General features: G+C 32.6%; 3 protein-coding genes and 1 pseudogene across 6 annotated transcripts; 2 read left to right on the forward strand and 2 right to left on the reverse strand.

Annotated features, from left to right (window-relative positions):
• Window positions 1-5520: 5520 nt before the first annotated feature.
• Window positions 5521-7729, reverse strand: LOC142629999 (large ribosomal subunit protein eL33y-like; annotated as a pseudogene).
• Window positions 7730-12977: 5248 nt separating this feature from the next.
• On the reverse strand, window positions 12978-17671 carry LOC142627349 (putative SNAP25 homologous protein SNAP30). Of its 2 annotated transcripts, none has more exons than XM_075801192.1 (6): window positions 17423-17671; window positions 16116-16717; window positions 14254-14347; window positions 14003-14133; window positions 13831-13928; window positions 12978-13343 (listed from the first exon to the last, which is right to left on the reverse strand). In XM_075801192.1, exons 2-6 carry the CDS (start codon window positions 16623-16625, stop codon window positions 13244-13246), a joined length of 933 nt encoding a protein of 310 aa, XP_075657307.1. In that variant the 5' UTR covers window positions 16626-16717; window positions 17423-17671; the 3' UTR covers window positions 12978-13243. The 2 variants fall into 2 exon arrangements, with proteins under 2 accessions (XP_075657307.1, XP_075657308.1); XM_075801193.1 differs by having other exon boundaries at window positions 17447-17575.
• Window positions 17672-20986: 3315 nt separating this feature from the next.
• On the forward strand, window positions 20987-31323 carry LOC142626784 (alpha-1,4 glucan phosphorylase L-2 isozyme, chloroplastic/amyloplastic-like). 3 transcript variants are annotated; one of them, XM_075800487.1, is made up of 15 exons: window positions 20994-21422; window positions 22581-22819; window positions 22925-23026; window positions 23483-23659; window positions 23850-24125; window positions 24868-25139; window positions 25489-25606; window positions 25761-26144; window positions 26568-26720; window positions 27322-27450; window positions 27714-27950; window positions 28731-28807; window positions 29161-29347; window positions 29804-30004; window positions 30572-31323. In XM_075800487.1, the coding sequence occupies exons 1-15, from the start codon at window positions 21203-21205 to the stop codon at window positions 30686-30688; spliced, it is 2889 nt and encodes a 962-aa protein (XP_075656602.1). In that variant the 5' UTR covers window positions 20994-21202; the 3' UTR covers window positions 30689-31323. The 3 variants fall into 3 exon arrangements, with proteins under 3 accessions (XP_075656604.1, XP_075656602.1, XP_075656603.1); XM_075800489.1 differs by lacking the exons at window positions 29804-30004; window positions 30572-31323 and adding an exon at window positions 28031-28065 and having other exon boundaries at window positions 20987-21422; window positions 29161-29341; XM_075800488.1 differs by lacking the exon at window positions 22925-23026.
• A 16867-nt stretch (window positions 31324-48190) lies between these two features.
• On the forward strand, window positions 48191-54752 carry LOC142627099 (putative WRKY transcription factor 57). The gene is made up of 4 exons (XM_075800898.1): window positions 48191-48907; window positions 50217-50360; window positions 51217-51590; window positions 54151-54752. Exons 1-3 carry the CDS (start codon window positions 48495-48497, stop codon window positions 51584-51586), a joined length of 927 nt encoding a protein of 308 aa, XP_075657013.1. The 5' UTR covers window positions 48191-48494; the 3' UTR covers window positions 51587-51590; window positions 54151-54752.
• Window positions 54753-72089: the final 17337 nt, after the last annotated feature.

Raw genomic sequence — 72089 nt, forward strand, 5'->3', positions numbered from 1 at the left:
ATATATTTATATTTGAATTAAAATTAGTTTAACCATGTACATATGTTGTTTCATTTGAATTCTCCAAATTCTCATATTAATATTGCCTTTAAAAAGTTAAATATATAAATTAATAATGCTAAATAAATATACCATTTAGCATATAGCATTCATAATTCTTTAGGTGATTGTGGTTAGTAGTGATAAAGTATATATATCATGCATATAGAATTCATAAAAATTGAAACACTCAGACAATTCTTCATTACACATGTTGTACATTACAACCAAAATTAATCCTTTCAGTATCTCAATTATCTCATTTGTTGCTCCATCTAATTGATGATCCTCACCTTACTCTTCTACGAAGTAATGATTTCTCCAAATATTAGGTGGGAGATAGTGATGAATTGAGATAAAATTTGAGGAAATTAAAGGAGTTGTAGAAAGAAAATGGAAAACGAACTTGATAGAGAGATAGAGAGAGATAGAGAAGAAGAGATTAAAGGAATGTAATATTAGAAAAAAAAAAAAGATGAAAAGAAAAATACACAACCTACAAATAATAATTCCAACAATGTAAAAGGAAACATACCTCTTTGAAAAAAAAAAGTGATGAAATGAAAAAAAAATTGTGGAAAGAAACTAGAAAAGAGATTTGAGAAAGAGATAGAGAAGAAGACTACAGATTTTTTTTTAAAAAGGCCCAAGATTAGTAAAAAATTACGAAAACAAAAATATACAAATTGATAATTTCAACAATGTCAAGGAAACAAACTTTTCAAAATTTTCAGATAATGATGAAGTGAAAGTAAGCAAAAAATTGAGGCAATCCAAAAGTTTGTACAAAGAAACTGAAAAAGATAGTTATTAGTAAAAGATAGTTATTAGTTAAACATAGTTATTAGTTGTTTAAAAACTATTTGTAAATTTTTGGGTGCTAAAAACTTGAAGCCGTTTTTTGAAATTAGAATTATATATATATATATATATATATGTATATATATATAAAGAGAACGTAAAATTCAATATTAAAAAGGGAAGAAATAATTATCACTGACAATGTCCTTATTGCCTTTGAGTCCTTGCATCATATGAAAAATAATTGCACAGGGAGGACAGGTTTTATGGCGCTAAAGTAGGATATGAGCAAGGCCTATGATAGAGTGGAGTGGCTGTTCCTCAAGAGTATTCCGCTAAAGATGGGTTTCCAGGAGTCATGGGTAAATTTGATCATGGAGTGTATTTCCACAGTAATATATTCTATTCTGGTGAATGGGGAACCAAAAGGCTTGATAACTCCGTCAAGGGGTTTGAGGCAAGGTGATCCTTTCTCACCTTACCTCTTTATGTTTTGTGCGAAGGGCCTAAACGCTATTCTTCAGAAAGCAGCAAAGGATGGTGAAATACAAGGCTTCTCAATCTGCAGAAACAAGCCAAAACTTACTCATTTATTCTTTGCAGATGATTGCTTGTTATTTTGTAGATCCACTTTGGAGGAATGTGAGAAGATACAGGAGTTACTAGCTTATTATGAGAAACCCTCGGGTTAGATGGTGAACAAAGATAAAACTACTTTGTTTTTTAGTAAGAACACAGATGTGCATATACAAGAAGCAATAAAAAATTCTCTTAGGGTGCCTGCAATTCAACACTATGAGAAATACTTGGGTTTGCCTTCTTTCATTGGAAGAAATAAGAAAGCTTGTTTCACAAAAATTAAGGAGAGGGTTTGGGCCAAGATGCAAGGTTGGAAGGAGAAGCTGCTTTCACAAGTTGGGAAGGAGATCATGATTAAGGCTGTTGTTCAATCCATTCCAACTTATTCCATGAATGTGTTCAAACTACCAGTGGGTTTGTGCAAGGATATTGAAGCTATGATTCGCAAATTTTGGTGGGGCCAAAGTGAAAATAGGAAGATTCATTGGATTAATTGGAGCACCTTGTGTGAATCAAAATCCGTGGGAGGAATGGGTTTTCGGGATATCCAGAGGTTTAATAATGCCATGTTAGCGAAGCAGGTATGGAGACTTTTTCATCAAAGAGACACCTTACTATTCAGAGTTTTTAGTGCCAAATATTTTCCCCATGGTAACATCTTGGATGCTCCTGTCCATCCTAAATGCTCTTATGCTTGGAGGAGTATTTTACAAGCACGTGAAGTCATCAACAGAGGGCTGTCTAGCGAGTGGGTAATGGTCACTCCATTGATATTTGGAATCATAGGTGGTTGTCCGAATCATCACCTAGGCTGATTGTGTCTCCTAGAACCGATGCAAATCTTATTAAAGTCAGTGATCTATTTCTTCCTCATTCTAGACAATGGAATTTCGACCACATAGATGATGTATTCTAACCATGGGAAGCTGCGATGATTAAAGGGAATTATGTCAGTGAAGATAGTAATGAAGATGCTCTTATATGGCCCTTAACTCCAAATGGTGAGTATTCGGTCCGGAGCGCATATCGGATGCTGTCAGACACCATAAGGCAGTCCAGTCCAAGCTCATCTTCTTCGGAGGGCTCTAACGGGGTGTGGAAAGGGATTTGGAAGATCCGTGCGCCAAACCGAGTCCGGCATTTCATATGGAAAGCAGTACGGGACTCGTTGCCGACGAAGCAAAACTTAAAGCATCGACATGTAGTGGGAGATGATTTTTGCCCTCTCTATGATGATACTCAAGAAACAATCCTTCACAGTCTGTGGTATTGTGAGCAAGCCCAAGCGGTGTGGCGTTCAGAGAGAAGTTTTGCGCCACTGTATGAGAAGAAACATCGTACTTTCATGGATCTTTTTAAGGCCGTATCGATGCTGAGTTCAAGCTTCCATATTGCATGATTTGCAACCATTGCATGGTGCTTATGGCAGAGGAGAAATAGATTACGGGAGCATCAACCCACGTGGCCATTGTTGGAAGTTGGACAACGAGCTTGAGTTCTAGTGGCAGAATTTTTTGATGCGCAGAAGCAGCTCTCGGTTCCGTCCTCTAGTCATCTCCTAGTAAGATGGAAACCACCACCAGAGAGTTCATTTAAGGCCAATTTTGATGTAGCTATTTTTGAGAATTTGGGGCTAGCTGGTCTGGGAGTGGTCTTTCGAGACTCAAGTGGCAATGTAATTGCGGCATTGAGCCAAAAGATTACACTGCCTCAAACGATTGAAATGGCAGAGGCCTTGGCAGCTAAGCGAGCTATTAGCCTTGCAGCAGAGCTGAGTGTTCTCAAGGTGATGTTTGAAGGGTATTGCATGTGGGTTGTACAAGCTTTGAACGCCAATGGTAGATACCTCACTACGTTTGGTCATGTGATCGAGGAAACCCGTGGACTAGGATCTTGTCTGGAATTTTGCAATTTTCATCATGTAAAAAGGGAGGGTAATAATTTAGCACATTCCTTTGCACGTAGAGCAGTTGTATCTGCAGATATGGATGTTTGGATAGAAGAGCTACTTGAGGACCTAGATGATGTATTCCAGGGTGATTTTGCATTGTAACTTTTAGTTTGGATTAATAAAGTCTATCTTACCTTTTTCTCGAAAAAAAGAAAAAGAAAAAGGAAGAACTAAAAGAGGTAAATGAGTAATTTTATTGAGGCTATTTTACATTCTTTGTACCCCAAAACATGCCACATCCAGGGTTGTATATCTAAAAGACATTATTTTATTCACTCATCTCTCTCTCTTTTGGTTGCTAGTAAAGCATTATTTTATAATATTTAATGGTGTAGTTATATTATTTTATGTGTTATATGAAAAAATAAAAAATTGAAATGTTTGGTATATTGTAAAGTGGAATAGTATAATAAATCAAGTAACTTTTTAGGTTGTAAAATAGCAATTTTTATACAACCCCAAATGATAGTGCTAAATGTGGGGTATTGTGGGAAGTTTTGAGCATATCTCTACTAATAAAGGTGCCTGCAAAAGCTCCTTTCTAAAATTTAACGTAGTTAGAGCATCTGCACGAGTGGGTGCAAAATTTTCCTTCTATTTTACAATACAAACCTATTTTTTTATTTTACACAATTAATTTGCAAAAACACCAATATCAAATTATCTATAATACACCCTCTTTTATTTAAATAATACTTTCTCACCATTTTTTATTATTATTTCACTTACCCACGGCCCCACCACTTTACCCCACACACATTCCACCTGAACACTCTCTCTCTTTCTTTTTCTCCTTCTTCTTCCTTCTTCTTTCTTCTTCTCCTTTTTTCCTCAGCATTTTTTCTTCTTCGGCAATTTCTTCTTCTTTTTCTTTTGCTATTCTTTCTTTCTTCTTATTCTTTTTCATTTCTAAAAAAAAATTATTTCTCTCCCCCCCCATCTCTCTCTATCAAACCGGTGCTCTCTTCAAATTTGAAAAAACCTCAATGGCTCAATACACTCACACTCTCTCACACTTTCTCTCTCATGGTGGCGGCAAGCATTCCATGGTAGCGTTGGCTTGGGTTTTGGGTTGATTTGTATTTTGCCATATGGGTTTTCTAGTGTTTTATTTTGAATTGATTTTGTTTTGAGTTGATTTTAAGTTGGGTTTGTGTTGATTTTTCATTAATTTTGGGTTGATTGTGTTTGGATTAAATTGATGTTGTAATGGGTTGGCTATGGTGGTGGTGGTGGTGGTGGTGGTGGTGGTTGGTTAGTTTTGATGGTGGGTGGATGTTAGTGGTGGTTGATGGTGGATAGCTGTGATGTTGGGCGGATGTTGTGGTTGTCTTCTTCTTCTTCTTCTTCTTCTTCTTCTTGATATTGAAGAGAGGGTGAGAGAAAGAGAGTCTGACAAGGCAAGGGAGAGGAGAGAGAAAATAAAATAAAACAAGCATATACAAAGCTACAACAACTGTGCATATGCAAGGTTTTACAAGCACTGATGCAAGTTATTTTATGCTATATTGTGCAAATTTTTGCACATTTTGTATTGTATGCAGGTTATTTTGTATAGCAACTTTTATACAACCCTAGATGCTAGTGCTAAATGTGGGGCATTGTGGGAAGTTTTGAGCATATCTCTACTGATAAAGGTGCCTGCAAAAATTCCTTTGTAAAATTTAACGTATTTACATCCGCGTACCTTAAATAGAATAGCATTTGAGCGCCGTAGGGACCAGAAAAATATCAGGAAAAAAAAAAACAGTAATCAATTGAAACTTTTTCAAAACTCATTCGGGGAAAGATGGATGATTGATTTTTCACGTGGATCAATTGACGACAGAATTTATTGTTCAATGGTTTCCAAACTGAGAATCATACCATTTCAACCAGTTTTAGAACAGTTTTCTCCATCTCTTCTCTCTCTGCACACTACTCTCAACTTGCAACCGCACACGTACAAATTACCACAAGAGTTGCTGGAACTATATATCTCAAACCCCATGAAGACTACTAATATTATTACATATCTCAAACATGAAAATACCTATTCTGTCTATCCCAAAGAAGCTATTTATAATTTCAAGGACCTTACTTTTCTCTTTTGTCAGAATGTAAAAGAATGTATCACACCATAATCATAAAGGAAAAATAATTTTGCATTGAAAAAGAGACATAACTGTACATAAACCAAGTTTGCTCAATATCCATTCCTATGAAATGTTGATAATCCAAATACTTGTATCAAGAAACAAACAGGAAGAAACTTCTCGATGACATTAGTAAAGATTCAAAGTTCCATCCACCAACCTAAATAAACAAAAATGACTCAGCTCCAAAACACATGGCATAAATTTAGCTCATAAAAGACATAATTCTTCTGTCACCAGCTAAATCCAGCATCCACACAACCTGAGCTGCAAAAGGAGAACAAGATGCAATTAAGGATCAAGGTAAAAGATTCAGGAGGTGTTTGGTAATGTTGTTCTAATAACGTTGTTTGTATTTTTTAGAAATACATGCGAGTGAAAAAGTATGTGAAAATACGTATAATGTTGTTTAAAAATTGAAAATTGTTGCTCAAAATCACGTACCAAAAGGCCCCTTAAGTTCTCAAATCAACTAATTACCAATTATGCATGCAAAGTTACAACAGATGATCACAAGAACATTAAGAGTTTGTCCACAAAAGGTATATTCTCCAGCCACATAGATCACTATATGATTAACAAGATTAATATTCCTCATTCATCATTCAGTTAATGATAGAAAGGCCAAAAAAAGAGTGTTATCCCTCAGTTAGTTCACATATGGCTATTCAAAAACCAAACAGACAAGTTAATGACAAACAACGACAGTTAAGAATCACTGGGCTAGAAAGAGGGAATCAATGTTTTTTATATGGTTATCCATTAGTCCAACAGATTGGTAGAATCTAAACAATTTAAAAAGGATAAGGAGAGCAGCATCAAACTCCAAAGTGTCCATCCTAAAGAGAAGGTAACTCAAAACACTTTATGACCATTTAATCATGGCAACAACATTAACACACCAACAAGAAAGGCTGTAGGGAGAAATTATACTGGTAAAATGATCTTAAGAGTAAGACACCAGAAAGACTATCTAAACATTCAAGGAGCAGATAGGATACAAATATACAATCACTGAAACATCTGCTACATCTACATTTGTATGACAGTGGTGCCATGCCTTTGTTGCAACCTATGCTAATTTAGAACACAGAATTGAAAAATAAACACAAGAAAACCAAATAATTAACATCACATATGACATATCACACAACTAAGTTGCATATTAAACCACTATCTCGAGTGAATTTGTAACAAAAATTACAATATGAAGCCCAAATATAGTATTATCAACAGAATATTTACAATCAAACAAAACAATCCAAAAAGGGGGAAATTAATGTTATAAAAAGGGCTTTTAAGTACCTCATATATTGCTGGGTACATGAAAACCCTAACTCTACCGCCCTGCAAAATAACCAAAAGAAACAATTACTTAGAAACCTCTTCATTCAGAACCATTTTATCTTCACAACAATAACTTCTTCACATTACCATGGATTTTGGTGGAAGATTGGACGTGAACTTGGCACGAACAACGCCACTGTTACTTGTGAGGCCTAGCCACCTTACCCCAAATGCAGCGATAGTGACTTCCATTCTTCTTCACTTTGGCCTTGTAGATATAAGTCATTCGCTTGCCAGCATACCACCCAACCTCCTCCTTGGTGTTCACTCCCTCAATCTGGATCAGGGATGTGTTGGGGTACTAGTTTGACTTGGACCTGACCCATCACCCCCATCAAATATTCAAACAATATACAAATCAATACAAAAGAACTCTGGCCCTAATTTTACCAGCTGAGAAAATATGTAACAAAATAATCAAAATTAAACAAACAATCTTAAATCCTCCAGTTTCACTATTTGTGAAACAAACCCAGTATATCAAAAAGACAGTCACTTCACCAAACCTAAACCCAAAATACATAAAACCTCTAAACCTCCATTGCAAAGCTAAAAACAAAAGCCTCCACCTTTAGCTAATTGGGAACACAAAAAACAAGAACCACAGCTAAAATCACAATAATTCTCATTTTCTACTCTATTTTCTCAGCAACCAAACAGACAAAAAAGAAAAGAAACAAAATTGATCAGCATAACATAACAGAAAATGATGCCCAATTACCTCTTGTTGCCGAGGATTGTTCCTCTAACATAGAGCCTGAGAACAAACACAAGATTTGAAAATTAGGGCACAATCTATAGGAAGAAAATGAAGGCAGAGATATAGAGATCTCAGAGACTCAGACCTGACTCGCTCTCCTTGGCATCCCTTCACCATTATCATCTGCACGTCATCACATTCGCTGGAAAAGACCACTAGCCACAAATCTATTATGAGTAATGCTAGGGAGACAAAATTGTTACCATCTTTTGCACAGCTACTTACGTAATTGATTGGAGCAACATTAATATCACATGGGTGCACTACTGACACCACTTTTATTAGCATCAACTACAACATGCAACCTTAATGGTTGTGAAACTAATATAGAATGCCTTTGATTTGTTATTAGCATCAACTACTTTTTAGCATGCAACCTTATTAGCATCAACTACTTTTTGTGTGTATATAGGCTTATTGATCTGTTATAGAATGCCTTTTGTCTTTTCCCAGTGCAATAACCTTAACTCTGCTTGACCAAAATGAGAACAATATTTGTTGTAATTTAGATCCCCAGCAAACATCAATTGCATATGCTTCTCTCTAATTAATAGAACGATTTCATAACTGACATGAAACACCACATTATACTTATGTTGCAGTTGCAGGGTATCATGATCCACAAAGTCGCCATACAAGCATTCAGAAATGATTAAGTTGCCACTGAGGCAGCAACAAGTAATGCAGAAAGGGCTTTAAGTAGTAATTAGTAATTACAGGACAAAGTTTTCCTACAAACTCGGTTGGAGGAATCTTTCTTTAACCCATTAAGTAATGATTTATAATACCATTCACGTGTATTATATCACATGATTCATTAAATCATCAAACAAGCCACATGACTATAAATTAAAAGTGAATAGTCTTTTGAGTAGTCATTTAATGGATTGTAGAAACTTTCTTCTAAATTGGTTTGGTTGACTATTCTTTTCACTCTTATAATAAGAGAGTAATATAACTGGACATCATAGGCAATCAAAACCTTTCATTTGATCAAAAGCTTATAATGATGACACCTAGACTGAAATTATCAAATCAATACAATCCACAACTCCATGGTTTAATTTTTTTTTTTTTTAAAACCTACTGAAAATCCTTTTGATTTTGTAATCATACAAACCAATTCTTCTGGTGTATTTTCACTAGCTAATAATACTTGAAGAGGAAAGCCCATATCATAGCAATGGCAAGCACCATAACTGGGGTAACTTGAATGCTGTGATTTGATGGAGAAGCATTTTTATCTGGGGCAGGTGCTGGAGCTGGGATATCTTGGACATTGATGGCAACTTTCATTCCCCCAAAGCAGTAGTCTTTGCAAATGAAGTAATATTTCTTTGCCTCAGTTAGCTCAAATACATCACGTCCACCCTTTGTTATGTTCTTTATGAAGTCCTGCACAATGCACTTCTCATAGCTGGTCTCATTCACCTCAAATACAGTATACAGTACCTTGTTGAATCCAAAAACTGAAGAAGGCAACACGATAATTTAGAAAAGAGCAGAGAAAAGCAAAATAAAGATGAGGACAATATCAGTGCCGTGCAGGTTATAAATTCAGAGACTTATGCTCCGTTTGTTTCAATAGAAAATCTTGTGTAAAGATAGTTTTCCTTGTTTTCCAATGTTTGGTAGCATAAAAAAAAGATGAGTAAAAGGAAAACTATCTTTGGTCAACATAAAAAGTATGGCTTATTTTTGGAGATTGTTTTCCATTAAATTTTTTTGGAAATCAACTCTATCTCACAGCAAACTAAATAAGGGAAGTTAGGAGGTTATTTTTCAACTCATTTAAAGTTGCTACCAAACATTGGAAAATGAGATAGTTTTATAGAAAATACTTTTTAGAAAATAACTCATTTTCTAGAAAATATCATTGTTGAAACAAACAAAGCGTTACTAATAACTCGCTCATTTGTTTAATTTTTTTGATACATACAACATGAATGAACCTATGACTTCCATTCTATGATGATTGTTTTTTTACCATCTGGTCAAAACACCAACAGTTTATTTTATTTTATATTATATTTTTTTACTGGAATTTGAATTCAGGTCCCTTATTCAAGGATAATATGCTTTAACAGTTGAATGTATATTAAAAAAAAAATACAGATATTAAAAACAAATATAGATATGTCTGTATCTGGCAGAGAAATTTAAGCATTTTATCAGTCTCATTATAACTAAATAGATTCCCAAATTAAAATCTTATTCCAATACTTAAGGACCACAAATAATCTCCAATCTTATCTAAAGCACAAAATGTGGGATTTTGAGATTCAACAATGTACTATTCATAAAGAGTTTTTTTTCCCCTTATTTTTTTTGGTAAGTTACAAATGTACAAAATGAATTTTAAATCTATGACCCACCATCCATTTCATTATTGTGAAAGAAGGAAGTGATAATTAATCTATAGCTATGATCCATTATAAGTGAGTAGTGAAAAGCTTGAGGAAAGCTTGTGGAGAGCAAGAAATAAGCGTTGGAGAATTCCTCAAATACACCTTCTGTTTAAAATCAGACATGCGTACAAATCATCATAATTCTCGTTCTGTTTAAAAAAATAATAATAATAATAATAATTTTTCTCCTTCTTACTATGTTACGCCATTAGATGTAGTTTGTAGAGCTATAATACACAAAAACAATTATAAAATCATTATAATGAAAGTACATAAATAAGGAAATTCGCTTAAAGATAAGACAGATCTCTATTGATAAAAAGATAAGCGAGAGCCTCTTAAGATAGTTTGGTCATATTCAAAGAATAATAATTAAAATAACTAGTAAAAAGGTAATGAAAAGACAAAATAATGTCAGTTTAGGAAGTAAACCATGTTTAATCGTGGAGAATTTATAGCCGACCTCTAAAATTTTCATATTAAGACTTGGATGTAATTGTTGTTATTATTATAAATTATACCGACACCCAATAGATCTTAATAGATCTTGAACCTATGACCTCACCATCCATTTCATTTTTATAAAAGAACATCCATTTCATTATTATAAAAGAAAGAATTACTTGTTAAGTTATACCTATGAATCATAACAACTTGAAAGCAACAATAGAGTCTAGGAGGAACCCCATCGTCGAATGCTTTCCCCTCAATACATTTTCAAGAAATAAGGTAAAAATAATGAAATCATATTTTGAAATTAAAATCAAAGTTAGTGGAATATTAATCCTTCAATCAAAAGAACATGGATTTCATCAATGGAGAAAAAAAAATATTGTATAATTAACTCAAAAAGAAAAAAGAGAAGAAATAATGATCATGAACAAGCCAAACCAACTATTAAAATATGATATCCACTTTTTCCTACACTTTCTCATCACCCAAACAATTCATAGAAAAAGACATTAAGAGAGAGAGAGAGAGAGAGAGAGAGAGAGAGAGAGAGAGCATACAAAGCCAGTCCCCAACTAGAAATTTCTCATGACTTGTCCACTCCGAGAAGTTGGTGTTTGGTGTCCAACCAGCCTTATTACCTCCAACGTAATGCAATTCAGCTTTTGTTAATTCCACCATCATCATCACTAAAACTATGCTCACTACCAATTTTCTCAAATTTATGCCCTCCATCATCACCACCCTCTCTATCTCTATCCTCTATACAACAAAATGACAAAGATTTGAAGAACTCTCTCTACTCACCTAACGACTCTAGAATTCTCAATTACAGTCATACCATACATGGAATGGAGGCCTATTTTATAGGTATCCTACAATATAGCTACCTAATAACTCTAGAAATTTCAATTAAGGTTACAACCAAGAGTAATTATTCAACACTCCAAGAGTCAACAATTTAATATAACTTTTCGTTTTAAAATAATAATAGTGGGTACCACTAATTAATTTAGTGTGAAAATCTCTCACTCTTGTGATCCTAAAGGACCCAATAATTTTCCTATAATATACTAACTTGTATGAAGGCCTATTTTATGCGTCTCCTATAAACGTATTAAGAGGTATCTTTGGTAAGAAAATCTGACACTAGTAATTACTGTATTAGTACAAGATGCGTCTTTTAGGAGAGCAGGGTAAAATGTTCTTCGCTGTTGGGAGCTAATGCTAATGGCACATTGCTCACCGTACGCGTGTAATGATTGAACTAAAAGAGCCGTTTGATTATAGATTTCGTCATGCACTTTTGGTTCACATCAACCCAAAATCGTTGTAAGATAATATATGTAAATTTCCCTACTTTTTATTCATTTATTTATGAGATAAGAAATTTATTTGCATATATTCTAAAAATAAAAACTATATTACAACCAATTTCACAACTAACCTTCTGACTTTTTTCGCAAAAAAATTTTTAAAAAAAAAAGCTATCTTATGTAATTGCAATTGGGAAAAAAAATGTCCATGTGAAATTGATAAATAACCATTATATAGTTTATCACATATGATAATTGTGAATATAAGTGTGAAATTGGTTGTGATCCTAGAATCATTTTATTTTTCTTCTAAGTTGGAATTCTAAATTTTTAATGTGTCAATCTTTCTTTTCATGGTAAGTCATTCAAAGCTTCTTACCCCTAAAAAAAGGAAGGAAGAAGAATAAATATTCAATCAATATGGTCATTGTCACACTAGGATAGAGCCAATTGTCACCTATTTCCCCCTTCTTCATGAGTTTCTTCACAACTAACTATCTTATGTAGTTGACTTTTTTCTCAAAATATACATACATACATACATACATACATACATACATATATATATATAGCTAATTATGATTGGAAAAATTTTATATAAAAAAAAAAAGTGTCCACGTGAGATTGATAGGTAACCAATTACATAGTTTACCACACATGATAATTGTAAATATAGGTCCAATTGGTTGTGGCCCTGGAATCATTTTATTTTTCTTCTAAGCTGAAATCCTAATTTTTAATGTGTCAATCTTTCTTTTCTTGGAAAGCCCTTCAAAGCTTCTTACCCCTAAAAAAGGAAGAAGAATAAATATTCAATCAATATGATCATTGCCACACTAGGATAGAGCCAATTATCACCTATTTCCCCCCTTCTTCATGAGTGTTTGATTGTGTTATGTAGTTTGTCTTTTTTGCTTACAACAAATAAGAGGGGATTTGAACCTAAGTTGTTTTTTATAAGAGAAAACCAAGTACTACTACTGAATGAATCCCAAGGCTGACACTATTAAGTATTAACTGGTTTCTTATGTACTTAATTGCCATACAAATTACAAATGGAGAATTTTTCATGTTGAAAAGGCCTACATACAACATATAGGGGCACAAGATGATGAATTCATCTAATTTTTCAAAATTAAATGTATATTATTTAATATGCGCATGGATACCCATAAACAAATAAATAAATAATTTAGTCCTATACAGCCATCACAGCATATGTAAATTGTATTAATTCTTCTAGGCATTGGGAGCGCCAAAATTCAAAGGAATTGACAAACAAAAATAAAATCGTGGTAAAAAAATAAAAATAAAAATAACTCAGAATTGCTTGCATACAAATGGGAAGAAAACTAAAAATATCAGTAAGGACAACATTAACCAGAAGGGGGAAAAACAAAAATATGACAATAGAAAAGTTGAAAGAACAGGCTGGTTTATTGAAGCACTGTCAACCTTCACTTCCCAAGCAAACGCCGTGTACGTTGGTTGGCACCTTTCACTCGGTGGTTCAGCTCATCCACATCGTCATCAAGATGATTAAGAGATTTATTTTGCCTGCAATCACCAAATTACATTCAACATTCATGAGAGAGAATAGCTGTATAAAAATGATAAAGTAATTGGCAAGAAAAATTACAATAGATAAAATCCTCTAGAAAAATTTTCCACTGCCAAAGAATCTGGTGTGTCATGTGACTGTGTAAAGGAAAAACCACAATGGAACCAATGGTGCCAAAAGTATTTTACAAGGTGCTTGTAATAAAAAGCCTTCGGAACACTGCAGCAGCATGGATGCATGACTGGCTGCAGTGTGAAGCATAAAAGGTTTTCCTACAAAACAATAGCACCTACTGATTCCCTTAAACCAGAAAAATATGTTGTAACTAAATGATAGTAGGTTGTGCAAAAAGGCAAAGTTAATTAAAATCTGATCTAGAGTCTAGTTTTCCATTTTTTACTTTCAGATGCTTCAAGATGGTAATGACTATAGATATAGATAAAAAATGTGTAATTCGCTCGTGGTAGGAGGGACACAACTGACCTGTCAAGCTCGCCTCCCATGTCAGCAGCCATACTCTTCAAATCACCCAGGATATTACTTAGATCCGAAAGGGCATCATCTTGCTTTGCCTTCTCCACCTGATTTTGGCAACACGTATTAGGAAATCCAAAAGCAAATGTTATATAGCTAATTGATAATCACAAACACAAACCTCAACTTTCTGCAAGGCATTTGTTGGTTCAGGAGGGGTTGTTCGAGAAGCTGCCCGTCCTTTGGGTACATGAGCTAAACCCAACTTTTCCCTCTGCTCTGAGTGGTATACACTTCTTTTGGATGAATTATCTGTTCAGCCAACACAATAAATATAAAATGACTGCAATCACCATGCTCCATGTATTTTGATATATTAAAGGAATAACAAGAAATCTTGACTGAAGGAAGCCAATTTTTTTAGATTAAAACCTGCTGTAATTATAGGCCCTGTAATCTCCCGGGTCTTCTTTGGCTTCCAAGTCTTAGAGAACATGCCACCAAGGTTATTTAAAAGCTTCTCTCCCTGATATTAATAATGCATGATCAAAAAACACTTGAAGAAAGAAGAGAATAAAATGAAAGATAAATAATTAGACAGCAGTCCACTTTTAGGTAGCAGTAAGTAATAATTCATTAATTATCAGATAGGAAAATAAGCTTGGCTTTCAATGATTTTCACATTGCATCTAAAGGTGGCAATGAGGTGGCTTTGAACTAATGGATTTAGGCTGGTCAACCATTTCCAAAACTATCACACATTTATATGAAGAATAACTGAATTCATTAATTATCAGATAGGAAAATACAAGCTTGGCTTTCAATGATTGTCACATTGCATCCAAAGGTGGCAATGAGGTGGCTTTAGGCTAATGAATATAGGCTGGTCAACCATTTCCAAAACTGCCACACATTTATATGAAGAATACACAGAATTCACATTCCAGGACTCCAACAGTCCAACCAGCCATGCCCCAGCATTACTAGCATCTATTCTTTATCCTCACGTTGGATAGGCAGCAGAGATTAAGGCGGGATTTCAAGATACTCCATCTGGAAAGGAGCTCTGTGCATCCCTTGATCTCTACCTAACCAGGTTGGCTAGTTTCAGTCTTTGGTTTCCAACTTGAAAGAATGGGAGTGGCAAGGCTTTAAAAGCAAGCTCATGAACAAGGTTTAATGAGATTTACTTTGGTTTTTATACTTCGACCCAAAACTGCCACCCCTTTTATAATGAAAAAAATACTGGATTTTAAATTGAAGAGATTATTATAAATTTAGTCATTGAACATTGTGGTCTGTTGGATTGAGGTCAATTTGATCTGACAGTCTACCAATTGCACTATATAGTTGCCTTGTGAAACTCAAGTTGAATTAAACCAGTTCTAACTTGGTACCATGGAGATCTTCTTGGACAGATTCTGACATGTTTAACATCAGCCCTTAATATTCTATAAAGAATGAACCCATCAGACCCCACATTGAAGATGCCAAAGCAAAACACCATTAGATTATCTTTATTAATAAATTTTAGTTGAGCTTTTTACGATTTGTCAAGTGAAGCTGAAAGATTATAAACCACCACTCTGATATGCATACAAGCTTCAAACTTGAGTTTCCTTGCATAATATCTGTATTCTGCTGACTTTCCAAAATATCAGAATCCCATGGCAAAAAACCATGATGCATATATTCTACAAGAATCTAGAAATATTCACACATATTCTTTTTTTGTTTTTGATAAGTAGAAATATTCACATATATTCACTAGGGATTTTCAGTGTAAATCACTGCATGCTGGTCATTTCTTCTCCTAAGCAGTTCATCCCTACTCCTATTACATAGGATTTTCCAGTTAAACATGTTGATATGCATAGTAGCTTCATACTTGGGCTTCTTTACATGGAACCTGCAGGCTAACATAAGAGATTCCAAAGATCTGAAATCCATGACACATCTTCTACAATAATCTAGAAATATTTACATACATTCACTTGGAGTTTCTGGGGTAAACCAATGCATTCTGGATAATATGTTTTCCTAGGTGGTTCATCCCTACTCCTATTGGATAGGCCTAAATTGTGCAAAGATATCATGAGTGCTGGGCCCCACATTATAATTTTCTAGCATCTTCAAGAAAGCAGAATCAACCTAGATGGACAAGTTATTTGAGAATAGCAAAGTCAAAGAGAGGCATGATATTGAAAAGTTCCAGTATATAACATCAGAAACCATTTCCTAGGCTGCACACCTACTTAAGCATTTCTCATAAGCAAGAACATAGACGAACTTACCCGACTCAGATCCTTATCTGTATCAACAGCCATCTGGTGGGTTCTTGTGATTTGCTCACCCTGATGATGCAGCATATCAAGGGTCTTAGTAGCATCCTCCCTTATTTCCTCTGCAAGCTTCAGGCAATTGTTAGTTGTCTTTGTTGTCTCTTCAGCTTTGTACACGGCATAATTCTCCAGATCCTGTACACTCTGGTTCTGTAGTCCTCCTGAGTCATGGAAATCATTTCTGTATCTGTCTTTTGCTGCTGCAGATCCAGAATATGAGGATGATGATGATGAAGAAGCCCCTCTTCTCCCATCATCATCATCATCATCAAAAGGGTTGGTATTAAAATTTGGGGTTATTAACATAGGTTCGGAAGGGGTTCGTTTTGCAGGTTTAGTATGATTGGCATCAGATTCAGTATCTGAATCAAATGGATTAGAACTAGAAGAAGCCGGAAATCCAGGCTCCACTGATTTCTGCCTAAAAACCTTGTTCACGGGCGATTTCATAAATCCAAACATTTTGACAATATACTAAGATTCCTATATATCAACACAAATATTGTTTACTCCAAAGTCTTAGTGAAATCTATGCAATGATTCGACGATTGTACCTACAAACACAAACAATGTCATTTGATACGAATGGTATGAATCTGTATGATTATCCAACTGTGTTACCTAAAATTGTTAAAAATGCAAATTAGTAGGCATTTATATTATTATCCATGGTAGGTGCAAGTGATAATCAAAAGAAAATGGAGGAAAAAAATCTCTCATGGCAAACAGCTTGGTGAGAGATCTAGAAGAGATTCCCAATGTTCACTCAAATTTCCTTTTATAGGTAACATCAATACCATATTAATAAAGAGAGAAATCACACAGATTCATAAAATACAGAGAATTTCACATACTTTAATTCAAATAATGTCAAAACAAAAGAGGGCTAAAACATGATCAGGTACAGAATTTGATCTTTACACAGAAATTAAATCTAGCATATAGAGAAGACACAAAGCAATGTGAATCAAAAACTACATGTTATACCAATGTTTTATTTTAATCAAATCAAAACCCACAGAGAAATCAATGAATAGCCATTAGAAGATAAGAAAATACACAAATTTAGAAATGAATCCTAAGACCCAAAAATGAAAAAGAAAGGAAAATTAAAAATGACAGATCTTTATGTGTAAGTATGTCAATGCAAAGATTAAACAATCCAAAGATGATAACTTTGCTTTCCAAAGTTTTATAAAATTTCTGGGTTTTGTTTGAGTCAAAAAAAAATTAAAAAACTTGAGGAAAAGAAAAAGTACCAGATGGGTATTGAAATTCAGTACCCAGAGATGGAAAAAAATAATGTTTATCTTGGCGTCTCGTCAAGAAAAAAAGTTTCACACACGAACCGAATATGTTGTCTAATATGGGTTTTGTTATTATGGGAGACTTAAAGGGTCCTCTTTGAAAACACGCCTCCCTCAATTTGTGTTGTGTTTTGGTTTGCCTCTGTCTCTGAGGAAAAAAAACAAACAGATGGGAGGCGCTGCGAAAAAGCAGAGAACCGTGAGGCTCTATCTCCAGCTTTTGAGTGCTTTTAACAATTTTAGACCGTTGGGGATTTGGGAATCTGGGACCCCTTGCCTTTTTTAAAATTCTGGATTTGTTTTTTTGGTTGTAACTTGAAAGTTTGTTTCTTGCAAAAGACTATAAATCACTATAATAGTGGAAATGTGGGACCCAGATGCATGGAACATTACTGATGGAGGGTCATTGGGCTTACATGTGATGTGGGTCCGAAGGTCCAACTATTTGGTGTTCATGATGTGCAGTTGAATATGGGCTGTGCATACCAGCTTTGGGCCTATACGTGAGTGTTTACACTTTCTTTACATATAAGCTATCTCAGAAATTTTAAACAGATGAGAATTTTTTAATAAAATGATAAATAAATAATATGGTACATAATGTGGGCAGTATAATTTCTTAGTAGGACTGTAAAAAATATATATATATATATTGTATTTGACTGCAAGACCGCACCTAAAGGTCCTCAACGCAAACTTTTCTCTTAGCTTTGATTTTAATGGGAGTTTGGCTCTTAGCTTCGATTATAATGTGTTAGTTTGGTTTAGACACATTGTAATCCATATCTTTGAAATTGAATTTTCTGGTTAGTGATGCTCTTGGATATAGGTTTGGAATAAGCTGAAACATGCTAAATATTATTATGTTGTGTGAATGTTTTTACTTATTGTCACGTGAATATACTTCTGCTAATCCCAATTCCAACATTTTTTAAATTGCAGTGAATCTATATTTTTTCAAACTTATTTTTTAGACAAAATAAACTATATTGCTTGTTTGTATTAAAAGAAAAGAAGTTTTTATTAAAAAAAAAAAAAAGGAAGTAGCATATATACTTATTGCTTATTTTCATCAAAACTTTATACATATTAGTCACTTGTTCTTCACTTTCTAATACAAAAATCATGGCACATTGTTGATGGGAATTTTGGTAGAAAAGCCCAATAGCAGGAAGAAACTCCAACAATATAAGTAGAAAAGAATTAGTAAATTGGAGGAAAAAAGCCATTATGTCCGAATGACAGGAATAATGGGTTATAGGCCTAGAAAATAGTAATTGGGCCTTGAAGGAAGCAAGTGGGCCTAAAAGAGCACAGAGGAAGAAGTAATAAACTCATAGGCACTATAAAAAATGGAAAGTAAGCAGGAATGGGCCAAAGAGGCCCAAAGAAAATGAATTAAGTAAATGAGGGGGTAATGGCAAGCCCATAAACCTCCAAAGGAAAAGGATGCAAAATTTTGGGTTGAGGAAACCCAAAAAAAGTTAGTAAAAGCCTATGGGAATGCGGAATTAGAATGGGCCGAGGATACCCAAGGAAAAGAAATGGGTCGAAGATGCCTAAGGAGAAAGAAATGGACCAAGGAAGCCCGTAAGCAATAGAATTGGGTCAAGAGGGCCCGAAATAGCATGAATGCAGGCTCAATGACAATACGAGATCACTGTAATTAAGTAAAAGAAAAGCATACAATAGGCCTAAAAAAGGTCCAGCAAGCACAGATTAAATAACACCTCGATAGGAATAATAACATGGCATGGCAAGAATGCTAGCAAATCCATGGAAGAAATAAGGAGTGGGTTAAGAAGAGAACTACAATTAAGCAAGGCCCAGCTCTTGTAGGAAGCAAGCCATAAAGAATGAGGGCTCAAAAATCAGTTCACGCCACAAGAAATCAAGAATGAGCGGCAGAACACACAGGCGAGCATCCAAGCCATGGCAAACACATGAGCAATAGACAAGCTTTGGACATACGCAAAAATAGAGCACGCACAAGGCTCAAGCACTACCAACCTGTACCCAGCCAATACAAAAGTGGTGGGTCATGGGTCAGGGGTAAAAGAGTGTATGGTCTGGCGGTGGGGAGAAAAGGGGAAGCCTATTCTAGAGTTCTCGCTTAAACTCTTTTGAGAGAAATGTCCTGCTAGGATGACATACTACCCAAAAGAGGGAGGAGAAGCTGGAACCACTAGGTGCATGCCATAAGGGATAGTGAGAGAAAGAATACCTACCTTGTTGCGGATAGGAATGCCACGATGAACAAGCAAACAAAGTAGAATTCTTTGTCTAGTAATGGGGTGTGGCACAGCCAGCACAGGTAAGTGGTGGTGGCCGGGCAGCTAATAAACCAATAAAAGGTCTAGAAGTACACTCACACTTAGACAAAAAGTGGTTAAAGGGTAAAACAGTAAAAACCAGTCACGACAGGCAGTATATAAAGAGCCTCCGTTGTGCACAGTAAACATCATCAACACGATCATCACAATCACAGCAATATAACAACAATAACAAGAACACAGAAGCAAAAAGAAAATAAGAGAGTAGAAAATAGAGTAGCAAAAAACTTAGGAAAAGAAAGTTAGAGAGAAAAACAGAGAGAGTATGCAAGAGTTAGATGACAGGTATGCACTAATAGGTTAATCCATTCTCTTCCTTTAAAAGCCTACCCTCTGTTAAGGATTTTCTTTGGGGGCATAAGTCATTCAGGCCCATTTTCTCAAAATGGATAATTTCTACAGCAGGACCCTCCTGCGAGATTATCCACATTGAGAAAGTGGTTCCCTCCTTAGTCTTAGTTCCGTAATACAACTGAACACTGCAAACTAATCATTTCTTCTTTGATTTTACTGTTTATGCATTAATATTATTTCTCTTTTATCTTTGTCATTTCACCTTGTACATTGCGTTTCCTATTGTTGTGCTGTTTTTTTTTTCTTTAGCTTAATTGACTATCTTCAGTTTATTTTGGCTAACGGCAAGCTCTTATTTACTTTTGTTATATTATATTTGTTTGTCGTAACACCTTTGTGACAGTTTCATCTACCACGGGCATGTAACCAAAGTTCTTCAACAAATGAGCTTTAGTTTGTACACAAACCGGTTTGAGTTGAGTTACAATTGGACCGATCCCGATTCTCCAACCCCAAACTTTTGGGCCTTAGTGTGGCAGGAGGCAGCCCGGCCCACAAATCTCAAACAGACCCACCACGCACATTTTATTATGCCTCGGTGGTACTCATAGACTTACCAAAAAAACCCAAGTGACGCCAAAAAGCTCAAGTGATAATATACCATGGAACATGGGGCGATTATTACACACATGAGCTCTCTTTTTCTTTTTTCAAAAAAAAAAAAAAAAAACGTCTCATTCAATCAACGATCATGGTGGATTTGTGGTCCATGAACCACCTTGATTTCACTCCTAAAAAGTCACCAACATGGAAGGCGGAGGGTGAAAACAAATGGCATCTTGGTGACAACAAACTTGTCCATATTAGAGAAAAATATCTACCCGCTATTTGTCCATTTCAATCACAAGGTTCAACGAGAACTCTAGTCCCACACAGACAGGTAAAGCAACTAAACAAAACAGTTTGCTCGTGTGTTTAACATGATTCCATGGAGTTGGAAGAGTTGATGAAAGCCATGAGACAGTGAGAGTAGGTAGATAAGAGCACATTATCTTTCTTTCACTCATTCTCTCATCACTCATCACTTTTGCTCTGAGAGAGAACAATGGCAACTCTACCATTCTCAGCAACTAGTGCTCAATCAATGTCCATTTCACATTCCAAATTTATCTTCGGCTTTATGGGGTTCAACCGCACAACCCATAATCCGGAGCTGTTCTTGATCAGAACCCCACGTTCCAGCTATTCAAGAAGAAAACTTTCTGTCAAGAATGTCGCCAGCAATCAAAAGCAGAAGCTAAAGGACTCTGTTACACAAAAAGAAGGTTCTTTTCTTGAATATCTTTTAGTTAGCTAGTGTCTTTTAAAATATTTACATGTATATATTTAAAGGGTACAACTTATTTACATATATTAGGTGTTGTATCATGGGCTCCCAATTAAGTTCAATCATGTGATTCATTAATCCAAATGGTTGAGTTTAATTGTCTTTACAAAAAGATATGCATTGATTAATTAATTGGAAAATCCACTGTACAGTACCTAAGAAGTTATTGCTAAGTTTTGCTATTTTCAAATGAGTCTAGGCTAAATTTTTCATTTTTTCATGTTTAGTGTCATAGTTGGAGTTCCATTTTTGGCATTGTGTTTAGGAGTAATGGGGATTTGGAGTTCATTTAGATATGCCACGTTGATTAATTAAGCAACATGATTGAATTTAATTGAAGAACCTAAGGTATAGTACCCAAGCAGCTATACCTAAGTTTTTCCCATTTCAAAGGAGTCTAGCCTAAAGTTTCAAATTTTTCATGTTTTGTGTCATGGTTGGAGTTCCAATTTTGGAGTTCATTCACATATTGGTGTTTATTTTTTGATCTATACTTCAAACTTTTGTATTGTGAAACATTTGGAGGTATAATGGTATGGTTGAATATGATCAAATTATCTTACTTTATAACCTAGGCTCTATCATTTGTAATCAGGAGAAATTGATGAAACTAGTGGCAGGGTTTCTCCTACAATAGAGAACAAAAATTTCCAACTTGGGATGCCTACTGATTAGATAATTATCTTAGATATAGTGTTTTTGGTGCCTTGCAACCATCTTAGATATAGTGCTGGCGTGCTTTCAGTGCACTTTAAAGTCTTGCTATTCTCCTATCAGGTCAAATTACAAGCAGTGATAAGCTGAATCTAATCATATCTATTGCATGCACAAGTGACAAGGCTTCCTTTAACTAATTATTGAAATCTTGTAGTCTCCTTTATTGTAATTATTGTGTAATTTTTTTATTTGAAAACACTGGCTATCCCCAAGTTCATGCTTGAGTCATACTGCATTGTGATTGTTATGAGTTGGCCGAGTACATACGTGTGCATAACATTTTGCTCTGTTCCTTTCTGTTTTGGACAAGCATGTCTAATGCACTCACTTGCTTATTGATGCACTCCTAAATTTTAAAACATTTGGTATTTTGCTTTAGGCATTGCAGGTGATCTAGACACCTTTATTCCAGATTCAGCATCTATAGCGTCAAGTATTAAATACCACGCTGAGTTCACTCCATCATTTTCTACAGAGCAGTTTGAACTCCCTAAGGCATACTTTGCAACTGCAGAAAGTGTTCGCGATACCCTTATCATAAATTGGAATGCTACTTATGATTACTATGAAAAGATGAATGTAAAGCAGGCATATTATCTGTCTATGGAGTATCTACAGGTTCGTCCCAGCTTTCTGTTTGTACCAGCCATTGAAATTAATTCTTGTTTGCATACTACTGGTTAGTGGATTTAAAAAAATAAAATTATTTTTCAATTTTTTAAGGGTAGGGCATTGCTAAATGCAATTGGAAATTTAGAGCTCTCAGGGGCTTATGCAGAGGCTTTGAGAAAGCTAGGGCATAATCTAGAAGATGTTGCTAGGCAGGTAAGATTGTTCAATAATCCTCTAATTAATCTTCTCTTCTGGACTGCTTCTAATTGAGTATCTGAAAATTCATCGTAGTTTCATGCCATTTGGTTGTTTGATACTAGCATGATGATAATTTTGGAAAAGGGAAAAACAAAGTTTACTATATAGTTTCAGTTGATCCATTAGAAGCTTCAGAGGTTACAATTTGTCCAATTTCAATTAGAGATGAAATTACTGACTTACTGTCATAAAAAATGTTTTTCTGAGCTAATTGAACCTCAAATATTACCTAAAACAATTGACTAGATATGTGACTTAGAAACCTCCAAAATTGACCTTCTAATAGAAATTTGAAAGCGGTGGTTTTCAAACACACAAACATATCTAAAATATGCATTCCTTTGGCTAAATTAATCTAACATGGACTTGCTGCTTTTGAGTGCCCAAATTTTGTCAGTTGATTATTGACAGGAACCAGATGCTGCACTTGGGAATGGAGGATTAGGGCGGCTTGCTTCCTGCTTTCTGGACTCACTGGCAACATTAAATTACCCTGCCTGGGGATATGGACTTAGATACAAGTATGGCTTATTCAAACAGCACATTACCAAAGACGGGCAGGAGGAAGTTGCTGAAAATTGGCTTGAGGTATGATGTATTTGTGGTCGGTATAAGTTTAAGTAACACCCTTTTTTATGTGAGTAATTTATCATGGTTTAGAATACTTAATACTTCAGTAGAAGCTTTGCTTTCCATATCTACTTAAAGGGTGATGAAATGTTTAAGGTTATATGGTTACTTTGTTTACCTGTTGATTGATTAAAGCATATCCTAGCAGATGGGCAATCCTTGGGAAATTGTAAGAAATGATGTTTCCTATCCTGTGAAATTCTATGGTGAAGTTACTTCAGGGGCGGATGGAAGTAAACAATGGGTTGGAGGGGAAAATGTAGTGGCTCTTGCCTATGATGTCCCCATACCAGGATACAAAACTAAAACCACCATAAACCTTCGACTGTGGTCCACAAAACTTGCACCAGAAGAATTTGATTTAGGAGCTTTTAATGCTGGAGATCATGCCAAAGCATATGCAGCTATGAAGAATGCTGAAAAGGTTAGAGTTTATGATAATTATTTCAATTTTCATGATTCCTTTTCTTATAAAAATATTTGCATTTTTTTAAGAACTTTCTAAGACAATTTTTATAAATTCTTTATGCCACTGATTCACCCAACAACAAAACCAAGGTGCAGAAAATATAAATAAGAAAATGCACAGAATTTGTCTGCACCTTCTCCAACATCTGTGCTGCTGCTTCAAAACACACTTGAAACATTTTTCTTGCAGATGAATAGATTTTAATCATAGCTAATGAAAGAGTTACATTTAAACACACAAGAAATAAACTGCAAATTAAGCCCTTAAGAGACACAAGCAAACATAAATACAGCACCAAAAAGACAGTAAATTATACTATCTAAACACTTGGCTCTTCAAGAACATCACAAAACTTAATTTTCTTTCCTCCAGGAGATAATAGCAATCCCCTTGCCATTGCACATCTCCAATATTAAACATTCTATTGCTTCACTGTCCCCGCCTTAAGCCACTATATCTAACTTCTCACTGCTTGGCACCCATCTCTTTCTCTGAGAAATCATCTATTTATATCTTTCATCCTTGATTTCTTCACCACTGTACTTTAACATAGAGATGTAACTAGGACTACAAGCAATCATTTGCTCCTACTCTTCATAAACTATTGTAGCTTATGTTCCTTCATTTTGAAAACTGACATAAGTGGTCTGTATAACACTAATTAATTATGGTCATTTTGATGTTACATTTTGATCAGATCTGCTACATATTGTACCCTGGGGATGAATCGTTGGAGGGAAAGTCTCTTCGATTGAAGCAACAATATACTCTTTGCTCTGCTTCTCTCCAAGATATTATTGCACGTTTTGAAAGGAGATCAGGAGAGCCTGTGAAATGGGAGAATTTTCCTGAAAAGGTAGCTGTGCAGATGAATGATACTCACCCAACGCTCTGCATCCCAGAGTTGATAAGAATATTAATAGATGTAAAGGGTTTGAGTTGGAAGGAAGCCTGGGATATTACTCGAAGGTAATTCCTTTAATAATATTTAAACATGTCTGTGGTGATTGATCACACAGTTGTATGTTGCACTTCTTTGGTTTCTTTTGGATTCCATGAGCCATTGTGTTCATGTGTGGTGCTGGGCGTCCTGGCATGCATATGTATGCATACAGTACATGCATTTGTTAACTAAACACACACACATAACACATTTAACATGGTCCACACAATGTCAGAGCTCTATCATAATGAAACATTTATATGCATCACTTTGATACTCAACAGAAGGTAGTTTCCTTGCTATTAGGTAACTTATATTACCTCTAAGTGGCAGTACCTGATATTTCTTTTCATGGTTCTGTGACCTTTTTGCCAGAACTGTTGCATACACAAACCACACAGTTTTGCCTGAGGCACTAGAGAAATGGAGTCTAGAGCTTATGCAGGAATTGCTTCCTCGACATGTTGAGATCATAAGAAGGATTGATGAGGAGGTAAAAATAGTGATAATATGGTGATGTTCAGCTTCAAACTTTAATTAGTAATCATGCCCTGTCCTTACCATTTTATACATGCAGACATGCTTCCTCTCTGAAATAGTCCTTTTTAGTTTTCACTCTAATGTTATATATTCAAATGGTTAACCAGCTGGTTCATACCATAATTGCTGAGTACGGCACGGAGGATCTTGACATGTTGAAACAAAAATTGAAACAAATGAGAATTTTGGATAATGTGGAGTTGCCTGACTCCATTGCAGAATTGCTTTTTAAATCAGAAGAAAATTCTGCTGTTGATCCTGCTGAGGAAGTTGAATCTTCTGTTGAAGAAAATAAGCCTACTGCTGAAGAAGATGAATCTGTAGGACTGGATACTGAGAACAAAAAAGAGGTGACAGTTGATGAAGCTCCAAAACTGCCAAAGGTGGTCCGCATGGCTAATCTATGTGTTGCGGGTGGGTATGCAGTGAATGGGGTTGCTGAGATTCATAGTGAAATAGTCAAAAGTGAAGTTTTTAATGAATTCTATAAGGTAACCATGTCATTGATCTAAGTTTATTTTCCTTTCATCACTGTTATTGTTGTTGGACCATTCTACATTTAATATAATGGGATATAACACCTTGGGGTGACTCAATTATAACACAAAGGGACGCTACTTAAACCAAAAACTTAAGTTAATGTGTTTAGAGCCAATTATGTTATATTAACTACTCACTTTTGTTCCAAGAGCCTTGTAGCTCAACTAGTTGGCACCGCCTAGTGTTTCCAACGAGACATCCAAGTTCAAATCCCCACACTCCCAACTATAGATGTATAAAAAAAACACTACTCACTATTGTCATTTTTATCCTATGTGGGACTTCACTACTTAACTAACCACACCACTCATACGTAAACATTCCAATAGATAGTAACTTTCATTCTCTGCTAATACATTACCTTGTTTTGGCAGTTATGGCCTGAGAAATTTCAAAATAAAACAAATGGGGTGACACCAAGAAGATGGATTCGTTTTTGCAATCCAGATCTAAGTAAAATTATAACCAAGTGGATTGGAACTGAAGATTGGGTTGTAGACACTGAGAAATTGGTGACACTTCGAAAGGTAATTTCATATCCAATCCTGTAATCTGTCAAATGTTTAGATTGGTTAGTTATAGTTGTTCATTTCATTATATCAAACCTGAAACTTCCTAAAACAGAATGTATTTTCTTTTTCCAATGTGTATTTAATGCTTGTAGTTCACGTCATGAACACTGTGACTCATGTCTGATATCACCTTAATCTCAATTTCCACCCAATGGGACATGAACTCACGACCTTACCCTCCATTCCCATTATTATGGGAGAAGGAAGTGCTAGCTGAGCTATAACTCCTTACCTTAGTGTCTAAAATAATTAGCTTGAGTGTAGTAAATAAGAAAGGTTGTTGAACAGAATGGTATGATGCATACAAGTTTAACCACGTGCATTAGCCAATGATAGTCATATAATTACCATAAAAAGCTTCAAAACATATCTGGTCATTGTTGAGTTTTGAGGGTCACTCCCACTCTATGTTATGCACATGTTTTCTATGGTGATTTTCATATGCATATACTTGTTTCATTAAAAATAACGGAAGACAATTTCCTCACTATCTATGACTTTTATATCAGCTGTGTGTGTGTCATATTTTAACTGGTTTTGTGTCAGTTGTATGCAGTTTGCAGATAATGAAGAACTCCAATCTGAATGGAGGGAAGCAAAAAGAAGAAACAAGATCAAGGTTACCTCCTTCCTCAAAGAAAAAACTGGCTATTTTGTTGACCCTGATGCAATGTTTGATGTACAGGTTATTCTCTGATTCTGAACTCTTTTCCTTGTTCTTTAAGGCCTTTTTCTGTTTCAACTGAATATGACATTGTGCCAAGTAAATAAACTGAGAAATAAGGAATTATCAAAATTTTGGAGATTACCTTTGAGTTGTGAAATAGCCTTAAGCTTAGTTTTGTTCATACAGCTCATACTATAATATGAAATAATCATGGTGGCATCTACAGATTTTTCTGCTGTATTTTAGCCTAGAAAACAGTAGATCTAACCGTGTATTTTCAGGTGAAGCGTATCCATGAATACAAGAGGCAGTTATTGAATATCATGGGAATCGTTTATCGCTATAAAAAAATGAAAGAAATGAGTCCTGAGGAAAGAAAAATAAAGTTTGTTCCTCGGGTATGTATATTTGGAGGAAAGGCATTTGCTACATATGTCCAAGCCAAGAGAATTGTGAAATTTATCACAGATGTAGGAGTTAGAGTAAATCATGATCCAGAGATAGGTGATCTTTTGAAGGTAAGGCTTCACTGATTGATTATCCAAGATACTTCGTGCACTTTACTCATATTTTAAATATCTGAATGGAATCATTACAGCATTATCAGCTCTATGAAGAACCTAAGAGAATAAGGTAATATTATTAGTTTGTATATTACTGTTTATGTTTGAACTACCTTTACTGAGAAACATTAAATTTATTTGACTTGGCTAAAACTTTGTTAGTTTATCATTTATTCTGTTCAAAAGCCTGAACTCTGAAAGTGCAACAAATAAATGAATCTTTTGACATTATCTGGGAAATTACTAAGTAAAACAATATTGATTGGAGAAAAAGTATTGAAATGAAAATGAAAAAGGGAAACAAGAAATAAGTACTAGTTAATTTCTGTAAAATGGAGCTCCATGCTACCATAAATTTTCATGAACCTAAACCTCAATGTTATACTGTTTCTTTTTCTAGACACATTATTGTCATCTTGGAGTAAGATGTGAAAATGGATGTGTGATTAACAGTTTTTTGGTCCAATATTCGTCTCCTGAATTATTTTTATGCTATCTAGTTTACATGTAAAGGAGTAATCTATTCAGCTGATTCTACCTTTATCTCCTTATTCTGGGTTCTCTACTTTGGAACTGAAACATTTTGACATAGCATAGCATCTTGATTTGTTTTATAAATTAGATAGAGGCCACCAGAAAGTACCTATTTGTTGGGTCAATATTATCATCTTGACTTCTTTTCCTTAGACAAAATAATAAAATGCCAAAAAAAAAGCATGATTTTTTTTTTTTCAGGTTGTCTTTGTTCCTGATTATAATGTCAGTGTTGCAGAAGTGCTTATTCCTGGCAGTGAATTGTCCCAGCATATCAGGTACTTTGGTAGGATTTGTGAATTTCATTTCTTGGAGTTCTTCCACTCATCCCTCAACAAAGAAAAATATGGAAAAAAAGGGGACAAATTGAATGCAACTGAAGTGTTAGAACTTCAAAGTTAGCCAAATAAATATATATATATATATATGTGTGTGTGTGTGTGTGCGCGCGCGCGCGCGCGCACGCGCTTTTAATGTGGTAGGTGAATTTGACATACTTGAAATGAATTAGAAGTATTTGAAATGAGTGTTTATGGCCTGATGCCAAATCCTGCTGTATGTTATCTTGTCAAACGCGCTCTTAACATTAAGCTTTGTTGCTGACTGGTCCTCTCTCTCTCAATTTGGTTAGCACTGCTGGAATGGAGGCTAGTGGAACCAGCAATATGAAGTTTGCAATGAATGGCTGTATCCAAATTGGAACCTTAGATGGGGCAAATGTTGAAATAAGGCAAGAGGTTGGAGAGGATAATTTCTTCCTCTTTGGTGCACAAGCTCATGAAATTGCTGGACTAAGGAAAGAAAGGACTGAGGGAAAGGTAAGCTTACAAACCAGTAGAGACTTCTGATAAGCCTGGATTAGATAATTGGGCAGCCAGGACATTGTAATAATGCTGTGGCATGCCTATTCAAATACATAATGAAGGAAAGCATCATACATTATAAACAACTGAAATCCAAAAGTGGATTGATTTTTTTTATTGGTTGTGTTCAATAATACAGGAGAAAATTTATATCAACTATATTTCCAGTTGATTGATGCTGGAGATACTATAAATGTTACTATATGCGCCTTACAAACTTATGTGCCAACTTTTAGACATAAAACAAAAACTAAAAAAACAAAAAATAATAATTTTTTAATATTATGTTGTTGATATGATGCCAATCATATTTATTGTCATGTTACTTTGTAAGATTTTTTTAGTAAAATTGGTAGTATGTTTAGCATTTTTCCATTCCAATTTATTTGATCTATATGATCTTATACACAGTTTGTGCCTGATCCTCGCTTTGAAGAAGTCAAAGCTTTTGTCAGAAGTGGTGTTTTTGGTCCCTACAACTATGAAGAACTTATGGGATCACTAGAGGGAAATGAAGGTTATGGCCGTGCTGATTATTTCCTTGTGGGCAAGGACTTCCCAAGTTACATAGAGTGCCAAGAGAAGGTTGATGAGGCATATCGTGACCAAAAAGTGAGTGATTTTTGCTACCTCATACACATCAACAGGCATGCGCACACACCCTTGTTTGCCTATCATATAGTTTTGTCTTGAACCTGTAATCTACGTGTTCAGATACATATAGATTGAAAGTTATGTGGGCTATCAGGCTTATAGACAATCATGATATAGGTCTTAAAGATCCCAGTTAGCTTAGGTAGTCAAGTTTGTGTGAGGTTTTTCTACAACTCTGGGCTCAAATTTCCTTCCTGAACCTGAATAATTCATGTACCTGATGTACCAACTGATAACTAGGAGCCGAATAGCAATTTCTAGACCTTATATTCCAGGAGTGCCATAATCATACGCATGTTTCCTTGCATAAAGGTTCTTGCTATGTTGCTAACACAATTTATGCATGCTACATGGCCCCCTTACATGCATATACATGTAATTGCATACACCTTCTACAAAAATTTTGGTAACTAAGTTTAGATTTAAGCCTCACATAAATGCTTGTGTATGGTATTAATTATGAGTGCATTACTAATGCCATAGTTCTATTCTTAGCTTTACCTAATGATTGTCTTATTGAGACAGAGATGGACAAAGATGTCAATCTTGAACACAGCTGGTTCATTCAAGTTTAGCAGTGACCGAACAATTCATGAATACGCGAGAGACATATGGGGCATCGAACCTGTTGTATTGGCATAAAATGGTAAGTTTTACTCCATGTGAAACAAAAGTTTTACACATAAATTCTGCATCTCTTTTCTTCTTTTTCAATGGTGAAATTAAGTATTCTTGTAAGTCATTCACTAATACAGTTTTCTTTCTTGTGATGTATAAGAAAGTTTACTAAAATAATATTTATAAATAGATTAATAAAAAGCCAAATCATGGAGTTGTAAAAAAAAAAAAATCAGCACAATCATCTTGCTAGGCTTCTCCATATCAAGTATGACCAAATGGGCTTTCATATTAAAGACCAGGCTTACAAACTTTTTACAGCCCACTTGATAAGATGCAAGCAAAAGCAGCCCATGACCATTTTCACACCTTAAAAGTTTGGCTCTTGTTGAAGGTGATAATTCAGGTGATCATCAATGTTTTACCTGCTAGAAGGAATTTGTCTACAATGTCAAATTCTGAAGCTGACTTCACAGGGCTTGCCTACTCTCTAATTTCATGTAGTAGTTGAGATATGACTAATGAAGTTTCATGTTATATTCAAGCATTGGACTTGGCCTGTCCAGTATTTATTGATCTTTAAAAAGTGATGGCGGATGAACCACTTTGATTGAGTGTCTAGAACGACCACTAATGAAGTATTATGTGAAATTCAAGCACTGGGCTTAGCCTGTCCAGTATGAATAGATCTTTAAAAAGTAAGGGTGGATGAACCACTTTGATTGAAGGTCCATAGTGCAACCAATTTGGTATGAAGAATTTTTGGCTGTCCAGTGCACTCGAGTCTTGGACGTCACTTGGATACAACGTTTATCCAAAAATGACCACATATCATTCTAATATGATTTTTTTTTTTTTATAAAAGAGATTGATTTTATGGAAATTTAGAAGATTTTGTTTCACTTTCATCCCTCTATTTTTTTCACCTGAAGAGAGAATGTACAATTTTTTTAAATCTCACTTTTTTGAAGGTATAATTGTACTTCTATACAATTTATTTTTGAAGCAAAATAAATCAATAAAAAGAAGTTATACCAAAGGAGCACTAAATAGAAATGACCACATCTCAATCAAGTATTCTATTTGTTACATCTCTCTGTTTTCCCACTACGAAGAGAATTTATAACTTTTCAAAGTCTCACTTTTTAAAAATACAATTGTACTTTTGTCCAAGTTATTTGTATAAATAAATCAATAAAGTTAAGTTATATCAAATAAGCACACTAATAGAAATGACCGCATCTCAATCAAGTATTTTATTTGTAACATCTCTTTGTTTTCCCACAATAATAGAAAATTTATAGTTAACAAAGCCTCACTCTTTAAAGGTACAATTGTACTTTTTCCCAACTTATTTTTGAAGCAAAGTAAATCAATAGAAATAAGTTATTCTAAACAAGCACTAAAGCTAAGAATTCCGACACATCTTCCATCCAAGCATTCATGATTACATCAAAACCCAATATTCGCATATAGTGACCTATAGTCATCCATACATTTAGGCAATAAGGTGAATCTCTCTCTCTCTCTCTCTCAAAGCAAAGAAAGTGTTTAGTTATCAACTACTATTAACTTCCATGCCCTACACTTTTAAAGGAGTCCCTTTTTTTTTCTCAACAAAACCCCAAGAACATTGATTTGAATCTAATTAGTAGGGTCATCTCCAATTGACGTAATTAAAGGTAATTGATCCAACCCCTTTTTCACTTGGTAGCAGCGCAGTTAACATCAATCTCCTTGTCAAAATGAACTTTTACCAATAAAGATTAGACTCCTATTTAAAACTTAACATAACTTGGCATAGTTGTTACCCCAGATGAACCTATCTTTGTCTAGAGTTTTATTCATTTGCTTGAGCTAGCTATTAATGTTATTAAAACCTTTTTTTATTTTGAAGAAAGGCATTTTCTTTTTTAATTATATGCTTTGTTTTGTGAAAGTGATTCCATGGATCCCCATTTAAAATTCTTTGGGAACCCTGGAAATATGTGTTTGCCATTTAAAGTGGATTGAAACTGGCCTAACATTCTTGGGAAATTGTACACTGTAAAATGCCTTGGAATATGATTCCTTTCACAAAAGAAAGTAGCTTTCAAAGCTTATCTTTCTCAGTGTCACATTGACATGAATAACTCACCTATCACCTAGAGTCTCTAGATCCCTATAGTTCAGCAGATCGAGCAACCAACACCACTTTCAAACAGATAAAAAGTTAGATTAGACTTGATTTAAAAGTTTGCTTATTTCTTTAATATTTGAGTACCCAAAGCTAATCTTTAAATTGTTCATTGTACGAAACGTGATAATGCAAAGGCTTGAACTTACTTCACATAAGTTTTGTGTGCGTGTTTTAATTCTTATCTAAAGAGGACAGTTAATATGATAATACTTTAGTACTTTTTTTTCTGAAATAATAATATAGTACTTATATATTAGCGACTCATTGATTAATCTCATTAATATTCTTTTAGGTTTGTCCTTAGAATGACTGTACTTAATAACTATAAAATAAATCAATTATCTTTTTTTTTTTTTAATAATTATTAAGGCTATTGTATCAAAATTTTATTGTGTCTAGTTAAAAAAAGTACAGAACAAATACTGCAACTCGGCTAGTTGTTACTTTTAATTTAATCCCTATATAGTATATACACATTTAATTTACAATCCATACTGAAAAGGCTCTTTTAAATATGCAAATTATTTAGCATTTTAGTATATTTAATTAAGAACATAAATTCAAGTGACTTGGCAATCTCTATTTACATTATACTAACTTTTTATTATTTTTTATTTTTGTTAGGTTAAGCAACTTACACTTAAAAAAAATACACAAAATTACCAAATTGGTATAGAAAAACAATACTATGCATCACATAGGATTAATGCTAATTTCTTTAGTAGTACTTTTATCATTTAATGTTCTCTCTCTCTCTCTCTCTCTCTCTCTCTCTCTCTCTCATCTATATCCTGTAGTTCATAGGGATGGCCCAAATGTTGGTCCATTTCCACTACAATCATGATGGCAAAAGTAAAAAACAAGAACAAAGTTTGATAATGAAATGAGTGATCAATCCACCTCATGCACAAGAACACACTGCCTTGCCTCTACATTACCTAACACTAGACCATTAATGTGCATTTTTGGTCCCTATTGGTCCCGTTCTCCACCTAATTATTATTATTATTATTATGAGAATTGGGAGATAAGAGTGGCGGTGCCTATAAATTTTAGTAAAGTCACAAGTTCGAATCATATCTATACAAGATAATTGTAACTTGTTTTCTTTTTTACGAATATAGTTGTAGGTTTGGGATGTTTGATCATAAAGGTGTGCTTACAAAAATATTAATGCACCCTAACCATAATCTATTCGTAAATAGCAAAAATTATTTTTCACAATCTACATATCATGTAATATCTCTTTCATATGCAAGTCTCATAGTTGCGCGCTCGTGTGTATATATATATATATATATATATATATAGAATTTTTCAAGAAGAACTTTACATTTTTGCAATTGTATGAGATACCATCTCTAGATTAAGTAGCATCCTTTTTTTCATTTCTTATGGGGAAAAAAACCTTTGAAATTAAACGCATTAGGACATCATGAATTATTTATATAAGGTCAAACTATCCTTTTCTTATTGAAATTTTCTCTAAAGAGAACAAATATTTCTCATTACATACACGTGCGAGCTTATGATGGGATTGAGCTGTTTAATCACAACAGCTATTCACATAAAAGGCGGGAACCCCATATCAAACAATTGCTACTTTGCTAATGCCAATAAGCTGGAAGCCTGTAACTTTTCTTTCTCTAAAAAAGCAGCACAACTTTCACATGAGAGAGAGAGTTACACCATGTAACTCTTTTGCAACATTACATTAGTCTACAATTTTGTATTGAATTAATATTTGAACCTAAATCTAAACCAGAGAGAGATTTTTAGCATAAAAAGTTTACAAATTGGGGTGAATGTATACTTAACATCACACTCGTGCGCGCGTACACACATATATTTCAAACCCAAAGGTGGATGGGTAAAACCCACAGTAATTTTTGGAGGGAAAAAAAAAAAAAAAGCATACGCATATTGGACTGTCCCCTCCATCACTCACGTTAGTGAGAGCAGTTGAGATTCTACCAAAACAAAACCTGGTGCAGAAAAATCTGGGTGCAAATGGTTTTACATAAATGTCACTTTCATTAAGGGCTTCCCAAAGGGAACACAAAATGGTTGTTCAAGAATCATGGCTAGTTTTGCCCCCACTATCTGTAATGATGACATTTTACTCTAATAACAGAAAAATATTATTAATGATGCTGCCCCTACTATCATGCTTTCATCAAGGTTCAATGCTTCTGCTTACTCTATCATAACCCTCAATTCATGGCCCCCACTTTTCTTTTTTGCTTCATCGTATATCCTTAATTAACTGTTTAGTCGGTGTCGGTTAGATCTTCTCAACCGTTGATCTCTTAATCATCATATTCTTATTATTAATATTATTATTATCATTTAGATGATTTTAGATTTACAAACACAATCACATAGCTAGGTGAAAGTTTTAGTGTCTACCATTTTATGAAAGCCAGAGGTTGAAAGCCATATATATAGGAAACTGATGAAGACAATTGGGTCTACTTAATAATACAAAAATGATTTGAATTCTTGTTATAACTTATAAGTTTCACAATCACATAGCTAGGTAAAAGTTTTAGTGTCTAGCATTTTATGGAAGCCAGAGATTGAAAGCCATATATATAGGAAACTGATGAAGGCAATTGAGTCTACTTAATAATACAAAAATGATTTGAATTCTGGTTATAAGTTAAGTTTCACAATCACATAGCTAGGTAAAAGTTTTAGTGTCTAGCATTTTATGAAAGCAGCCAGAGAAAGCCATAAATATAGGAAACTGATGAAGGCAGTTGGGTCTACTTAATAATACAAAAATGATTTGAATTCTGGTTATAAGGTGAGTTTCACAATCACATAGCTAGGTAAAAGTTTTAGTGTCTACCCTTTTATGAAAGCCAGAGATTGAAAGCCATATATATAGGAAACTGATGGAGGCAATTGGGTCTACTTAATTATACAAAAATTATTTGAATTCTGGTTATAAGGTAAGTTTCTATTGTGAAAATAATCTGCATATATACCCAGCTAGGTCAAGTAAATATTTTATACTATAAACCTTGAAATGTTAATTAAGCACTCAGACTAGACTAGAAAATGTATTTGCGCATCGGACGTATGTATACTCTCTCGCACAACATGTGACATTCACACAATGATAACTCACACGTCGTGAGAGAGATGATAAATATATTTATGAGATGTTTATGGTTTGTATTGCAAGTGTCCCATTAATGCAGCTTTTTCTTGGATTGGTTTCTTGCCAAAAGGCAGATATCTCTTGAAGCTTATTCCTAGCTTAATTTGATCATGTATGATCGTTTTCCTATACAAAAAACAAAAGATATATAGTGTCATTATAGTTCTAAATATTGAAAATACATGACCAAGTCAAATAGCTAGTAAGAAAGTACGCAAAGTTAGTTGGCTATGCCTACCAAAGAGTACAAGGACAGCAAAATCTCTCAGGCTAAAGAAAGGTGCTTTATATATTTTTACTTTTTTACATAAAGATACTGAATGAGACTTACCCATAATTTGATCTAAACAACTTGACCTAAAACAATTTATGTGGAATGTATGTGGACCACACGCATGCATTCATGCATGCATGCCATGTGGGAGACATATAACTTATATATAAAGCGGTCCATTTGGTCCATACTCGATGCTATTGACACGCACAGGACAGCTATAACGTGTATAGACTATATAAACGGAAATGTGGTATTTTGGTGCATCCATTTCTTTGTTAAAATTGTTGGAAAATTACTAGAAGACAAGAAATACAAGATAAAGTGCTCCTATTTTTGTTTTCCATCATCTCTGGACCAAAAAGGCACACGCTATCTCTTTGGCTTTTAGGGTTTTGAAATAAATAACTAGTCGGTAATCTATGCAATGTACAAAAAGGTTTAAAATATATGATAGTGATCTCATATTTGTTTTCTATCATCTTTGGACAAAAAAGGTACACGTTATCTTTGGCTTTTAAGGTTTTGAAAATAGTAGATAACTAGTCGGTAATCTATGCAATATATGAAAAGGCTTAATATATATGATTTTTTTCTTTTATTTTTTTAATATAAAATTTAATAATTATGATAATTATTTCGTTTAAAAAAAAATATTATGATAATTATTCATGCATATTTATTTTGATTGTATTTGCATATGAAAATATATCATTTTCAATTTAAAGAAAATATGAGATGTCAAAATTCTAATCAATTATATATAGAATAGAATTTAATTAAACTCAATTAGAAAAATTCATATTAGAATAATGATTGGTAAAATTTTGAAATCTCAAAAACATATTATGAGGTCAACTAAAAGTGAATCGTTTTGATTTGTTACATATTGTAGATTTTTTAGATTTTAGATTTAATAATTCAAAATAATATAAAATTTTCATAATCCATAATATAAATTTTGTAATATATATCACCTACCTAAATTTTGATGAGGTACAATTATCTCGTTCTCTGTGTAAGAGAAATCTTAATGTACGTTCCCACCAGTGCAATGAATTCACTAATGCGCATCCACTGAATACAATTAACAATCCAACCCGTACATGTTATTGGTTATATGGGCCTGTATTATAGGTTTATAGCATAAAGCAAAAGCTCCACCAAACAAACACCATTACGGTTTTACCCACAATATAATATACATGAAAAACGCCCTCTCTATCTTCCCCAATCAGTTTCTTTCACATTCTATGTATACACTTCAAGAGTTATAAGACTCTTATCAATAGAATTAAAAATACTTGCAAGTCATATGATAATAACGCGGATTCCAGTTAACTCAATTGGTAAAGTCTCTAATAGTTGAATAAAAAATCTAGAGTTCAATTTCCGCCTATATTCAAAACCGATTGATGTCTTAATCTGATGATAAAGAATTATTATCAAGAGTGGACGTTATAAGTTAAAAATCTCTAAAAAAAGTCAAATAATAATGGAAAAATAAATCACAATGATGTTGACAAAATATAAATATTTTGTAAAAACTATTTAACTTAATCAGATACAATTCACTAATATATTTCTTTTTTGGCATAAACAGGATTCAATTAAATTTCAAGAGTGTATGAGTTATATAGCTTGATGTAGATAAATTTGTGTAACATACATAAGATTGAGAGTTCTGAGGTGTATCATACTATCATGTATGCTCTTCTTTCCGATGTGAATGAAAGCTTTTTTTTTTTTATAAAGAATTTAATAAAAAAATATATTTATATGAATATGTTTTTGGTGCTTTCATCCAATGTTTCCAGTTTTCCATTACATCAGCCTACAGCTGGTAGGCATTAAATTCTTCTAGATGGCTAGGTTCATCAATGTTCGCTGGTTCTCAGACCTCTAGAATGTTATTTATATGATAAAAATTGTGGGACTCAATATAAAAAATAAAAATAAAAACCTTCCAAAATCCTTTTCACTGTTTTTGCCTGTTTAGAAAAAGTATATTTATATGCAGAGACTTTCATAAACAAATCCAAGTCCCTATCAGCTTGGGTGTCGTGGTTGTTTTCAAACTTGTCATTTTGAATCTTTTACTTACCTTCTCATTTTAATATAACCTTTAACATTGCACAAGATGATTAATTTACTCCTAGATTAATATTTCTCACGGTCACTTGGGAATAATAGAGCTAATTGATTATCAGGTCTAGTAAGTAGGTCATCGTCTTGTGTCATGGCTGTGTCTTTGACTTTGTCTTTTGTACTCGCCAATATTGAAAGACCTCCACAAATTACAATTGGAAAACATTTGAGCCAATTCACTGTCCAAATATCAATTATTGTAATTATATATTTGTAATTGTTCGAATGCATAATGAAGAATATAAAACTCAATTTCCTTTTTACCCCTTCGGTACATTCTTCTATTTGAATCAAACTTACAAAATAAAAAGATCTTTTGTTAATGTCTAACATGTCACGTAATGCCTCTCATGAAATACTCACATGGTGGTATTTTTTTTATTGCAAGAAATACTTAACTTTCATGTTGAAAGAGAGAAATTCAATACATCTTGAGTCAACGAGGGTTTGATGATGCTAAGATTTTTCTCTATTCAAGTTACAAAATTAGCAATATTCTTGACATATTGAGCCAATACATGTGCTGGTTTGTTCGCCTGTCACCTCACATGGAACACTTGTACCATTCTAAATTCACAACTTAATTCACATAGTTGTGTTCGATGTGCTGGAAATTAAGGTAAAAAATTAAAATTCTCAAGAATTTATGGGTGTTCAGTTGATTAATATTATCAAAGTTTGGAAATCTCAATTCCCATAATTTACATTTATAAATTCTAAAATCTCAACTAAGAAGAAATTTATATCTTCTGCCTCCATAAAACTACTTAACTTTCCTTATTAGATCTCACCTACAATACTAACCACATGGATCTGTTTAAACCTTGATAAACTTATATTTAAACTTTTAGGATTTTGTTGTAAAAAAAGAAATCAGAATTTTTAAAACTAATTTCTTAGGGCCTATTGAACACTAACCACATGGGTCTCTTTTTCTTTTTCTTTTTATAAATAATTCAATTAGCCAGAGGTTTAAACTCATGGTAATTTTAATATCTAAAGAATAAAAAATATAACCAATCGAACGTGCCCTTATTTGTAGAGTTTTTTTTTTTTAAGAGAGTTTTAACCTATGGTATCCGATTCTGATGATAGCTTTTTATTATCAAATCAAGACACCAATCAGTTTTTGGTATAGGCGAGGATTAAATCTCAAATCTTTTATTTAACTATCAGAGACTTTACCAATAGCACTAACTAGAACCCAAATTTGTAGATATTTCTGTATGTGTTATTCTTCCTCATACCACTCAAAAGATGTGCAAAAATGAGTCATCATTCCCTATTTTTGGACAAACAAAGGAGACAATTATTGTTTGAAGTAAGAAACCAAAGGAGGAAACTCTTCGTAAAGGGCAAGAAATCGAGATACACAATTTTGGTAATGGTTTGGATCGAGCTATAGTATATATTGACAATTTGACACTCATTTTGAATATCAATCCAAGCCAACATTTCTAACAACTAAAAAGCATTGTTGGTCACAAGAGAAAGTCCACAATCTCACTGTCTCATATATGCCGCAGCCAATAAATACCGTACCATTGTCAACAACTTCGTATTACTAACAAAATGGTAGTTATACATGACCAATTCGAACTGAATTTGTAAACAAAGAACTAATTAGTATTAACTATTAAGGTAAGAGTTGTTTGTTTTTCAGTCAAAGCCATATAAATTAGTGGCCAAATGCTCAGATTGAGAAGGACTTGAATCCTCGGACCATAAATAAGATAATATGGCTAATTAAACTGTTTTCTTTCGTAATAAACAAATTAAAATTTCACCAACTCTAAAGCCATAGGTGAATGTCCATAACAAATGCATTTATATAGTCCAATACGAGACCAAAATGCAAAATTAAAATTACATTATTCTTTTGGCAAAGAGGATATTCTGTGAGAACATTTCTGAAATTATTTTTATTTTTATTGAAAAATATAATTTTTTTTTTTGTCAGATAGTTAAACACTACCTAAACCTTGCTAGCTTTGGCTAAAATGGGATGGTAACTTGGCTCCATCATAGCCAATAGACAACACAAAATCCAGTCTAAATATATATTGGTAAGGCTCTCGTGACGTTCTTTTCTATTATTAAATGATTAATAAAAATATGATTATGACTCCTATAAAAAAATATATATGTATGATTATGACTTGGATGAGATATAATAATAGTTCTAAAAAGTAATAAATGACCTTATTATGGAATTTTTGGCCAAAATATAGGGATGATGAGGGGCCACACTGTTTGCTGAGGATGAAACCGCAACCAATTCGAATTGACTAATCAAGATTAAATTTTGGATGCTATAAATATAATAGTCTTCATTAACTTGTTGTTTAATGCTCCATTTGCTTAGCAAGATGACAATAAATTCCATTTGACACTAAGATAATCATAAAATCCCACAATTTCCATAATCTTTTTTTTGATACCAAACTTGCATGATCCAAATTATTTTCAACTTTGAACCACAAGACACCGACTTCAAGGTTTATAATATATGTTGGAACTCAAACCCGTGTAATTTGGTACGACTTTTTTGCAACTTTCACAAGAAAATGAAAACCTTCTTGGTCAACAAGACCAAATTAATCATTAATGTGTGACACCAACTATTTTACAGGGTAAGGTGAAGTATGTAACATTTTTTTTTTTTTTTAGCAACAGATGAAATTAAGGGACTTACTTTTTTTCTCTATAGATTATCACCAACTTTGTACACACACATGTACATGGTACTTGCACCACAATTACTTCTCAAATCATTCAGGTTTCCCAAAAAAAAATGCGTTTTGTTTAGGATGATCAGTGTGCAATTTGGTATGACTTTTGTAACTTTCACATGATTCTAAACCAACTCTAATAATAAACTGTTATAGAAAACTAAGAAAAGGGTAAATTTAATTACCCAAAATCAAATTCTCTAATAATATAATAAATTATCACTAGTCATAAAAGTTTAAATTGATAAAAAAAAATGATAAATTTAATTACTTAACCATTTTTCTAACGCTCCCAAAACATAATTTTTTTTGATCAATTTGCTTCATAAATCATTAGAGCATTCTCATCAGCAATTGTAAAAATTTTAGCAATTACAATTTCAAAACACTATTTTTACAATTATAACACCTCATTTTACAATATACCAAACATCAAACATTCTATTTTGTTTTACAATTTCATTTAAATATTATTTCTTTAATATTTTTATTCATTTTTTTTACAACTTCATTCAATTTTTATTCTTTCTTTAAAAGAAAGCGGGCCCCACCTGAATAAAAAAATAATATAAATTTTACCATTTGTAAATAGTGCGGTCTCAAATTTGAGATTGCACTGTTCATCAATGCCAAATGTTATAACATTCAAAACACTTGATAAAAGTAGTTTTTTAGAGTTTAGTGTGTCAAATGCCAAATATTTGGCATTTGACACACTTGATGAGAATGCTCTTAGAGGTGAATATTAACGTATTCTCCTATTATTTTGCAACATATGAAAAGGTTATTTAATTTGTTCTTCTTTTTCTCCTTAAATTATCACCAATTTGTACACACACATGAACACAACAATAATTTCTCAAAAAAAAAAAATGATGGTTACCAAGGAAATGCATTTTTGTACAGAATGATCCTCCTTCAAATGTAGCAATGTTTTTACTTGTTTGGCAGGGCCTTGTGATCCAAATATCCAATAAATGCTACTCACACAAAGATGGCTATTCAAGCTTCATATCTCAGAAGTGGACGATTCAAAAGATTGCTCAACTTGCATGTGTGATTACTGTAGCCCTTTGATCTCACTACCCCACCATTGTCATGATTCATATCTATAAGATCTCGTGAAATGACCCACTGGGTATCTGGGGTCCTCTCTTTTCTAAATTCTAATAACACACGTGTATTCACACTGTATCTCATTGGCCATTCATATATATATAGGGCCCTAGCTTGTTCTACAAATTGGTGAGTTGAATACTTATATGATGCAACACGACACAGCAAATTATTTCTTTTCTTTCTCTTCTTTGTATATAAAAGCAAATAGAAGGTGATCCTGTTTTCTTTATTAGTCTAATGTTAAAGAAATCTTCAAGAAGTTCGGTTGAAAATGACATTGTTGCTTAAGAATCAAGTTAGCTTTTAAATAAAGAGATTCGGATCACTCAGCATTTCTTTATGTTTGTTTACAAAATGCTTCTTTTTTTGGGAGGTAAAAAAGAAAGCATTTCTTTATGTATGCGCTCTAATTGATGCCTACTTATTTGTAATCTTGTTTGCCAATTGGATATTGGGTTACTACAGACCCATTACGTCACCAACTAATGAAAACCAACAATTAAAAAAATAAAAGGACAATTATTACCTATTAGATTGATTTCATCATAATTGTAATTCATTCATCAAACAATGTGACATGAATGAATATGTTAGTATAAATGGTATGTTAATTAGCAAAAGTAAATCATAATGCTTTAAAGCCCCCATTAGATTCATAAATTGGTCATAAATATAAGGGAGAGAGATGGGGATAGTTACATTGTCCCTAATCAATAGAAATATCAAATAAAAAAAATATAAGAGATTTGGAGTTTAATCATTGCCTACACAAAAAATCACTCGGTATCTTGATCTGATAATAAAGAGTTATAATCAGAAGCAGACGCTATAAGTTGAAACTAAAAAAAAAAAAAAAAAAAAAAAAAAAAAAAAAAGAAGAAGAAGAAGAAGGTATCAAATAACTACACCACAAACCTTGCTTAAAAAAAGTTGTATTAAGTGTTAAAATTCTCACTTTAACAAGATTTGAAAGAGATGGTTGATATGCAGTCTGAAAAGAATGACAAATTGTGTTTACTATCATTACACTAATTATAGAAATTTTGTGATGGGCGTGATCTTGTAACCCAATATGGTGTGAAGATTTTCCATTAACTGTTGTGATAATTTATGTCTTAATTTTTGCTTACATTAAAAGGAAAAATATTGACGCGCCTCCTAAACCGCTACACTCCATCACATCCATCAACAAGCACCAGTCACAAGTTATAACAAGAATAAATTGGACCACGTTTGTGGTACCCTAATTGATGGCCCATTCATGTCAATCTTTTAGGGCATTAAATTGAAGCACTAAATCATCAACCACCATTTTCAGTATGGTACTTGATTGATTGTTTCATGTTTGTGTATGTGTTGCTATGGAAGCAGGGCATCATCTGTAAATTTGTCAAGGAAATTGATTTTTCCACCTAGATTGCCACTAAAATTTTACTATTAATGCTAATTCAGGTGCTGTGAAAATGTATTAAAGTAAGGACACAATACACGTCAGATACAGATATGTGCCTAAAAGTAAACACGAGTTTACATTCTAACATGTTCAGTGCAACTAATACATTGGACACAATCCCAACCCCCCCCCCCTCCCAAAAAAAAAAACCATAATTTTACTATAATTTTTGCCTTTCTTAAATTACAAACAAGCATATAATGCAAGCAAGTGTTGTAATCAGTCTCGGTTGGTACATATATATATATATATATATATATATTTTTTTTTTTTTTTTTTTTTTTCTCTCTCTTATTTTTTTATGGCCTATATGTGGATAATTGGACATAAGAGTTCCACGTTGAACACAATATGCATGGACATATGTTGGACCAGAAACCTTAACGTACAAGAAGGCTTCCATGCTTTCTGCAAGCAAAATTAGCATGGCCCAGCAATTTTTCTGCTTTTAACAACATGTCTCCATTAACAATTAAGTGTCACGAGCAAGCCACCACCCGTGTGGAAAAAGACCTGTACCATTGTTTTAGTTAAGTAGAAATGCAAAACAAAAACAAAAAAGAGAGAAGAAGAAGAAGACAACCCTCATAGTAAAATGAGTGCTCATAGGTTTTTTTGTGACCTAATTTTTATATGAACTGATAGGTTGTTTGATAATGAATTTGTTAAGAAAGCTTAATTTATCCCAAAAAAAAAAATAGAGGGATACTAAAATTTTCACGATTCTTGACATATTTTATTTTGATAAATGTATAACAAAATGATGTCAATTAATAGTGGACCGACAAGAAAGTAATTATATTCTAATTACATTAATCTATTACTTTAATAAGTTGTTAAAAAGGTTAAAAAATTATGACCTTAATTTATATAAAAGCATGGCGCTATTTCTGTCATTTGTGGCACATAATTAAGTACTTAATTTGTTAAACACCAACATTAATGGTAGCAACCCAAAAGTGGTTTAGATATACCAATTATGTCTAGGAAACTGAGATGCTGTAAGTGTATTTTTTTTTTTTTTTTTTGATAAGATATTGCATGTGTAATTAGTGATTTATCTCTGAAATTAGAATAGTTAATCACTAAATTTGTCAAATCAAGTGGTTTTCTTTCTTTGTATTTTAGAGATGCCCATTTTTTGAATAAGTTCAAATACACGAATCCAATAATTTTGTTTTGCTATCCACATTTTTTTTTATTATATATAATGAATTTTGATATCCACATCATTGGTGGGCCAAAGCCTACAAATCAATTAATTGAAAGGATCAACTCATTATTGACAAATTTGTATCGTTGATATGAACATAACAAAGCATTATTCCAACCACTCGTGTACTTTTTCGGATCAGTAATTAACCATTTGTGTGCTCCAATAGCAGATTTTTACGTTCTTTTTCTCTCGTTTCTGTGGGCATATCTATTTAGTATGCCGACTATTTAGAAATGACTGGTCCAGTCAAAATTGGGAGTAGTTTGGGAACAATGTCTAGTGGTACTGGACCAATTGAGATGGTGACACATGTTAATTTTTGAATACGTGTCACAATCTAAGCGAATCCAATGCACTGAAAGCACTGGACCTAATTAATCAAGACCCAATTAATCGAGACCTGTCAAAATTAAAGAGCTTGGATTGAATTTTAGAAATATAAAATAAGCTAGATTCTTTGTGAAATAGATTGGGGACCAATCATATAGCCCCTCTATTAATTTAGTATCTATAAATTAATAATTTTCCTCTATATTTTTTTTAATAATAATTTTCTTTGAGAAGTTAATTCAATATTAAGTTTTAAAAATAATACTCTGTCCCATGCTTTTAATAATTATTAATTTTTAAAAATAATATTCTGTCCCATGCTTTTAATAATTATTAATTTGTCAAAATCATTATTATAAGTTATTAGTGGGTAATTTTTTATTAGACAATAGTCACAGGTTTTGCCCAATTTACGTAACTAAGCAAACATCTATAGCATTATCACAAGAAGTTCCACTCATATTCACATTATTTTTTAATAAGAGAAATGTTAACAAATACCCTAAGGTATTAGTTTAGAAAATAATTTTAGTAATTTTTTATAGGAAAAGAAAAATGCAACTAATTTTTTTGATAATTTTTTATATTTTTCATGAAAGTAATATCAAAATTTTTCTAATAAACAATTAACAAATGTTCTAAAAGTACCCGTTAACCTGATGCTTCTATGTATTACTCATGCAGCTGATTAACAAACTTGAACTTGTTCAATAAAATAGTAATGAACTAAGCTTAAACATGTCTAATTTGTTGATGAGTTGAACATCAACTCTTATTCAAATCAAAACTAAATGAACAATCCTGAACTTCCAATATTCTGCTTAGTTTAGTTTGTTTATCCCTCTATCAATCTATAAAGAATCAAGAACTTTCACGCATCTCATCAAAATCCATCGTTCTCCTCCATTATGCTTAGTTCAGAAAAGAGAGGGAAAAATGAAAGAAACTTAAGGAAGAATAAGGAAAGGGCGTAAGGATGTAAAAAATGGAATGATGTATCTTTCTTCATAGTCCATTTTTTTATAGATCAATAATGGGAGATAAGGGAGCAAGGTTTGAATCATATACATCATGCACCACAAAATATGTCATTACCACTAAACTATCATTTGAATCTCAATTTTTAATTTGAGAAAAATCAAAAGAAAAAAAAAATAATTTTGGGAGTGGAATTCACAAGAGTGAGTTATTTTCCTGTACCTTAGCACTTTGATTAAAAATTTATTTCCTTTTTCTTCTCTTTTTTTGTTCCTTTCTTTTCATCCCCTTTCTTTTTGCCAAAAATTATTGTTTTTGTTTAATCAATGTGATTATTTTAATGAAGCTAAATAGAGATGTTTTTGGATGGGAAAAAAAAAGGAAGAAGAAGAAGGTATATTGTAATTGGCATTGGCCTTTTTCCTGATGCTAACATCAAAATAATATTGATTGTGTTAAATACTTGTTATTTCCTTTTCATCACAATCATTATAATAGAGGAATAATTCATTTAAAATCATTCACGGTTTTTAGATTATATGACATCTCAAATTTTTTTTAAAGGAGGCTAGAAAGTGAGATTATTGATTCAACACACAATTAGGATGTCACGTGTATTTAATGTTGATCTCACCTTTTTCCAATACTCCAAGAATATTTTTCAGGGTGGTCATTAAAAAACTTAAATTATACAAAATTTAATAAAAATAGAACTTCATATATTGATCATAAAAAATAAAAATAAAAACACATGAACACACAAAGACATAAGTCTTACAATTTCCTTTTTGAATTTTCTTATTTTGAAATCTTTGCATGATAGTCATATTATCAATGTTACAAATTATATCTTTTTCAAAATTTTAGTTTCATAAAAAATTTCTTGGGCTTTTGCTACAACTCTCACTAAAAAAATTAACATGCTTACATATTTTGAAATTTTAAATGTTAAATTGTATGTTCTTAAAACAATGTCAAATTTCATGTTAATCAGAAGTTATTTACTATTTAGTCTTATTTTTATATGTATAATTTTAGACAACAAAAAAGTCATTTTGAAATTTAAAGATTTAAGTGATGACATAGCTATTGATTTTTGATTTTTTTGAAATCTTGCAAGTATGGAGGATTTAATAAAAAAAATTTAATCCAATGGTAGATTTACCAAAATTCACATTCAATAAAAAAAAAATTGAGTGGAGTTATAGTCTTAATCTACAACCAAGTTTGTTACTAAATTTTGTCCAAAGTATAATTATGTTAAGTATGAAAAAATTAGGGTAGTCCCAAATTTTTTTTAAGGACAAAAAATCATAAATTTTTTTAAATTTTACACATAATAATTAATTTATTTCCAAGTTAGGGTGATCCTATGACCACCCTGAACTCTACATGGAGCCTTGTATTCTTTGTATTTAGTATAAGAAATGCATATATAGTTGAGCTTATATGGCAAATAATAAGCCAAAAAATGTCTTACATAATTTCTTTTTATAAAAAAAAAAACAATATAATAAGTGATATCCCTTTGAAAATAAACAAGAATATAATGAAAAAAAGAAAATAATAAAAACAATCATCATGATAGCATAAGACTTATTAGAAGTCGAATCCACAATTCCCACACTTTTAGTGGGTTAAAATAATTTGAATATAAGTGGTACTAATCATCCATCCAGTGTACAACACGTAACTCGATCACAACAACAACCACCACGTATCACTCCCGTGTCCCGTCTAATCTCACCCAAAGCGCTGGGGGAAGAGAGAGAATCCATTACAAGAGGGCATAGAGAAGCATGGTGAGGTCTTTGTCGGAAAGGGCTCACTAGCTCTCTCACTCAATTCATGCGCGTGGGTCCTACTCTCTCTCCCTCTCCTCTCCCGCTCCATGCTTAAATATCATCCTTCAGTACGATTAGAGGTTTGACGGCGATTTTTCTAACTTATCTCTTTTCTATTCCCTCTCTCTCTCTCTCTCTCTCTTTCTCTTTCCCACTATTCTCTCTCTCTCTCTCTCTGTGACTGTGCAATGACGAGACAAAGCTTTCAAACCCTTCTAAAAATTCAAAAACCACGCGTCCTTTCCATCTCGCAACGAACACTACCCATTCCAAAACCCTAGCTTCTCTCTCTCTCTCACACTCTCACTCTCTCAATCTCTCACTGCTATAAATTTGAGCTGAATTCGCACTGAGAATTCGGAATTCCCTGAGCAAACGATTTGATTTGATGGAAGAAGGTGACAAATCCGATCCAGGAACCGAGTTCGCCAGCTGGCCTCACGACTCGGACAACGTGTATTTCTTCGCCAACAACGCCCGCAGCGGCGGCGGCGGCAGCAGCGACGACACGACGATTCTCAGCGAGTTCGGGTGGAATCTCCGGCCCGAAAACGACGATCCGAACCGGATCGGCGGACTCGACGACGACTCCTCCGATTTCACTAGAAGCTTCGTGTTTCCGGATCAAAACAAAGATACCACCGGCAGCGCTCTGCAGAGCTCCGACCCGGTAGTTCCGTCCGGTTCGGAAAGTAAAGCCGGCGATGCAACGACGTCGAATAATCCTTCGGTTTCTTCGACCTCCAGCGAGGATCCGCCGGAGAAATCCACGGACTCCGGCGGAAAACCGCCCGAGATACCGTGAGTCGGTTCTGCGAATACATTCTTTTTTTTTTCTCTATGTAGATTTTTTTATATATATATTCTCCATGTTCTTCATGTGCCTGGCTAAATCCGTAATTAACTCAATTTTTAGGGGCAAATGACAGACAAATTATTTCAAACAAAAAAAGAAAAATATCAAACTCCGAATCCGATTATATAGATTTTCCGTTTGGAATTTAGGTGTGGTGTGACTGTGAGACAGTGCAATTTCTGTGTCCGTACGTGTTAGATAGATACCCATGCAAGTTGGGGTGTGGGGGGCATTTTCGTAATTTCACTAAAGTGGAGGGTGCATTTCCTACAACAACAACAACACCGCCGTTATTGCGGCGGGAATGGCGTGCCTTAATTTTTTTTAATTCCATTTTGGGAATAATTTTGTGTACTAAGAAATATAATCACGTAAATATATATATATATAGATATAGTACAATGAAAATTAATGGCGAGAATATAGCGGTACAACAAGAAGTAAAAACCTTATACTTTTTGAGCTTCTAGATTAGATTCTAATAAACTTTGCCTTTTATATTCTTTTTTTTTCTTTTTTTTTTTTAAATGTTGTTCATTCATTCATTTGCTATGAATGTGAGTGCACTAGCTATAGAGCATTTGGATTTTGGATTTTGGCTTTTGGCATCGTTTACGTAATCAAATTTTGATAAGTTTGCATGACATAATGCTATATATCTCTAGACTATATTCTCTAGAAAGTGTTATGATTTTTTGTTAGTTTTCTTAAGTGGGTTAATTTCTTCTTTTTATTATACTAAATGAAATGGGGTTGTTGCAACATAATCAGTATCAAGTTAAATTTTTTAACAGCTAATTTGTGTTGTTTGAACCAAAAGAAAATTACCCATATTTGTTTTTTTCCCAATATTGAGTTTCATTTTTTTTATTGATTGACTTTTTCACATCTTCTTTTTCTACTTATTTATAGATGCAGTTGGCCATCTTATAATGGATTGGGAAACTTCTGTATAGTTAGTTTTTCATCTATTTGTGGGGCAAAGACTCGTAGTGTATATAGCTCAATGTATACCCTAGCTAGTTATGCTGAACATCTGAAGCTTCATGTATATTCTCTTTTACCTTTACATTATCTTAGTTTTTGACTATTAATTAGCTAAAAACATTTGGATACATTTCATCACATGTTATAATCTCTACATTGGTCCTTAGCTAATAATGAAATGGTATGGTGTCATTTACATTTTTGTTTAAGGATGCTGTTTTTTTTTGCTAATTGTGGCCAGGTGATTTTTTTTTTTTTTGTGTGTAGGAACAAGGTTAGAAAGAAGGGACAAAAGCGAATCCGGCAGCCGCGTTTCGCATTTATGACAAAGAGTGAGGTTGATCATCTTGAAGATGGCTATAGATGGCGCAAGTATGGACAGAAGGCTGTTAAAAACAGTCCATTTCCTAGGTCTGTATAGCTTCTTTCTCTTTACTTAACCAAAGAAATTAATTACCTTCCCACATTTGATTTAAACTTGAAATAATTCAATGTTGTCATTTAAACCTTTTCCTTTTTCCATTATCATTTCTAACTTACTCTGTTTAATTCAGTTTAGTTAATTCATGTTAGTCTTTTTGTATCCAGTAAAAGAATATAAGCTTACATAGTAATACATGTTAATTTCCAAGTTATCACTTTCCAATTATGAAAAGCATCCAAGCATGCTGAAAATATATGCGAAGTCCCTAAAGTGAATTGCACCCATTAGAAAAAAGTTGAATTGTATCTATTATAATACTACTTTATAGCTTCTCAAGCTTTCTTTTGTATCCAAACCATCTATGGCACGCGTGCTAAGACATTGAATAATATTATTTCTCATAGCTTTTGAGCTCCCTTATACTATTGCTTGGCTCATAATTGCGTATTAGGGAGATTACAAATTTGAATACATAATCTTTACAAATTGACCTGTTATCAATTATGACAAAAATTTACTTCAAATATCTAATTATTATGTTGTTGAAACTTGAAATGGTGGTCAATTACATTTATTGTCATGTTAATTTACAATGATTTGTCTATAAAATTGATAGTACGTAGTTTTAGCATTTTCCATTGTGTAATAGATGAGCATTACAAAAAATCTGCCTAGTTATCATACATGCACGCCTTGTAATTCTTTTCTCACAACGTACAGACTGAAAATGTAAAATGCAACTTTCTTTTTTTTAATTTGAAACCCCAATAAGAAGATGAAAATTTGATGTTATAAAAGGCAATCAAACTTTAAGCATAACAGTAGAAGTTTTCACTGTGGCAGGAGCTACTACCGCTGCACAAATAGCAAATGCACTGTAAAGAAAAGGGTGGAACGCTCATCAGACGATCCCACTATCGTAATAACTACCTATGAAGGCCAACACTGTCATCACACGATCGGATTCCCTCGCGGAGGAATCATTAGTCAAGAAGCCTTTGCTGGACATTTGGCTCCTCCGATCTCACAATTTTATTATCCAACAGTTCATCATCAGTTACCACAAGAAAATCCATTCTTTATAACACAGACTCGGCAAACACCAGGCGAAGCAGCCGGTGAATCCCGTGTAATGCCACAAACAAATGCACAGCCTCCTACTGATGAAGGACTTCTGGGGGATATTGTGCCTCCTAACATGCGTAACAGATGATAAGGTAACACGGTTCACTCTATTTCTCACAAGTAAATTCAATTTACAATGATGTTACATATATCTTAACATCTGTGTGTGTGAGAGAGAGACAGATAGGGAGAGAATTCAATGTGAAACCTGCATCTGTGAGAGCATTTTAGCACACTTACCCAAGTGGAGTACCATACTTATTTTAGTGCATGTTAGTGCACAAAGCTGCATGAGTTTGAACCAAGATAAACTTTTAAGTTCTAAGGGCGTCTACTTTTGTGTGTGGATGTAGGACTGAAATGTTTATATGTTGGTTCTATAACGAATTTAATTGCTGAAGCTTTGAAAGAGGTGAGTGATAATTACTGCTTTAGTCCTACATTTGATTCATTGAATCAAGCCTACCTCAGATTTGCATTTCCAGGTCCTGTACGCACATCTTAAGGGGGTGCAATGATGTGCTAATTGGCTTTCATGAATCAATTCTAAAAGGTAGTTCAAAGAAATTGAGTATGTTGGTTAAAAGTTTTCAACGCATTATTCTACCTAACAGCAATGGGAGGGTCTTGGGAATCAAATCATACAATCAAATCATGGTTTATAGGATATTACAAACCTTTAAATTAAGAGGTAATGATGGGAAAACATAATAAAAACTTACTCTATTATGGTTAAAATAGTCAGTTGTGCATATAACATTATGTCATAGCTATACATTTTAGGAGTGCAACCTAAAGATGGAGTCCTTATTCTTTCCAATGATATTTAGTGAATAGGAAAGTGTTATTTCCACTCTCTTTTTTGTTACTTCAACTACCCCTTATCTCATATTTATGGGACCACACATGTAAGATAAAGGAGGCACACCTAGTAATATAGTTTCTCTTAATTCTCTTCACTGATTTTTACTTTGGCTTATATTAAATTTAAAATATTTAAATCATCTTTGTATCTTTCAAATCCTTTCTATATATAGACCCAAATGGAAAATATAGTTCATAAATTAATAATGTAGGTGGTCATCAGTTAAATCGTGAAAAAGATCGAGTTCTGTTAGGTCTCATAGTTTGATCTTCTTGATCTTAAGATTTTACTTGGATTATCAGATCTTAGTATAAACTTTTAGAAGGGTTTAAGTTGTTTTAAGTTTACGGGAGTGTAAAATGTCATTTATAATGAGATTTTAATAGCCATTATCATACCTGTTATTGTTGGTGTTGTGGATATGCCATTATTCATTCAAGAAAGATGCATTGAAATAGTTCACTTGGATGTAGTTCCAGTCTTCCAGGTTTAGATCGATTAATGTCATCAAGTGGTTTTACGACTTTTACTTTTGTCTTTTGAAAAAACTTTTGCTTCCGTGGACCGCAGTTGTTAAATTTTCAATTCATAACTACCCCCTTTGAACATGTTGTTCCCAACAAATATTACCCCACCAGCATGAAATATGAATAGCTTTTTGTTTGACCAGAAACCTAGCACTAGATTCCTTAGACCGATTTCATGTGTTATTAGAGCAACAACTATGAGTGCTATAGTAATGGATATACTAATATGGTAGGACAGCTAATGTCTTGCTTGTGATGACTACAGTGTACTAATTGTTTCCTTGTGGCCATGCACCATCGCCAACATCATGTAGTTCTCATTGGCTTTAAACTTATCCGCTACTATTAAACTTATCCGTTACTATTAATCCAGATTTAGTGTTTGTGGACTATATCTTATCTTTGAATATTGCGAACTTTATTATGCTTGTTTATGATGTATCCAAACAGCTTTATGCAAAAGGTTGTGGTTGAAACTTGAAATATAAATAGCTTTAGGGAAGGGCTTTCTAAAGACTTCTAAAATGTTCTCCAATGACCCTTCCAAATAGTTATCCAAAAAAAGACTGATTTATATTATCTCCCTCTTTAGGAAAAAAAGATTTTAGTAGTCGCTATGATGTTGCTTAAAGTGAGATAAAGCTTAGAAATTCATCCAAAACACTGTGAAGTTCTGTCATTAGGTTACTTACAAGTTCTTTTCATTTATTTTTTTTCTTAACCATCTATTCTTTCATATCATTTAGGATGGGTTTGTATTGTCTTTGAAGAAAAGACAATGTCATTTAAGATGGGTTTGTATTGTCTTTTCCGTCTATTCTTCCATAAATCTCTATTTGGCCACTTTGCATGAAATATGTAGTATGGAAGTAAATGGTATATGACTATTAGCCAAAGTAAATCATTATTTAGAGCAATCATTGCAGTAGGTAACAGTGGCATTATGAGAGTGATATACATGTCATTCACTTCGAAGACAAAAAAGGAAATGCATATATCATCATGTATATATATGTCACACCAATAGAGGGGCCTAATAAACATGTAAATGAATAAGACTTTCACTACATGTCATTCATAAAACGAAAGCATGATGAAATAAGGGAACACACGCATGATGTGGATCCCAAACTGATAGACCCTTGTCCTGTGTATGATGGTATGGTTATATAGTACTAATTGAACCGTTTATGATACCCCCAAAAACTTTCTCAAAATTTCTCTGTTGTGCTCATTATACTTATTGGTCGATATGGACAGGACTGGCGGTAGCTGGAATAGAGTGGAAACAATATTCATCTTATCATCAAGTATTAACAACTAAGGCAATATTAATTTCAAGCCGGTAGTGAGTCCTTTCAGGTTTCACCTCCAAACCTTTTTAAATGTCTGCGTCTCTCACTATATTCATGGGCGTACGTATCAGGTTTTGAATCATAGGTTCACTCTCACATCAAGCATGAGATATATTTCAGATAGTCATTTTGAAGAAGATGATGATGATGATGATGATGATGATGATATATATATATATATATATAATATATGTATATATATAACTATTTGATATCTCCATCAAAGCTACTGTATAGGGTACCTTTTATCTTTCTTTTTTTTCGTTAGATTGTCAGCTTCAATCCTAGAGTTAGCAATTGATGTGAACCTTAAAACCCATCTTCATTCATATCCATAATTTTTGTTATAATATATATTTACATTTGGTCTGACTAGCATTAAGGAAGGAAAAACAAAAGTGACTGCTTTCCTTCCTTTTAGTTTTAATATATATGTATAATATATGAAATTTGTACGTTTGAGAAGAAATTCATTTGAGTTGTACTGCTTTTTTGGTTGTTTGGTCATTCGATGGTCTTATCTTTTGCGAGTTCTTCATGGCTTGTACGTACGTGACTCTGAAATAGAGAAAAGAAAAGGCACTGTGAATTGGACCAGTAGGTGGCTCAGTTGCGTTAACTTCGATGTTGCTTCAGACTGAGTCAGCCGACAATTGCTTTTGTTTTTTACTCCCTACTCTCTTTTTTTAACCTTTATTTATATTTTCCTCAGGGTTAAGTTACCAATTTACCATTCACCATGATGCTGGGGTAGCTTTATACTGGAGCCTTTTTTTGTCTTTAAAAATATCTTAAGTTCCTAAAATAAGCAAAGTGCAATTAGCATGTACTGTTCAGCTTTCGCTTTTTCTATAGGGAATAGGATCCTCTCTCTCTCATGCGATGTCAAAGTAAAAGTAAAAGTGATATATATATAATTATTATTTAATGAAAAAGGTCTTGTACTAAACACCTGGCCGGTCATATTATAACTAAAAATGTAAAATAATTGGCTATATCATTCAAGTTGTACATAACTACATGCTTATCAAAAAGTTGTACATAACTACATATTAATATAGTAGTGTATTTTTCTTTTTTGTGCTTTTTCTTTCAAAGAAATGATTTAACAATAAGGGTGAATAGCTCTCACAATCTAAAAATCCCCATCCCAAATCTTGATAAATTTATTAGGTTTAAGCTACATCATCAAATAGACACAAAGGTAAGAATACCGTTGGTTGATATAAACTATGCTTATGTCTATGTATAGATCATATATTTTGTTCATAATAGGTTCAAAGTATGAAAAAAGAAGAAGGATTATAACAGGTTGATAGAAGGAGTAAAAAGTAGTCACTCTATTATTAATAACATCAACTTATACAATGCTTATCCAGGTCTTATAAGATTTGGATACTTCTATCTTTTAAAAAAGGATAAACCCCTTTGCATATGGTATTTGATATGAGGAACATTTCTCCTCTAAAAAATGTCCCACCATTTCCATTTTTCTATTCATATCTTTTATAGATGTATTCTTGCTGCATAAACTAATGGCCTTGTCTATCGAGCATAATAACACAAAATTCTTTATAATATTTTTCATAACTAAAGAGATGATATATTATAATTTGCACATAATAAAAAATTGTGTGCTGTGAGTGCATGTAAAAGTTATATTGCTTTAATCACTAACACTGCTCTTATGCTTATCCACTAAATACTATAATCAGCCAATCACTACCTGTATGAATAAGGATTCAGATCTTCTAGAGTTCCTAGGGTACTCTACCTGTAAATTTCATTAAATCCTAACCACTCTTAAATGATTTAATGGTCTAGATTCTGCCATGTCAGCATTTCATTAATAATATTCTTGAAATAATAAAATAATGTTGAAAACAAAACAATTAAGATTATTATTAATGAAATGCTGACATGGCAGAATCTAGACCATTAAATCATTTAAGAGTGGTTAGGATTTAATGAAATCTACTTGGTAGAGTTCCCTAGGAACTCTAGAAGATCTGAATCCGTATGAATAATGCTTTTAGGTATTTATTTAGTGAAAGTAAAGATAAAAGGAAATTTCATTCATTAATATGTGAGAGAGAGAGAGAGAGAGAGAGAGAGAGAGTATGTATGATGAGACAGTCAACCAATTTGAGAAACTTGTGCCCTAAATCTAGACCGCGTTTTAATTAGCTTACCAAACTCATAAATATTTGAAAGAGAAGAGTAAAACATGGGAAAATCATTGGAATACGGAGTCAAAAGATTGTGGGAGTAAACTTTCCAACAGAATTTTTGTGATTTAACTTTTCTATTATTTCCCTCAAATGTAAAAATAGGTGAATTATAAGAGGAGCTATTTAGAAGAAAATAAAAGGAAAACAGGAAAGGAAGAGAGGAAAAGAAGACACTAACAAAGAAATTTCATATTATATAATTGTATAAATTTCATTAGAACTGTAAGCAAAGTAAAACAGTAGGGTAGTTGCAAGTTGGGATTACAGTCTAGTGCTACGTAAATATTATGGTATGGTCTTTTTCTGATGGTGTGCTAAGATTGGACGCGAAGAAGATATATTTACTAAGTTCTACAGACTACACGTTTAGTTAGCTACAAAAAACTGAACAAAGTTTAGCCAAAAACTACGATTCACGGGTAAGAATATATACATACCATGCTAGGCTATGACATGACCTAGTAATCCTCTTAAGAATGTGGGTGTGAGAGCAATTGTATGCTCTGGTACCTCCTTATCTCTAAGTAACCATTCCACATGATCGTTGTTTTTGACTCATTTTCATGGATAATCTCAAAAGAACGTCAAAACTTTAAATTTTAAATTTTTGTTGTCTAAAATTATACATGTAAAAATGAGACTAAATAGTAAATAACTTTTGATTAACTTAAAATTTGGCATATGTTTTAAGAATATAAAAAACATACAATTTAACATTTAAATTTTCAAAATGTGTAATTATGTTAATTTTTTTAATGAGAGTTGTAGCAAAAGCTTAGGAAAATTTTTATGAAACTAAAATTTTGAAAAAAATATAATTTGTAGCATTGATAATATGATTGTCATGCAAAGATTTTAAAATAAAAAAATTTAAAAAAGAAATTGTAAGACTAACATCTTTGCGTGTATGCGTTTTTTTTTATTGTCAATATATGAAGTTCTATTTATATTAAATTTTGTATAATTTAAGTTTCTTAATCATCACCTTAAAAAATATTTCTAGAGCCACCATTCAATATCAAAGCCATCACATATGCATGGTTCAGGCTATCACAAAGGTTTTCCTCGTGTACATTGATGAATCATGACATGCCGAAACCATTAGTTCATCTGTTTTTTTCTATCTTTCATTTTTCTTTTTTATGAATTTATGAGTCTTAATTACAACCTTCTTTGTGATTTACTTCATATCTGTGTTTCACTGTTTTGTCAACCAAAACAATGTGCATATCTTTAGGATGAGTTAAAGACATATGGCCAGGGCAGCCACCTGATGAATTTTGATGTGCCATCTCCTATAAGAAAAGTAATACCCTTTATCCAACATTATCAACAACCATCAAATCGTACATTTAACCTTTGGAAAAGTATACGTTATTCGTACGTACCGCCCATAAATGTTTATATAAATAGTGTCGATTCTTGCTGCATTCAAACGCCAGTACACCATATTCACACACTTTCTTGTTTTGCTTTCTGACATGCGGTAATAATATACTATCAATATATGCGGTGACAAGTTTACCTACAATAAATTAATGGTTTGTACAGTTTCTCAACAAAAAAAAAAAAATTAATGGTTTGTACTGAAGGCGGGTTGCCAATACTCTACCTTCTGTGACTTGATTGTTGTTTAATGCAAGTTTCTGTTAACTAAAAAAAAATATATATATATGTATATCTTATGACTGTCGGTATTATATTCACGTCTTCTAACAATTAGTTTGAGCGAGTTTTTTGTTTTTTGTTTTACTAAAATATGTAGTATTTTTTAAAATAGCACCTTATTTGGTTTGGTTTGGAAATTTTATTTTCATCTTAAAATGGAATATATAATTTTTTTTGAAAAAATAACATCATTTTCAATGTATAATTACAGTACTTTTACACCATAAATAAAACAAGCTAACTAACGAGTTTTTTTTTTTTTTTTTTTTTGAAAAACACACACGTATATATAGGAAAAGATGGAGCTAACTAACGAGCTAAGAGTTTTGTAACATAATTAACATTTCTGAGTATTTCTAAAAAGATAGTCAAGATTCAAATATCTCATTTCCAACCTTCAATTTTTTTTTTTTTTTAAAAGCTAATAAAAACAAACTCATCCAAACATACACTTGAGGATAGGGGTGCTAATATTTGACATGACACACTAACATGACACGGATTTTTGCAGGTTAGGGTTGAGCCTTAGTGGATTTTGGTCATTAATGAGTCAACCCAAAAGCCTTGACAGAGCCATGGTTGGACTTGGGGGCAATGCGCCCCCTAATTTTTAAAAAAAAAATATTATTATATATATGGGTAATAATTTTAGCAATTTTGTTTTATAAAATTACATTTTTGTCCCCTTAATAATATTATTGATTCTTTTAAGAGTACTGTTATAGTCACAAGTTTTTCTACAGCATTTTTACAAACTGTTAAGGTTGCAAATTCTTATTTGTTTGCATTTAGGCTCATCACTTACATAATTTTTTTACTTACCAATAACCACTCATCACATCAGCATTTTGTAAAAAAAAAAATTTATAACTCTAGCACTTACCTCATTTTAAAGACCATAAAAAAAAATTTATAGATCTAAAACCTAAAAGAAATACAAGCCCAAACAAATTAGTCCAACAACAAAAATTATCAATAATAAAACTAAAAGAAATTAAGCCTAGTCAACCAATTTTACCCAAAACAAATAACGTGACCCTTTAAAAAAATTTAAAGAAAATAATTGTTTTCTTATCCAGCAGTGCACACACACACACACAATAACCTTAGTGGTTAAGTAGCAACAGAGTCGAAGGCCGAAGTCATTACAAAAAACCAGTAGCAAAGCTGCCCTCGAACTCTAAGTTCTAGCTTCGTCTCTACCTAAAAACTACATGATAAGAAACATGTCATAAGTAGGTCAACTCGCAATACACACGCTAATTTATTTGTATCAACCCGAGATGACCAATTTAATACAACCCGTTTAACTCGTATAACAAATAAATATTCATTTTATTTTAGATTTGTCAAACACCTTTTATATCCAACCTATATTTTAAATTTAAAAATAAAAATGAGTATTTACAAAAACTTATAAGTGATATGATTGTAAATTAAAATTTTACAAATCCTAGAACTATGTTATTTTTAATATAGGTTGAAAACTTAAAGTGTATACATTTTTTATGGGATGTAAAGAACCTATTTCTATATGGATGTTATATTTAATATTAAGTAGGTTGAAATGTGTTGTGTCATATTCGTGTCAACTAAACACGATCCGTTTACTAAGTGTGTTAAGTGAGTTGGGTCTATCAACCTACTTCATTAATAGATCGAGTAAAAATCGAAAGATCGTGATACAATTATTAAATGAGTCAAGTTTGAGTTGAGATATTTAGTCGAATACCCTACCTCAACATGCTAACCCGAATTGACACCCCTACTTAAGGATAATCCCTACATATTTATGCACGTAAATTTCAATTAGTTTAATTGATAAAACACTTTGGGTCCGTTTGGATAGAACTTATTTTGCTGAAACTGAAAACTGAAAACTGAAACCACTGTAGCAAAATAATTTTTAAATGTGTGAATAGTACCGTGTGACTCATTTTTAATGAAAAAATTGTTAAAAAGTAAAATTTGTGGGTCCGTAAATAGTGCACTGTTCACGGTTGAATTGGTCAAGAATTGCGGCTGAACCAAAAAAAAAAAAGAGAAAACGCAATAATGAAAACGTAAACATGAAAACGTGGTATCCAGACGGGCAATTTATGTTCCAATAAATATCTTTAATTTTGTTTTTTAAAAACCTTAAGTGGTATTGAAAGCATGCATTTGGATTTATATGAAAAATTAAAATTATTTTACTATTAAGTTTATTTTCGCTACTATGAATGGGTCTCACTGCACTTTTTGGTACTATTTATGACCCATACTGTACTACTTCAACTAACTTTTACTTTTATCTATAGTACTTTCAGCAATAAATTTTCAGTTTTAGTAAAATAAGCTGTATCCAAACAAACCCTAAATACATTAAAAATTTATTAACATTTTAGCTTAATGATTAATGATCAAATATCGTAGTTTTCAATCCTATCGTTTCTAGAAGGAGCAAATTAAGTTGTAAATTACATTATTAGCTGGATTATTGGAAGAGATTAGCTCAAGCAATGCAATAATAATAGGCTTTATTTGCAATTTTCAAAGCAACCCGCGTGAAAATGATAATAATAACAATATAAAAATAATAATGATTCCATGTCCAGTTGAGCATTTGGTTTAGCTTTTCGACCGAACATGTCTCTTGACTCAGCAACGTACGATCCCCCACTGTCACGGCGACTTTAAAAGTCCCGCTTTACCCGCCGCTATTTTCGGGGATCAAAATCAAATCGCCTTGTTACCGTTTCCTCCTCGCCGATTTATTTTGGATATTCCTCGCTGGCGGTTAGGCAGTTGGTGCGTGCGGTTGATTTGTACGATTTAGTGTTCATGGGTAAAAGACTAAAAGGTTAAAAAAGTTTATATATATTATGAGTTCGATTAGAACACACATTAAGATATCTATTTTAAGAAAAAGTTTTATTGAGAATTGAAAAAATTTTACAATTTTCTCAATTTTCGATAAAAAAAATTCTAAAATGATATACGATTGTGTGTCTTAAGGACACACGTTTGTAAAATCCATATTATCTATATATATATATATATGATAAATATATATTTTTTGAGCAAATAAAAAAGTTAAGATGTATGATATGATGTGGGTGCCCTCACCATGATTTTTCGTGGGCAACCCTTTTGCTAATCAAACTAACAAATTCTCCACTGGGTTATTTTTCTGGTTGTGTTATTATTCTTCGGAGGTAGAAAATTATAAAACAAAATAGAATAAACTACATCAAAGTTTGTGAGAGTTATGAATTTATGCGGGGAGTGACAATTTGTAATGGAGCTCCTAATCTTTCTCATTTATTCTTTGTGAATGATAGTCTTATATTTTGTAAGGCTACTCTGGCTGAATGTGATTCATTGTAGCATGTACTAAAAGTTTATGAGGCTTTGGAACAACAATTGAATAGGGCTAAAACTTCATTGTTTTTCAACAGTAATACCGAGAGTGATGTTAAAGAGGAGATGAAGATAAGATTTGGGACTCAAATTATTAAATAACGTGAGAAATATCTAGGTTTACCTTCTTTGGTGGGTAGGAAGAAGAAAAATACCTTCAATGATATTAAAGAAAAATTAGCAAAAAAGTTAGCATGATAGAAAGAGAAGTTGTTGTCAAAGGCTGGGAAAGAAATGTTGATTAAGGCTGTTGTACAAGCTATTCCAACTTATACTATGAGCTAATTTTGTATTCCTGAATCGACTAGTATGATACAAAATTTTTGTTAGAGACAAAGGAAGGATGAAAAGAAAATGGCATGGTTAAGTTGGGAGAAATTGTGTGTGCCTAAATAATGTAGAGGAATGAGGTTTAAACTTTTCAAACCATTTAATTTGGCTCTATTAGCAAAGCAAGGTTAGCGTCTTCAAGTGGGTTTGAATTCATTAGTGTACAAAGTTTTCAAAGCAAGATATTTGGAGAAGTATCCATTCAACCAAGGGGATTGTGGAAAGAGGAGTTCGATGGCGTGTTGGTAATGGTCAGTGTATTAGGATATGGGATGATAAGTGGATTCCTAATTCTTCTTCACATCAAATTATCTCTCCTAAAAATTCATGTTCACGGGTCTCTATGGTGAGTGATCTTATTGATGTGAAAAAGAAGTCATGGGATTTGGATATTTTTAATTAGGGTTTTCTTCCTTTTAAGGTTGAAATTATTGAGGGAATTCCTTTAAGTAATCGTATGCCTGTTGATAAACAAATCTGATCTGAGACTGCAAATGGAATTTTTTCAGTAAGGAGTGCTTATAAGATTGCTTTGGAGATGCAGGAAATTAATGTGGATGGCTCTATTTCAGATGGTGGCAGCATACGTACCTTTTGGAAAAAATTGTGGAAGTTTCAAGTCCCTAATAAGGTTAGACATTTTGTTTGAAGAGCAGCCAAAGATATTTTGTAATACCCTACATACTTTTATTTGAGGTTATTATTAAATTTTCTTTTAAATTCAATTGATAGGCTATAGGTATTCTTTTTATTAGTAACTGCAGCCCGCTACCCCACTAAACCCACATCTCTAATACGAAATACAAGGTAAAGGAAGAGATAGTCAGGATTTTCATAGAAAGGGTTTTATCAAAGAGGCTAAGAGGTGTTTTTCCTTGAAGTTTAGAGCACATACAAGTGAAGAGAAAATCAGATTGTTCAAGATATGATTTCTCACCATTAGAAACAAAGAATTAAGGAGTTAGAATTTTATCATGGAAAACTTTAATGATGTGTAAATTGTTGAATTGGTAATTTCTTAGATTATGATTTACACTGTTTTAATAATTCTGGAATCCTAGGTTGACACTGTTCTGACCTTAGAACAAAAGCCGAAATTATTAAATCCATGAATAAGGTTGGCATCATTTTCGTAGGGCTATAATAACTTTTGGGCTGCTAATCCATAAAGTAATATTAAGTCTGTTTTGTTGGAAAAATTGCACCCCACCCCACCCTTGTGTCACTTGTTAGATCTCATTTCTATCAAGGTCCTATTTTTCTTTGATTGATAACTTTAATAGTCTATGCCTAGGTGTTAACTATTTCCAATCACAATGAACCATTTAAGGGTTCAACACGGCTACAAATTTTTTAAAAAGGATAAGGACAGATTTGAGATTTTCATACCAAAATTCTCATATTAAATCCATAGGTTCAATGAATGTTAAATTCATGAACAGAATCATATTGGCTTTGGCCCACCATTTGCACTGGGGTTATATATTAAATCCTAAAGTGTTGCTACTATATTCCTCAAGGTTAAATGAGTTTCGATTAATGCAAGGATGTATTATTGATTAGAATACCATTGGTTAGAGAAATGTTAATTTAGTGTTAAAAGTGTTATTAGTTCGGCAAAGTATAATCTTAGTGAGTCCATTTGTATAGTTCTATAAGTTTTATATTTTGTAGAAAATATTAAGTAGATTTCCATGATTGATTATAAGTCCAATTTAAGAGTATTTTGAGACTATTTGAAGGGTTTTTCAACTGGACTTTCAAAATGACTTAAGTGTTGTAAGTAATTATGCATAATATGCACAAGTTTTTTTTTTAGATTCTTAGAAGTTAAAGGTTTTTAAAAGTTATTTTTTAAAGCTCACGTTTTCTAAAGTTTATCGAAAGCAATTTTTTTTTATATCATTGAAAGAGAAACTTCGAATTTTGGAAAAGGTTTTAAAAAGAAACTTTGAATTTTAAATAACGTTTTAAATGTCCAAATCTTATTCAAAAGATGATTTTTAAACTAAACTATTTTCCGAAAATAATTGAGTTTCAAAGTAAATTTTCTAAAAAGGTTCTTGTTCTTTAAATTTGTTAAAACCAAGTGATTTCAAAGTCATATTCCTATTCTCCAAATGGTATTTAAAATGCTTCTTTTAGCAAATTGAAATTTCAGATTTACTCAAGAATTGTAATTTATTTGTATAAATTCCTCAATTCCTATTTGTTCCTTAAGGGAGTCAAGAATCCTTTGATTTATGTATCAATTTAATATTGAGATATTCAATATGCTTTTATTGTTGGAATAATTGTTAATATTATGAAAATTATTCTATGTTGTATAAACTTTGTTTTTTTGTGAAATGTGACTCAAAATAAGTGTTTTTATTATTATTTTTAGAATTGATCAGATATATGTGTAAATTCGCTCACAAGATTGTATGTGAGAATATATGTTGATCCCTCACTAGCAGGGGTTAGATGTTGATATCCGCTCATAGGATTGTATGTGAGAATATGTGATACTGTGCTCTGATCAATTATCTGTATGTGTTTTTCAAATGACTTTAAGATTTGATTATATATGTATTAAGTGGTTCTTTATATGTTTGGAAAACTATATTTGATATTTTGAGTGAAATTGTGAAATTAAATTCGTGCTTTGCTTAATTCTATTCCGTTATGTATTCTGTATAATTACCTACTAAATGTGTGCCTCGCCTCATCAATTACTATTTTCAGATTAAAGTATAGTTGGGAATATAAAACCTTTGGATCACTTTGTAAGGTATAAGGTAGAGCGTGGAAGTTGTAGGTGACTTCAGGATTACTTGAAGACTTATAGAATTTCAATTTCCTTTATTTTGTAATTCATGTATTATATAGTGGATATTATTTTCAATTTGTGGAGTCTAGATTTTTGTAAGAGGTTTTTTAGAGTACTTGTTTCTTTGGAGTTTTAATTTATTTTGAATCAATTATGTTTATTGAGTTATATAAGTTCAATAGGTTAGTCATGCATCTAAATTCATGTTCCATGAATTTGGGTCATGACATATTTTGCCAACAAAAACTAATTTAGTCCAACAACATGTGATTGTTGATGATTTATGTGAGGAGTGTGGTCTGTATGCTGAGTCTCTGTTTCATTTGTCAATGGAATGTTCTAAAGCTCAGGAAACTTGGGGCTTTACTCAGTTTTCTCATCTACTTTCAACAATGAATTTTCAAAGTATTATGGACTTTCTGTGGTATATTGTAATGGTGGCTAAATGGTCAAATGAGGATGTGGTCTTAGTTGTTACCGTTGTATATGCTTTATGGACAAATAGAAATGAAACAAAGCATGGAGGGATGAGGAAATCTGCGAACCAGATTTTTTATTGGTATATCCAATACTTAGATGAATATTGGTCAGCTTGTACTTTACTTGTGAAGAAGTCTAGTGAAGCAGAGAAGAACTGGGTGCTCCTACCAGTTTAAATTATAAGGTAAATGTAGATGGTGCTGTGTTTTTTGCCCAAAAAGCAGCTAGAATAGGCATTGTTATCAGAGACAATGAAGGTCATTTTATAGCTGGACTTAGTAAGAAGCTTAATCTTTCTTTAGGAGCGATTGAAACTGAGGCTAAGGCATTTGAAGTTGGAATTGCTTTTGCTGGGGAGATTGGGATTCAGGATTTTGTTTTGGAAGTTGACTATCTTATTATGATACAAGCTTTGTGTGATTCTGCCCTAGCACCATCTTCGATGGCTTCTTTGGTTTATGGTATTGCAATGGCTGCTTATGATTTTAGGAGTGTGAAATTCTCCCATGTCTATCACAATGCAAATATTCATGCTCATTTGTTAGCTAAACATACTTTAGGCATTGTTGATTATTGTGCTTGGATTGAAGAGAGTCCTTGTTTTATTGAACAAGCTTTTCTACATGATGTATCTATGGCTTTTACTAATTAATGAAGTTTCAGTTTGTTATCAAAAAAAAAAATTTGTGCCTTTTTCTTGGTGAATGTCACTTGGGGTTGCTTATTCCAAAAAAAAAAGTAACTTGTTTATACACAAGGTTGAAAGATATATTAATTATTAAAGACCTAAATTGTTAGAGCATTAGCATCTAGACTTATAAAAAAGATCTTGTTTTACGCTCTATAAAGTTACTTTATCTATTTTAACATATCAATTTACAACTCACCCAACATTCCAAATTTTATTTTACCATACAACACATTAAAATTATATAAACAACCCAATGAAAATAATCTCTCTCTCTCTCTCTCAAACCACCCCAAATCAACCCTCCACTACCTCACTGCCCACCACCCAAACCCTCCAAAAGTTTCATCAGAATTGTTGAAATAAACACCAAAACCACCAAAATCGAAACCAATAGGAACCACGGAAACCAACACCAATCAAAACCACTCAAGCCCCAGTCATTGAAACCACCAAAATCACCAAATTAATTAAAAACTAATCAGAACCACCAAATCCCATCGAAACTGCCAAAACCAACACCGAAAACCACCTAAATCAACAACCAATTGGAATTGCTAAAACCTACTAAAACCAACACCAATTGGAACCACCCAAAGCCTAGTCGCCGAAATTTAAACCCAACCACAGCCACTGATTCAATCCCCCATCTACGAAAAGTTAAACCCAACCCTTACCGAAACCAAAGCTCGGCAACTAAAACAACCGAAACCAAAGCCTTGCAATCGATCCACCACTGTCTATGAGAGAGAGAGAGAGAGAGAGAGAGAATGACAAAGAAGAGAGAATGACAAAGGAGAGAGAGTGAGTGAGTGAGAATCCAGAGTTTAAATTTTTCTTATCCAATGTAGGCTTGTAGCTATCAAATTATTATATTTATAGTTCTTATTGAAAAGTTAATGAATAATTTTTTTAATATATCTTTACTTTATTTAAAAAGTCAATACTTCTCTTTCACTAAAGTTTAAATTTATGATAGTTTTTGAAATTTTTCATAAAGATAATGCGTTAAATGATATATTTATTTTATGTAAAATGATAATTTTTTTATATAAAAAAATTAAAGTTTCTAAACATGTATTCCTAGCATTGTGGAACCAAATGAATATGATAAAGTAGTTTTATGAAGCCTTTTTTAGAAGAGTTTGTCTTACTTCCAGTACTTTTTAAAAAGAATTTTCATTTTATTTTAATGAGGAACTACTGTATCACCCACTAACTAAATAAAAAGTGGGGATTAAAAATCACTACTACTTGTCATTGTATATTTAAAACAAAAAGATATATTCAGCTAAAAAGGTACTATAGATAAGCCAAACCTTTTTTAAAATATGAATCCCACGTAATATGGGAGGGAGAGTTTATGAAGCTGCTCTATGAAATACCTTATTATAGGAAAGGTGGTGCCTTATAGAAAATTCCTTAAAAAGATTATGAAAAGATAGAAAATTTGTCGTGTGACATTTTAGTTTTTTCTCTTTTGTTTTTCACCTAATTAATAGTTATATTATTTATCATGTAACTCAAGTTTCCTTTTGATGGTATTCATGTCGAATTTTTTCCATTCTAAATTATAATAGATGGAAATTACTCACCCGTTTTAATTTTGTGGGTCTATGTTCCTTTAACTCTACTTTGAGAGAAATATAGTATTATTAATCCTTAATCCCCAATACTTAACTTTTATCTTTTTTTAAATTAAAAAAATCTAAGTTACAAGATTATTGGCAGGTAAACCAAGGTTTTAGAAATTTTTTGAATTTTATGTTATTTTAAGAATATCATTTCTTGTATGATCACCATTTTATTATTTTTCAACAATACATTGTTAGAAGGTAATTTTTCATAAACAAAACGCAACAAGCTCCAAAAAAATAAATAAACGTCATCTATAGGTCCATGGGTAAATTGTTAGGAGAATTGCTAAGATTGAATTTTAAATCGCAATTGATTGACATTTTATAAATAACTAAACTAGGGGTGTCAATGTTCAACCTAACCCACAAATACGACACAAACTTGACACGGGTTTTTATGGGTTAAGGTTGGGCCTTTATGAGTTTGTGTCATAAATGAGTCAACTCAAAAGAGACACGATAAAAAACGTGTCATAAGCGGGTCAACCCGCATAACCCGCAATAGACACATTTCACACGTCAATTTATTTGTGTCAACCCGAAATGACCTACTTAACACAACCCGTTTAACTTATATAACAAATAAATATTCATTTTATTTTAGATTTGTCAAATACCTTTTATATCCAACATATATTTTAAATTTAAAAAGAAAAGTGAGTAATTACAAAAACTTATAAGGGATATAATTGGAAATTGAAACTTACAAACCCTAGATCTCTAAACCCTACAAACCCTAGATCTCTAAACCTTCTTATAAATATCTTTTTTTTTTGCAGCCGTACTACTCACTCTACTATCTTATAGTCTCACGCCCAATTCTCAAACTCAAAATCTCAAACCGGTAATTGCTCTCTCTCTCTCTCTCTCTCTCTCTCTCTCTCTCTCATTTGTTTAGTGAGTTTTAGAATTAAAGAAAACCGTTTTCTTTGTGTTTCAAAATTCTACAATAATTTTTCTACATAATGTTTTTGTTCTATATATTTTGAACCCATGTGCTGTTATTAATATGTGAGATATATTAATTGTTGCTTAAGGCTACAATTGTAACTTTTATCTTGTGTCGTGTGTGTGTGTGTGTGTGTGTGTTTTTTTTTTTTTTTTTGTGTTTGTATTAGTGTTGGACACCGTCTACATATCTTGTAAGTGGGTTTATTGAGATATTTTACAAACTAGATTCTATGGATGACAATTTTAGTCATAGTCGAGATTAGCCTACTATTTGCTCCAATTCTTTTAATATTGATACTTAACATTTAACAAGTTCCAAGGATATTATATTTTTGTTAAACTATATTATTTTGAATTTGGGTTGAAGTGTATGCACTTATTTTGGAGTGTAAAGAACTTATTTCTAGATGAATGTTATATTTTTGTTGAACTATATTATTTTGAATGTGAGTTGATGACTTGAAATGTATACACTGCTTTTGGATATAAAATATATATATATATTTCTAGATGGATGTTATATTTAATATTATGCAAGTTGAAATGGGTTGTGTTACATTCATGTCAGTCCAACACGACTTGTTTATTAAGCGGGTCAAATGAGTTAAGTTAGGTCAACCCGCCTTATTAACAAGTCGGGTTAGGGTTGATGGATCATGACATGATTATTAAATGGATTGATTAGAGTTAAGCCATCTAGTCGAATACCCCTATCTTGATATGACTCGAACTTGACATGCTAACCCGAATTGACACCCCTAAACTAAACCACTTATAATTTAGATTGGTATAGGGATACCCCCGAGTGGGGGCCTAAGGGGGCGTGGGCCTTCCTAGGTCCAATTCTTTTTTATTTTTTAGCTATTATACATTTGATTTTTGTAGTTGTGTCCCGTTTCAAAACCTTTGGCCCCCTTCTCCTCAATTAGTCTAACTAGCCTAACCCAAATAGCAAATATTCAAACCCAAAAACTTAATAAAAATAATAAAAACATTCACAATGGTGATTGTATTTTAGGAAAAAAAATTATTTTACCATCAGAGAACCAAAAAATCATATGTTATTGGAGAAACTAAAGCTTAATTTTTTGTAACTATAGTAAACTGGTATAAATATTTGTTGACTGTAGCAAGTTGTTAAAAATAAAATATAATATTTTATTAACATTATATCTCTTCCTTCAATTAAAAAAAAAAACTCAAATTCTCTCTCTATTCCTTTATTATTTTAATGAGTTATTTATATTATTTTAAATGAAGTGATAAAAAAAATAGAACATTTGATATTGGATGTATTATAAAGTGATGTGGTAAAATAGATAAAATAGTTTTTTGAGGTGCTAAAAGCTAAAATTTTTAACGCCACTACTGTAAATACTCTAACTTCAACAACAACAAAAATCCTAGCCAACCTAGTATTAAAAAAATATTATTTTATTTTTGTTTGTCTTTGTTGTTGTTGTTTTTTTTTTTTTATACAAGATAGAATTTCTACTCTAGTCTAATCTAAGTGTATATGTGTAAGAAGCTCCCTCTCAGAGACTTAAATCTCGGCCCTTACCCTCCACACCCCACAAGCATTTATACTTGTAGAGTAGCCACCACACCAAGGGGGAGGCGGGGGCCATGGTTGTCTTTGTTGTTAGATGGTTGCATTTTAATGCATTTAGAAACAACGATTTTGTGTATTTATAATCTTTTTAACATTATATGGATGCTTATTTGGATTTTTTCTTTAGATCTGTCCCTATTTTGATAAACTATAATAGAAATTATAAGATAATAGTTATTCTTATAGTTTAGCTATTAAGTAGTTTAATTATGTTTTTATTATAGTGAATAGTCATTTTTTATGAATAGCTATTCTTTATAAGCACTATAATATAATAGTTATTCTTATGATATAGCTATTCAGTAGTTTGGTTATGTTTTTATTACAATGAATAGTCATTCTTTATGAATCACTATTTTTTAAAACGATAAATAACTATTAATCTCTAAAAGAGTTGTGATTGTTATTCTTTAGTAGGTGTATTAATTTCTAAAGTTAATATATTTCCAAATAAACAAATTTTTTATATGCACATAACAATTATAAAAATAAAAAATCATAAAACAACAACTAATCTCTTTTTCAAATTTAAAAAATATTATTTTTAGGAAATATAATTATATGCGTAAGATATTTCTTATAATATATTTTAGATTTGATTTAAAATAATTTCATTCCATTGTCTTTAAAATTCTATGATTATGCTGTCACCAAACAAATGAATAATAATTTTTATTATATTACGTCTTGTATTCCTTATAATACCTATTCCTATGTAATTACCGTTACAGTTTACCAAATATGCTCTTATTAATTTTTGCTATCTGTCAATACATAATTTTCCTACATAAATAGTTATGTTAACGGATGCCCTTAAAGTAATTGTTAATAAACTATTTTTAAAAAAAATTTATACTACTTTTATGAAAATTTAAAAAACTATTAAAATATTAATTACTTTTTAAGTCATGTTAACGAATGTTATAGGACAATTACTAATAGACTATATTATGAAAATTTTAACATTACTTATATGGCAAATAAAAAAATAAAAAAATTAACAGGCATTAATTAACATTTCTCCCACAAGTAAAGCTTTCTGACTTGGAATCTATCAGTGTACCCAATCCAAAATTGGAACAGGATTTGACTGAACTCTGAAGGAGTGATGGGATTAGAGTGAGGCATTGATATCTATTCTAGGGTTCTGGAATTGGGTACACAAAAGTGGGCCCTTATACATCCCTACCATATGTCCCAATATTTAGACTAGCCCATTGGTCCATCTTAATCATAGCTATTGACTAAGACAGGATATGCTTCATTGGTTCAGTAGTTGAACCGTCATATCAAGGAAGCATCTGATAGGGCCCAACCACTTTTTCCAGAAACAACCACTTTTACTAATATATGGCCTAAGCCACCCATGAGTAAAACCGTCTAGGTCGGTTAATGCGTACTCAATATATTAATTCATTTATTTTTTGAAATATTTTATAAAAAATAGTAAAAATTTTTCAATGTACTATATAACTTTTAAAAAAAAATAATATACTATTAGGTGTTCTTAAAACATTCGTTAGTAAAATTCATATATATATATATATATATATATATATATTTATCATACTCTCTTATTAATGCCAATAGAAAGCTTTGGAGTTTTTTATTTTTTATTTTCTTGATGCCCAGGGCATTTATTAATAAATTATTTTAAAAAAATGCTAACGAATATCTTTAAAGTAGTGGTTAATAATTTAATTAAAAAAATTGATGAGAAAAAAAAAATTGATAGTCTTTTCTATTTTTCATAAAAGTTGTGTCAAAACTTCCTTAAAATGAATTATTAACCATTACCCTAAAGACATCCGATAGCATGACCCATTATTTTAAGAGAGTTTTAATATTATTTTTATAAAAAAAATAGTTTAAAAAATTAATTTTTTTTGTTACTTTCCCATAAAAACTTTTTAAAAATAATTCACTAAAAAATATCCTTACAATATCCACTAACAAAGTCATTTTTTATTTGAAAAATAAACACACATAGGGAAAAAAATTCTAACACAAAAATGCAATATTTATCATTACTT

The sequence above is a fragment of the Castanea sativa genome, chromosome 3 (assembly GCF_040712315.1).
Source record: "Castanea sativa cultivar Marrone di Chiusa Pesio chromosome 3, ASM4071231v1".
NCBI lineage: Eukaryota > Viridiplantae > Streptophyta > Magnoliopsida > Fagales > Fagaceae > Castanea > Castanea sativa.

Bases quoted from the DNA above. Each gene is read 5' to 3' on its own strand.
- LOC142626784 (XM_075800487.1), top strand. From the start codon at position 21,203: ATGGCAACTCTACCATTCTCAGCAACTAGTGCTCAATCAATGTCCATT. The intron at 22,820-22,924 runs GTTCGTCCCAGC...CAATTTTTTAAG, and splicing joins TGTCTATGGAGTATCTACAG to GGTAGGGCATTGCTAAATGC. The intron at 23,027-23,482 runs GTAAGATTGTTC...GATTATTGACAG, and splicing joins TAGAAGATGTTGCTAGGCAG to GAACCAGATGCTGCACTTGG.
- LOC142627349 (XM_075801192.1), bottom strand. From the start codon at position 16,625: ATGTTTGGATTTATGAAATCGCCCGTGAACAAGGTTTTTAGGCAGAAA. The intron at 14,348-16,115 runs GTAAGTTCGTCT...TATTAATATCAG, and splicing joins CAGATAAGGATCTGAGTCGG to GGAGAGAAGCTTTTAAATAA. The intron at 13,929-14,002 runs GTTTGTGTTTGT...TGCCAAAATCAG, and splicing joins ATGCCTTGCAGAAAGTTGAG to GTGGAGAAGGCAAAGCAAGA.
- LOC142627099 (XM_075800898.1), top strand. From the start codon at position 48,495: ATGGAAGAAGGTGACAAATCCGATCCAGGAACCGAGTTCGCCAGCTGG. The intron at 48,908-50,216 runs GTGAGTCGGTTC...TTTTGTGTGTAG, and splicing joins GGAAAACCGCCCGAGATACC to GAACAAGGTTAGAAAGAAGG. The intron at 50,361-51,216 runs GTCTGTATAGCT...TCACTGTGGCAG, and splicing joins AAAAACAGTCCATTTCCTAG to GAGCTACTACCGCTGCACAA.